The 68,687-nt window shown below is 41.9% G+C and overlaps 5 protein-coding genes across 7 annotated transcripts; 4 read left to right on the top strand and 1 right to left on the bottom strand.

The window, feature by feature from the left end:
* Positions 1-15,589: 15,589 nt before the first annotated feature.
* Positions 15,590-17,316, top strand: LOC117272243 (7-alpha-hydroxycholest-4-en-3-one 12-alpha-hydroxylase-like). The gene has a single exon (XM_033651054.2). It carries the CDS (start codon positions 15,654-15,656, stop codon positions 17,184-17,186), a length of 1,533 nt encoding a protein of 510 aa, XP_033506945.2. The 5' UTR covers positions 15,590-15,653; the 3' UTR covers positions 17,187-17,316.
* Positions 17,317-22,226: 4,910 nt separating this feature from the next.
* gjc2 (gap junction protein gamma 2) lies at positions 22,227-38,521 on the top strand. 2 transcript variants are annotated; one of them, XM_033651057.2, is made up of 2 exons: positions 22,227-22,876; positions 36,134-38,521. In XM_033651057.2, exon 2 carries the CDS (start codon positions 36,163-36,165, stop codon positions 37,417-37,419), a length of 1,257 nt encoding a protein of 418 aa, XP_033506948.1. In that variant the 5' UTR covers positions 22,227-22,876; positions 36,134-36,162; the 3' UTR covers positions 37,420-38,521. The 2 variants fall into 2 exon arrangements, with proteins under 2 accessions (XP_033506948.1, XP_033506949.1); XM_033651058.2 differs by lacking the exon at positions 22,227-22,876 and adding an exon at positions 32,746-33,720.
* A 5,102-nt stretch (positions 38,522-43,623) lies between these two features.
* Positions 43,624-48,780, top strand: iba57 (iron-sulfur cluster assembly factor IBA57). Its single transcript, XM_033651059.2, has 3 exons — positions 43,624-44,094; positions 47,576-47,925; positions 48,070-48,780. The coding sequence occupies exons 1-3, from the start codon at positions 43,766-43,768 to the stop codon at positions 48,459-48,461; spliced, it is 1,071 nt and encodes a 356-aa protein (XP_033506950.1). The 5' UTR covers positions 43,624-43,765; the 3' UTR covers positions 48,462-48,780.
* A 9-nt stretch (positions 48,781-48,789) lies between these two features.
* jmjd4 (jumonji domain containing 4) lies at positions 48,790-51,213 on the bottom strand. The gene is made up of 6 exons (XM_033651069.2): positions 50,545-51,213; positions 50,274-50,439; positions 50,070-50,195; positions 49,693-49,960; positions 49,434-49,580; positions 48,790-49,328 (listed from the first exon to the last, which is right to left on the bottom strand). The coding sequence occupies exons 1-6, from the start codon at positions 50,795-50,797 to the stop codon at positions 48,993-48,995; spliced, it is 1,296 nt and encodes a 431-aa protein (XP_033506960.1). The 5' UTR covers positions 50,798-51,213; the 3' UTR covers positions 48,790-48,992.
* Positions 51,214-51,239: 26 nt separating this feature from the next.
* snap47 (synaptosome associated protein 47) lies at positions 51,240-61,597 on the top strand. Of its 2 annotated transcripts, none has more exons than XM_033651070.2 (5): positions 51,240-51,538; positions 51,646-52,167; positions 52,347-52,855; positions 53,158-53,282; positions 57,649-61,597. In XM_033651070.2, exons 2-5 carry the CDS (start codon positions 51,671-51,673, stop codon positions 57,793-57,795), a joined length of 1,278 nt encoding a protein of 425 aa, XP_033506961.1. In that variant the 5' UTR covers positions 51,240-51,538; positions 51,646-51,670; the 3' UTR covers positions 57,796-61,597. The 2 variants fall into 2 exon arrangements, with proteins under 2 accessions (XP_033506961.1, XP_033506962.1); XM_033651071.2 differs by having other exon boundaries at positions 53,154-53,282; positions 57,649-57,785.
* The last annotated feature ends 7,090 nt before the right edge of the window (positions 61,598-68,687 follow it).

Here is a 68,687-nt window from a genome sequence, read left to right as displayed (position 1 = left end):
TATTATCTAATATTTTTGGTTTAGTAGAATATTGTTAATATTTTGACTGCTTCTTTGCACAGCTGTTTTCCAGTATGATGTCATTGCCAGCAGGTGATGCTACATGTCGATTGATATACTCTGAAGTGTCAGTTTTTAGTAATTAATTTCAAATTAAGCAAGACAAAAACATCAGCTGATTTAAAGATGAAGTGTTGAGTGTTGGAGACTGGTTGACATTGCTTGTTACATCCCGGTACATGTCTATAGACGGGTGAAAAAAGTAGAAAAAGCAGAGATGCCAATGCTTTGTTAATATTTTACATGCATATCCGTTAAATAGTCATGATGATAGTTTTCCTTATTTCAATCAATTAATCAATTTTATTTATAAAGTCCAATATCACAAATCACAATTTGCCTCACAGGGCTTTACAGCATACGACATCCCTCTGTCCTTATGACCCTTATTTAATCATTTGTTGAGCAAAGGAACATCTTCGTGTAATGTTCTGTTTGTGTAATCAAAGAGGGCAGGTGTTCTTTAGCGTCTGTCTCATGTTTGTGTGATAATCTGTTGATCAAGACAGCAGTCTGTGGTTTTTGGACGTGCATGAATGGAACATCACTGGACTGTTTATACTAGATGGTCAAGGTTTGGCTTTAATCACGAACTCTTTGTCCCATGACTGGTTTAGTTTTTGTTTTAAATGTTGCAATAATGCTTGTCTGTCTTTAGATTTTTTTGCAACCTATAGTAGTCTTTATTTGACCAAAATCCACTAAAGATCAAATTTATGATGCCATGGCCTCTTGATTTAATGAGACTGCAGTAGAAACAAAGTACATTTTCCTTGACAGGATAAACCTAGTAAATACTGTGGTTTCTGAAGTTTGTTTTATAATGGAATTACTCAATAATCCATGACTGGCAGTCTGTTGTAGCAACTTTAAGTTTATACAGCAACTACAAGAAAATAGCTGTTGCCACCATTATGCAAAAGACAGTTGGTGATACTCTTTATCTTACCAATAAGATGACTGTGCAGTTAGGTTTTAGAATCTTTTTACAATATCTTGATTTTTATTAACTCCAATTATACTTTATAATGTTTTGCCTAAGATGTATTTACATGCCGCCCTGTAACATGTTTTTGAGACACTATATATCACAATTTCTGTATTGCTTCAAGGAATTTTATGCTTTTATTTATCATTTGGTAAAATCATCACTGGACATTTAAAGGCTTTTTCCTCTGCATGCTCTTTGTCTTCAAACAAAGAGAGCTATGTGACACCCATCTCCACAGGAGATCTCACCTCACACCTCAGTGAGACACAAGTCTCACAACTTGATTGGACAGGACTTTTACAGTGACATGTGACTCTGATGTCACAGGCATCTGTACAAGGTCTGCTCCTTTCCAACAGATGCTCCAGCTCTTGCTCCAACTGCGGAGCAGCTCACACGTATTTCCGGCTGGGCCTGGAACAGCCCAGAGGCCCAGACCCTTGCTCCATAGCCCCAAACCACTAAAGGGAGAGCAATTGATCACAGACTCTCTAACCTGAACCAGAAAGTTAGAGGTGCAAGCACAAGGTTTGCAACTAGCTTTCCAGCAACAAAGAGAACCAAGTGAGTTAGCACCCAGCGTCTAACTCTGCTAAACCCTGAGCGACCAGCTTCCTCTGAGTTTCACCTTTGGAACAAAGGACACAGCAAAGACTGCAGCTGGAACCACCTTCCCAGCCTTCTTCTGCCAGCTAACAGAGCAGTACACCACCAAGTGACTCTTTCTCCCATCCACTCAAGGATCTGTAATGTAACAACTGGGCATAGTTTATCACAGCTTTACAGGCTAAGCAAGTCTGTTTTACTTGTTGTATGTGATTTAATGCTGTCATTTAGTTATTGTTGTGACAGTTTGCAGTTAGGTCATTGATTAGTTGGCTTCGCCAAAGCTAAGTGTTTATTTTGCTAATACTGTTCACAAACAGATTCTTGCACACAACTAAACAATCTCTGCACTAATCCAAACCGTTTTGCAACACAAATCACATTGACATAGACTCATTAACAAATAGGCTTTCAACAGAGCTACACCTAACCAGGCATCTCAAAGTTCCCGCTTCTTTTCCTTTGTCTTTGTCCTGACCACACGGTCAGACAAACACCTCCCCCGACCTGAAGCTAGCTTTGATTCGGCCATTTGTAGTCCTCTGTTGTCAGCCATTTTGTTTTGTAGACCAAACGGCTCTTTGATCACCACACCCTCCTTTTGTCTTTCTCTCTCTCTCACTCACACACACACACACACACACACACACACACACACATACATATATACACACCAAGCTTGTATATAGTTAGTTAGAATTTGTGTGTTTTGGTTTGCTTTGCTAGTTTGTGAATAAATATAATTCTTTGGAATCATACCTGCTGTCCATTTAGTGTTGCACAAGAGTGAATGAATAGTCAACCTCTGCTGTGTCAAGAACTCCGAGATCCTTCAGGCGTTACTGTTAATTTTGGTTGTTGTCATTAATTTAATTATTAAACAAAACTCCAAATTAATAGTTTAGCGTATTTTATGAGACTGATATCTTTAACTGGCTATCATTTTTCCCTTTACGGGAATGGTGCCCCACAAGGTGATTTAATGTTAATTGTCAGATTATTTAACATAATTATTAATTATTATTAATAATTATTAATTATTTCCGATAGCCAATTAAATCCCTACATATTTGGTGCCCCTTGGTGAGACCTAATATATTGATCCCAACATATTTGGTGCTACCGTGTAAGACCTAAAATTATGTTCCCAAAATATATATGTTGATCCCAACATTTTCATCTATCTTCCGGATTTAAAAACTGTTACCTGTTTCGAGTTTTTGATTGAGGACATGGGTTGTTTTGGTGATGATTGCTGTGTCACAGTAATCGTACAATATCACAAAATGGACGAAAAAAGTAATGTTATGCCACAGAGCAGGGCTTTTCAATTACAAATTCCACTAGGCTGCATTTTAAAACAAGAAAATGTTGATGGGCCAGTCATTTTCAGCAGCAGGCAACCTTCCAATAGCTGAAGGGCTTTTCAGCAACACATTTCTAAACAAGTACAAATTATTGTAGTAAAAGTATCAGAGTTTATTGTGTCACATCTGAAAAAGAAAATTAGTCACATATCTAACTGAGAAATATCAAATAATGCAGATAGGATAATGCAGATCAGGATACTGTGATAATTTTGGCACTCTCTAATGTCTCAAATGTAGCAGTATTTTCAGAGTCATGCGACTTCAGGTAGAATATATTTCTGGATCATACTTGTGAGTAATGAAGTAAAGACAACAGCTGACAAAAGTCCTAAATTATCATTTGCAGATACACAGACTCTTACACAGAATCACTCTGTCATTTCAAAGTAGTCCATATTTTTTGTGTGTGCTACAATAATGTGAATATTAATATATCTGATCTGATGAGCCGCGCTGCTCTGAAACAGCTGACCGCGCTGATTGTACATTATACCACTGGGTAATCCTCTGAAATAAGTTAACCTTAAAGCAAATAAGTGATGTTTTGACCTGCAGGATATTCTAATGTGGCCATTCTCACTGCGATTCGCCCCAAAAATATACTAATTGAAGCTGACAGAATGAAAGCAATGATCACGTCGTTATCATGTGAATAGTGGGGGAGGAGGGGAGGTGGACACTTAGCGCTCATCTCTGCTGTAAATGATTGATTTAAAAACTGGAAAGTGTAAATTATGAAGATTCTGCTTGTTTTTTTATGCTTTTATGATAAAAACTCCTGGATACATTCATCCAAATAAATGACATATTTATCTAAATCCTGCCGAGCTCCGCTGGCGCAAGTTTCACTAAAGTGGCCCCACCTGCACTGAAATTCGGAAGGATCCTTGACACTGGAACAGTCCTTCAGCGGGGGTAGATGACGTAGCGTCCTTCAAATTCCCCCGTTTGAGGATCCTTCCTTGACTTTGAGAAACACCCACTCTCTCTATAACAAACATCTCCTTCTCCCCTCTCTCTCCCTCACACATACACACATGCACATACGTCACTTCCTCATGTTTTATACAGTCTATGGCAGCAACAGTCAACAATATAAACTCAATAATATTTCAATGGAAACAAACCTAACATGTCAATAAAATAAATATTACTCCCGACATCACAATACTAAGCAATGCTATGTGAGCATGAAGAACTGACATCAGTATCAATCATTAATCTTGCTCTCTGTCCCACCTCTACTGAGGACACTCACTGTCCGCAAGTAGGCTACCTCTACCTAAGTGGCAAATTAAGTTAAACACACTACATACAGACAGCTTTCATTTTAGTTTGTTGTTAACATTTGCTATTGGTCTCCCTAGCACGATGCGCTTGTTTAAACAGCGTTTGTGAACCTTAGTGGCAATGAATGAGAGACTGCAAACAGAGCAGATTGAAATACGTTTTTCTGCATGCTGAACACATGCATTGTTAAAGCACTGTCTTTTTACTGGCGAAGGTTTTATAGCACTTATATGTAGTAACAAGCGTATTTGTCATCAGCTAGAGCAATCTTGAAGTTATACTCCATCTGCACTATGGCCTCTCTGCTGTTGTCTGACCTCACTCTGTCATGTTGGTGTGTCTGCGTGTGTCTGGAGGAGTTCAGCATGCAAAATGCAGGCGAAATGCAGTGGAGCTTATTAATACTACCTTTAGCCTAACATTAGAGAACTGTTCAACTCCAAACACACAGTAATTAAATATATCTTGTATGAATAAAGTTCACTAACAGATTGTAGGTTTCACACATAGACTGTATGGTTGCCCAGTGAACACCCTGCCTCTGCTGCTTTTTACATTTTTTTTCAGTAAGATAAAAATTGCAGCAGTTGGTGCTACATGTCCATTAACTTAGTCTGGGAACAACACAGAACAGACAAATCACATGACCCTTGACATTTAAAATACTTTTTTGTGAAAATATAATTGTGCTCCATTTTCTACTTTTCAAAAGATAAGTATAATTAAATATTGCTCTTAAGTACTTAATTTCATACTACTTATTAAATCCAAATCTTTAATTTGATTTACTTTGTATACATTCACCTATAAAAGTTTACACAACTCTGTAAAATATTCACAATGTGGAGAAAAGCAAAACTAAGTAAAAATGTAGTTATCTCAATACTTAACATATATTTCTTCAACATGGTCATCATGATGGTGGAAAATGAAATCCCTTTGTGTAACACCCGTATGCAGCAGGGCAGGTGTTATCTTCAGCAGCTTCTGTTTCACAACTGCACATTTGTAATCTGTCATTCAAGTTTTATCAGGAGGTCAAGGTCAGTTTTATAAAACCCTGTAATTACAGCTTAAATGTGAGTACAAATAATATCTCTTTTACACATACCTGCTTAATATAGCCTTTATTGGACCAAAAAGATCAAGCCAGGTTCACGAAGCTCACCTTAAGACAATCCATGCTGACAGCCGGAGGTACGAGCCGATCAGCCTTCCATCTGATATGCCACCAGAACTTCAGCTAGACATCTGCCCTCCCAAGTGGAGTGAAGTGGTAAGTATTGTGCATCTGGCAAGAGCCACCTCCTCCCCTGGGCCCAACAGAGTGCTCTTCATTCTTTATAAGAATGCACCAGATGTACTTAGTTTTCTGTGGAGGCTGATGAAGGTGGCATGGAAGAAAAAAGCAATACCAACAGCTTGGCGGAGGGCAGGGGCATCCTAATCCCAAAGGAAAAGGACTCTTCTGATATCAGCCAGTTTTGCCTCATCATCCTCTTGAATGTTGAAGGCAAAATTTCCTTCAGCATTGTGGCTCACAGGTTGAGTGACTACCTGGAAAAGAACCACTACATTGACTCATTAGTGAAGAAGGCAAGGATCTCTTGCTTTTCTTGGTGTGTGGAGTACACAAACATGATATGGCATCAAATCCAAGCTGCCAGAAAGCATGGAAGAGAACTCTATGTTGTATTCCTGGACCTCGCCAGCGCCTTTGGCTCGGCTCCTCACAATCTCCTTTTGACTATGTTTAACTACTTCAGTATCCCAGAACCTATCACTGCCCTGGTCTGAGCCTACCTACAACATTCAGCTATGTGTGACAAAAGAGGAGTACACCACAGCATGGCATCAGTTGGAAATAGGCATCATGGCAGGAAGCACTATATCCCCACCAGCCTTTTCCAGGGCCATGGAGGTCATCATCTGAGCCTCTTGGTGGGTGATAGGAGGAGAACAGCTCATACCCAGCTTGCAGCTCCCATCCATCAGGGCTTATAACCAAGGCATATACTAGGTGTCTGCTGAGGAAGCTGCAGGACAACATCAAGAGGGCCTGGATGAAAAAAAAAGTCAAGTAAGTCCCGGAGAATATCACTTGTCAAGGGAATGCTGTCAGAGCAGCGCTTCTACATTGGTGAGGAACCCATACCAACAGTGCCCAGTTGATATCACTTAATTCAAATACATTTTTAAGAAATTAAACTCTATTGGTCTGAAATATGGTTGGATGGCTTTCCAGTAATTTTTGACATTATTTCACCATTTAAGAAACAACAGAAGAAAGTCTCATCTTTTTTTTTTTTTTTTTTTTTTTTTTCCTTAAGTTTTCTTTCCTTCTGAATCCCCCCAGGGAGAAGAAGACAGGCGGCATTGTTGGAACTAGTGCCGGTGGGAGCATTCGAGTTATAAAGACAAAGCTGGTGAGTGTTTTTGCGACAAAATTCTCGCCTACTTTAGACTCGGAGACTCTGGCCAGCTACTTGAAAGACAAACTTGGCCAAGAGGTAACCTGTCAAAAGTTAGACACTGTACAGAGCCGGTTCATCTCCTTTAAAGTAACCACCGGGTGCAAGGAGGTAGCTGAAATGTACGATCCAATGCTCTGGCCTGAAGGTGCCTTTGTGCAGCCCTTCTATGAGGTGCACAGACCCAAGACTCTGGTGGGATTGACACCGGCAGGGAGTGTGCCTGTACCGGGTGCTGGGTCGTCCGATGACATGTATAAGCCATGGCTTTCAGAGTTGTGTCATATAACTCGCGAGGCCTGCGCCTGGGACAGAGTGCTGGGGACAGAGCGCGTCGTGTTGTTATTGACCAGCTCCTGGAGAGCACAGACATTCTTTGTTTACAAGAGACTTTTTTAGCCAAACAAGACTTGGATAAACTTAATTCTGTCCACAATGATTTTCATGGGGCAGGAGAGTCCACAGCGGACCTAAGCACAGGAATATTGCGTGGCAGAATACCCGGCAGTGTGGCCATTCTGTGGCGCAAAAACTATGACCCACTGATCACTGTTATCAGGCTTGAGGTGGACTGGTATATAGCAATTTAAGTTGTACATAATATGAATGTTTTTATTATTTTAAATGTATACACTCCATATGATTGTCACAGAAATGAGGAGGAATGCCTAGATAGATTAGCGTTTATAGGCTCATTCATTGAGGAAAGTGCATATACAAACATATGTGATATTTCAGATGAAAAGTCTCTTTTTGGTCAGCACTACAACAATACAGTTTTGTCAAGATAGCAAGCTGGCTCTCTCCAGCAAAATACTCTTGCCTGTAGACAGTTACACGTACATTAGTGAAGCATGGCACACAAAGCTTGTCATGAGTCTGTGTTCCCAGTGTGTCTCCCCTCCCCCGTGTCTGTGTCTCCCTCTCTCCTAGGGGCGGGTCCAGCGAGCCAGCAGGTGAGCAGGCTACGCACCTGTTCCTCATTCTCATCAGTCTCAGTTAAAGCCCGGTCTCTCCAGCCACTCGTCGTCAGATCGTCCAGTTTCCCACGCGGTATACTGTGTTTAGACTCTCGACTCCTTTAGTGATCTTGTTGCCAGTGTTTCCTGTTGCTGTTTCGTTGTGACTGACCTTGTTTCTCCTGTGATCAGGAATCCTCCTCGCTCACCTGCATTCTGCCTGCGCCTGCTGGATCCGCCCCCATCCTTCACCGTGCCTCACCGTTGTGCCCCACCACCTCGTCTCTCCACCCTGCCTTCACCCTGCCTCACTGCACTGCCTCGCCATCCAGCCACAACATTCAATTAAAGCACCTTTAACTGATTCCTGTCTCCGAGTCTCGCTTTTGGGTCCCGCTCTCAGCTGTTTAACGTGACAGAACGATCTGACCATCATGGACCCAGCAGACTATGACTCGGTTCAACAAGCCCTCTCCTCACAAGGCTCCCTTCTCGGACGTCATGATCACCAGCTGCGACACCTGACTGAGAGCAATGCTTCACTCTCCCACCAAGTTGTGAGTCTTTGTGATCAGGTTGCTGCATTGACTGATCAATTGTCTAAGTTCCTGTCTGCTGCTTCTCCTGGTGTTCCGCAATCCTCCCAGCCACCCCCTCCTGTGGGTTCTCCCATTCGTGAGTCCCACATTTCTGATCCCGAACTATACTCAGGTGATCCCTTTAAATGTAGATCTTTTTTACTACAGTGCTCCCTTGTCTTTAGCCAGAGACCCGTCTCATTTGCCTCAGATCAAGCTAAGATTCAATATATTATCGGGTTACTGAGAGGCAGGGCTTTAGATTGGGTGACGGCTTTGTGGGAGGGCTCCCCTGTTTTCTTTAATGATCATGCTCTCTTTGTTAGGGAGTTTCAGAAGGTTTTTGACCATTCAGTAAAGGGGAGGGAGGCTTCTAGCCAGTTATTTACCTTACGGCAGGGAGAGCGCAGCGTTGCAGACTACTCCATTGATTTTCGAGTGTTAGCTGCAGGTTCTGGGTGGAATGACACATCGTTAAAGGGGGCCTTCTACCGTGGGTTAAGTGAAGCTGTTAAGGATGAGTTAGCTACTAGAGAGGAGGCGGAGTCTCTGGACGCGCTAATCTCTTTAGCCACCAGGATCGATAGTAGACTCAGAGACCGCAGATGTGAGCGGTCCCACACCCCAGCTGTTTCCTCCTGTAATTCATCAGCCTCCTCTAGTCCCAAGCATGCAGTCAGTTTTCCCTCATCCCCTTCTGTTGCACCCCCACAAATTAATGATGGAGCCCCTGAACCCATGCAGCTTGGCAGAGCTCATTTAACTCAGGCAGAGCGACAGCGGAGGATGAGCAACAAGGAGTGTTTGTATTGCAGAAGGAGTGGACATTTTATTGCCTCCTGCACAGCCCGGCCAAAAGATTAGGCTCTCCAGCAGGTGAGGAGCTGCTGGTGAGCCAAACCACCTCCTCTGTGTTTCCCCAGCGGGTGCAGGTTCCCGCTTCTCTGGATTCTCCCTCTGGACCTTTTTCCCTGATGGCCCTAATTGACTCTGGTGCGGAGGACAACCTTTTGGACGCTTCTGTGGCAGCCCGGCTTAACCTCCAGCTAGAGCTCTTGGAAAACCCCATCAATGTGCGAGCTCTGAACGGAACGCTCCTGGACAGAGTCACACACCAAACTGGTCCCCTCCAGCTTCTTCTGTCAGGTAACCATAGAGAATATGTCACTTTGAAAATTTTTCACTCACCCTCAGCACCGATAGTCTTAGGCTACCCATGGCTAAAACTGCACAACCCTCACATTGACTGGTCCCTAGGTAAAATAGTTAACTGGTCCATCAAGTGTCATCAGACTTGCCTACAGTCAGCTCTCCCTCCCGCTCCTGTTACATCGCTTCCTGTGAACAAGACACCTCCCAGTCTCACCAATGTTCCCTCGACATATCATGACCTGATTCCAGTGTTCAGTAAAGATCATGCACTATCTCTGCCCCCACACCGACCCTATGATTGTGCCATTGACTTAATCCCAGGTGCTCCTCTGCCCACCAGCCGTCTCTACAACCTTTCCCGTCCAGAGAGGGAAGCCATGGAGACATACATAATACATAAAGGACTCCTTAGCCGCTGGTATCATCAGGCCCTCCTCGTCTCCCCTGGGTGCTGGCTTCTTCTTCGTTAAGAAGAGAGACGCCACCCTCCGGCCTTGCATTGACTTTAGAGGACTCAACAACATCACCATAAAAAATAAATACCCTCTCCCCCTCCTGATTTCAGCGTTCGAGCCATTACATGGAGCCACCATCTTTTCCAAGCTTGACCTCCGCAATGCCTACCACCTGGTGAGAATTAGGGAGGGGGACGAGTGGAAAACTGCCTTCAACACACCCCTGGGTCACTTCGAGTACAGAGTCATGCCTTTTGGACTCACTAACGCCCCCGCTGTTTTTCAAGCCCTCATCAATGATGTGCTCAGAGACTTCCTCAACCGGTTTGTGTTCGTGTACCTGGATGACATCCTCATCTTCTCGCGTTCCCTGGAGGAACACGTCACCCATGTCCGCCAAGTCCTTCAGCGGCTCCTGGAGAACAGACTCTCTGAAAAATGTGAGTTCCACGTTCCTTCTGTCAAGTTTTTGGGCTTTGTCATTGGTTGTGGGCAGGTGAAGGCGGATCCAGAGAAAATCAAGGCAATGGTGGAATGGCCGGTCCCCTCCTCCATCAAGCAGCTTCAGAGGTTCCTTGGCTTCTCCAACTTCTACCGCCGCTTCATCCGCAATTACAGCAGCCTGGCAGCACCACTCACGAGACTCACCTCTTAGAAGACCCCTTTTCGCTGGACCCCTGAAGCTGAGACAGCTTTTAACACCCTCAAAGAACGCTTCACCTCAGCCCCCATCCTGGTCCAACCCAATCCTTCTCTGCAGTTCATCCTAGAGGTGGACGCCTCTGATGTTGGAGTAGGAGCCGTCCTCTCCCAGCACTCCCCCAGCGACCAGAAACTTCACCCCTGCGCCTTCTTCTCCAAAAAACTTTCGCCAGCAGAGAGGAATTATGATGTGGGAAACCGTGAACTGTTAGCCATCAAACTAGCACTCGAGGAATGGAGACACTGGCTCGAGGGGGCAGAACTTCCCTTTCTGGTTTGGACAGATCACAAAAACCTTGCATACATTCAGACAGCCAAGACATTAAACTCTCGCCAAGCCCGCTGGGCTCTGTTTTTTGACCATTTCCAGTTCTCTATCTCCTACAGGCCCGGGTCCAAAAACACCAAACCAGATGCTCTCTCCAGACAGTTTTCTTCTGAAGAAGAAGCCCCCTTGAGTCCAGCCCCCATTGTGCCGTCATCCCTGGTGGTTGGAGCTGTAAGCTGGGACATCGAAGCGAGGGTCCAAGAAGCCCAAGAGGCCGAGCCGGACCCCGGTGGTGGACCCCCTGATAGACTGTTCGTCCCAGCCTCTATTAAATCCCAAGTCCTGCAGTGGGGGCACGCATCCCGTGTTGCCTGCCACCCTGGTGTCTCTCGAACTCTCAAGCTCCTCCAGCAACACTTTTGGTGGCCTAACATGGAGAACGACACCAGAGAGTTTGTGGCAGCCTGTCAGGTGTGTGCTCGTGGGAAGACATCCAACCGCCCCCCTGCCGGCCTCCTTCATCCTCTTCCGGTTCCCACTCGTCCTTGGTCCCACATAGCCTTGGACTTCGTCACCGGTCTCCCTCCATCCCGAGGTAACACTGTCATACTCACCATTGTTGACCGTTTTTCCAAATCTGTTCACTTCGTCCCTCTTCAGAAACTCCCCTCCGCCAGAGAGACCGCCAACCTACTGGTCACTCACGTGTTCCGGCTTCATGGTATCCCTGCCGACATCGTTTCGGACCGTGGACCCCAGTTCACTTCCCAGGTGTGGAAAGCCTTTTGTAATGCGTTAGGTGCTACTGTCAGTCTCTCTTCGGGTTTTCATCCCCAGACGAACGGGCAGGCGGAGCGGGCCAACCAAGACCTGGAGATGACTCTGAGATGTGTGGCAGCCAAGGACCCCTCCCTTTGGAGTGACCATCTCACCTGGGTGGAGTACGCTCACAACTCCCTCTCGAGTACTGCCACTGGTATGACGCCTTTTGAATGCGCTTTGGGGTATCTGCCTCCTCTTTTCCCCGTCCAGGAGTCTGACATCGCAGTCCCATCCGTTCAAGCCCACCTTCGGCGTTGTAGACGTATTTGGAAGGAGGCCCGCTCAGCCCTGCTCCGTTCTGCAGAGACCAACCGGCGCATTGCAGACAGCCACCGAGTTCCTGCTCCTGCCTACACTCCCGGACAGCAGGTTTGGCTCTCTAGCAGGAATATTCCACTTAAGACTGAATCTAGGAAACTGGCTCCTCGCTTCATTGGTCCCTTTGAAGTTCTGTCTATAATCAATCCTGTTTCTGTGAAATTGAGACTCCCCAGGACCATGACGATCCACCCTGTATTCCATGTTTCTCAGCTAAAGCCCGTCCAGGACAGTCCACTTTGTCCTCCGGCATTATGTGTTCAGCCGATGCTCATGACAGTTTAGAAAATGTTGAAATATTGTATGGATTGGCTACAACAGATCATATCCCTGTTTCCATGATGTTAAATGTTGGTAGTCTACCTGAATGTAACAGTATTAATAACCATGAGCAGAGTGGGAAATTAGACTGGATGAGCCTTACAGGTGATGACCTTAGACATTACAGGTCACTGACTGATTATAGCCTTAATGACATTGATCTACCAATTGAGGCTATAATATGTGGTAACATTAGCTGTAAGAACCAAAAACACAATAAGGATCTGTGTATCATGTATGAAACCACTGTGAAGTGTCTAGTTAATGGCAGGAAATCATTCTGTCAAAAAAGGGTTAAACATAATATAAGGCCTGGGTGGAATGAATATGTGCGTGAATTACATGCGGAAGCTAAAGAAGCCTTCGATAACTGGGTGACATCTGGAAGGCATGGCATGGCCCAGAGTGCGAAAGAAAGAAACTGGCGAATGCTAGATTTAAGTATGCCGTACGATTTATAAAAAGAAATGAGGATGCAATGAGGTCTAATTCAATGGCCAAAAAGCTTCAGCAGAATAAAACATATGAATTTTGGAAGGAAGTTAAAGCTGTTAACAACAACAAGATGCCTCTACCATCTAGCATCTCTGGTATAACTGGATCTGAGAATGTTGCTGAGCTATGGAGGAAACATTATTGTGATATTTTTAATTGTGTTAGAGGTGATGCATTTATTGTTGGAGATGTTCCTCACCATGATGGTGTGGTTATTAGACCAGATGAGGTATTGTATGCTATAGAAAAATTATCTCTGAATAAAGCATGTGGCCTTGATCAAATAGCGGCAGAGCATCTAAAATATTCGAGCAGTAGAGTCTCAGTGTTGCTTGCTTTATGTTTTACTGGATTATTAATGCATGGAATGCTACCAGACTCTATGCTTGCTGTAGTATTAGTACCTGTTGTCAAAGACAAAACTGGAAAGATATCTAGCCTAGAAAATTATAGACCCATTGCTTTGGCAAGTGTATTTCCACAGTGCAGGAGCAAAGTCTTTTGGAGAGACTCCAACAATATATAATTACCACTGACAACCAGTTCGGTTTTAAAAGTAAGCACGGCACAGATTTTTGTATTTATGCACTGAAAGAGATGGTTAGTATGTATAGAAGAAAAAAAATATTACAATGTTTTTATGTTTCTTGGATGCATCCAGAGCGTTTGACAGAGTCAATCATGGAGAGCTATTTGCCAAACTTCAGGAGCGAGGGGTTCCACCTTATATAATAAGAATATTACAGGTGTACTGGTATACACATCAAACAATGCATGCTTGATGGGGTACAAGTACATCTGCACCTTTCCTAGTGACCAATGGTGTGAGACAAGGAGGAATTTTATCACCTGTACTCTTCAATCTGTATATGGATGATCTGTCTAGACAGCTAAACCAGTGTAGAGCTGAATGTATGGTGGGAGAGAGGCTTATCAGTCACCTGGTATATGCTGACGATCTGGTCATTATGTGTCCCTCTAGTGTCAGGAAGTCAAACTTTCCTTCCTTTGTTCTAGCAGACAAAGTGCTTGGAGTTGTGAACAAATTTAGATATCTTGGCCACATAATCAGAGATGATTTATGTGATGATGATGATGATGATGATGATGACATCTAGTGTCAGTGCTGCAAACTCTATGCACAAGCCAACATGCTTGCACGAAAATTTAATAAGTCTACTGATGATGTCAAGATAGCTTTGTTTAGGTCATATTGTACTTCACTGTATACTGCACACCTGTGGTGCAGGTACAGTGCTGCAAAAATGAAAAAAATCCAGGTGGCATATAATGATGCGTTTAGGATTTTACTCAGGCATCCAAGATGGACAAGTGCAAGCCATATGTTTGTAAGGAGTGATGTGCCCACTTTTCATGCTGTTCTTAGAAGGTTTATTTACAGTTTTATGTGTCGACTTAGCCAGTCAAAGAATGGAGTCATTATGGCCCTAGCGGTGCCTGCACAAAGTGACACAAAATATTTGTCATACTGCTGGAACCACTGGAATAGATGCCTGTATGTGTTTTAAACCTACTTGTTGTGTTGTTTTTATTGTATTGTCTGTGTTTTTTGTATGTATTTTATATGGACTTGAGTCTGGAATAAAGTTTATCCATTTCTGCTGCTGCTGGCCCCCTCACAGACTGTAGGCTGAGTAGTCAAGTCAAGTCAAGTCAAATTTATTTATATAGCACATTTCATACGGCAGGCGTAAACTCAGTGTGCTTAAAAGCAAGTAAAAATCATATAAGATAAAATATATAACATTACATTAACATTACAAATGTAAAGCAAATATGATAAAACATAAAATAAGATACATATATAAAAACGTTTAAGACAGCATAAAAATAAGATGTTGAGAAGGTATTACAATAAGAGAGTAGGGTAAGAATGTATTATTATTATTGTTAAAAGAAATAATAATACTGTTTCTAAAAAGAAGGTTTTACCCATTAACCTAACTAAAAGCTTGCGAAAAAAGATGTTTTTAGTCTGCTTTTAAAGGAAGACACTGTTGTAACAGACCTGAGTTCATGTGGTAGAGAATTCCAAAGAGTAGGACCATAATGGCTGAAGGCACCATGAGCTGATTTAGTATTTATTCTTGGTATGGTGAGGAGACCTTTATTTGATGATCTCAAGGGTCTTTCTGGTGTGTATTCAACATCCCAGCATTATTCTGACGTCTTTAACATGCACAAATACATTATTTAAAAAACAAAAAATGTTCCTTTAGGTGTGGAAATTCATTTAACTTCTCACTGGCAATATTAGAATATTTGGTTTTCAAAGTATAAATAACCGAATACAATTTAAAACCGCATTTTCCAGCACTTAGCAAAAAAACCTTAAGTGCAGAAAATAATGGCCTTTTGTTAATGAAATACAGTTTACAGTTGAGTCACAGTGGGTGTGATTTCCTAATCAGAAAGTTTCACATGATTTTTATCTCTTAACATTATCTCTCTCTGTTTATCTGACTATGTTGACAGTTACTAGGTAAAAAGATGTTACAATGTGGGCTGTTTGCAGACATGTTCATAAAAATACCTATGATTTAGTTATGTTCCATACAGAAAACCATGTGCTTGATCTGTTGTTACACAGGGAAAGTGGTACCTTGTGTTACTTACTAGCAATTTTACTGTTTCCTGCTAAACTAGTAAAATATTGAATTGTCAGTTCCAGGAATGTTGGAACCGATCCCACAAGGAGAGGAGCAAAGTCTGTTTATCATGCAGGATGTGGACCTTAACTTTACATCTCTGTTTGGCTGTCAGAGGAATCAGTCATGGGACTGCTGCTGCCAATCCTTCTTGGCTTTCTTGCCGCTCTGATTGGAGGGCTGTACGTTCTCGGGGTGTTTCGACAGTGGCGACCAGGAGAACCCCCTTTGGATAAGGGGCTGATACCCTGGCTGGGTCATGTCTTAGAGTTTCGCAGGAACACGTTCAAGTTCCTACAGAGGATGAAGCAAAAGCATGGTGATGTGTTTACAGTACAGCTGGGAGGGTTTTATATTACGTTTCTGCAGGATCCTCTATCATTTGGGGCACTTGTTAAGGAGAGTCGAGAAAAACTGGACTTTATCAAGTTTATTCAGCATTTGGTGCGCAGAGTGTTTGGTTACTCACCTATAGAAAATGATCACCAGATTCTCCAGATGTCCAGCAACAAGCACCTCGAGGGAGATGGCCTGGAAATAATGACACAAGCCATGATGAAGAATTTGCAGAACCTGATGTTGTACAACATCGGCTCAGCTGCAGACCAAAGAACCTGGATGGAGGATGGACTGTTTATGTACAGCTACAATATTGTTTTTAGGGCTGGCTACCTATCTCTGTATGGCAATGAGCCACATAAGTCAGAAGGAAATGAAGACAAAGCCAAACAGAAAGACAGAGCAGAATCAGACGCCTTATTTCGCGAGTTTCGTAAATATGACCAACTCTTTCCCAACCTGGCTTATGGGGTCCTGACACCAAGGGAAAGACTGGAAGTGAAGAGGCTGCTGAGATCCTTCTGGAACACTCTGTCAGTGCAGAAAGTGAGGACCAAGGATAACATCAGTCGCTGGGTTTGGGACATACAGCAGACCAAACAGGAGTTGGGTATGACTGAGTCAATGATAACCAGGTACATGTTTGTACTTCTTTGGGCCTCTCAGGGCAACACAGGGCCTTCTGCATTCTGGCTGCTCCTCTTCCTCATGAAACACCCAGAAGCCATGACAGCAGTGAAGGAAGAGGTAGACAACGTTCTGAAGGAATTTGGTCAACAAGTCAAATGTGATGGTCCTTTAATTAACCTGACACGTGAGATGCTGATGAAAACACCCATCCTGGACAGTGCTGTGGAAGAGACCCTCCGACTCACTGCTGCACCCCTGCTCACCAGAGCAGTGCTTCAGGATATGACTGTCAAGATGGCTGATGGGCGTGAGTACTTCATTCGCAAGGGTGACAGAATGGCAGTCTTTCCTTACATTGCTCACATTGACCCAGAGATCCACCCTGACCCACATTCATTCAGATATGACCGCTTCCTCAATCCAGATGGGAGCAAGAAAACTGATTTTTACAAAGCAGGGAAAAAGATGAAGTATTACAGCATGCCCTGGGGTGCTGGGGTCTCCATGTGTCCTGGGCGTTTCTTTGCCACCAATGAGCTGAAACAGTTTGCTTTCCTCATGCTGGTTTATTTTGAGTTTGAGCTGAAGAATCCTGATGAGAAGATACCTGAAATTGACTACAGGCGATGGGGCTTTGGATCGATGCAACCCAACAGAGACGTCCAGTTTCGATACAGACTCATATATTAAACCAATTATTTTCATTTTCTTATAAAATATCCTTGATTTTGATCACCCCTGTAAGCATTCATTTGAAAATTATTTTTTAATCTTGAAATCAGTGTTTTTTTTATTTTCATATGATGTGATAAGCACATTTTGGATGTGGCTTCAAAACTTAGGGCCCTGTTCAGGTTATTCTGATGCATTGTACATACATTTACCCATTTGATTTATGTTTATGTTTTATGTTTATTTCATTTAGACAAGGATAGTGCACATTAATGAACATGATCACTTAAGTCACATAAATGTGCCAGATTTAGCCATACAGGTAAATTTTCATCTGCAGTCCCTGGCAGGTTGATGGTGTAAGTGTATATAAGAAAAAGACAAAATAACATACAAAAGCACATAAGCACAGATAAAAGCAGATTGATGACATGTCCGTAGAAGGGCACCTGAGCACAGAGCAGCATATAACTATAGACAAAAGCACATAACAAGGCACATAGGCAAAATCAAAAACACATAAGCGCTATTAATATAAACAATGACCTAACCATATAACTTTAAACATTAAAAACATACTATACAAAAGTACAGCATAAAACACAACATAGACCAAAGCACATGGCAACAAACAAACACACAAGAGCAAAAAACATAAGCAAGGACAACAGCACACAAGCACAATTAGCAAGACAGTGACATCACCATAAAACCAAAGCACATTAAGAAAAACGTACTATACGAAAGCACATAAGCTCCAACAGACAGTAATGAAATAAGGACTTACCCACTAAAGAAGAATAGCTTTAGATACTAACATTTTGAGTGTTGGAGACTAGTTAACATTGCTTGTTGCATCCCATTACATGTCTATAGATGGGTGAGAACTGAAAAAAAAAGTAGCAGAGATGCCAATGCTTTGTTAATATTTTACATGCATATATGTTAAATAGTCATGATGGTAGTTTTGCTTATTGAATCATTTGTTGAGCAAAGGAACATTTTTGTGTAATGTTCTGTTTGTGAAATCAAAGAAGGTAGGTGTTATCTAGCGTCTGTCTCATGTGTCTTGTAATATCTAATATCTCATGTAATAAAGTCTTTATTTGACCAAATTCCACTAAAGATCACACTTATAATGCCAGGACCTCTTGATTTAATGAGACTGCAGCAGAAACAAAGTACATTTTCCTTGACAGCACAAACCAAGTACATACTGTGGCCATAAAGCGAAGAAAATTTTAATCCCATTTGTAATCACATACTCACAACAACTTCAACAATTTAATTCATCCATCAGAGGTAACTTCCAGGGGGTCCACGAACACCTGTACCCTTTACAAAATTACCGGGATGGGAACCATATCTGGAGGCAATCTCGAAGCCCATTCAAAGGCTCATCAAGGCAGACGTTAAGGTCTTTGAAAAATTCAAAATAAAACCCCACACCCATTAAACAAATATCATGCAAACAGCAAACACAATACTAGATGTAAAGTACTGTGAATTTGTTAAGTTTATGTAAATGATATGTATGTTGATACATCGGGGCAGCCTTAGTTATTTAAGTAATCACTAGGCTTTATAAAACAAAGACTGGAAACCGCCTGCGAACCAGGATGTATCAACATACATATCATTTACATAAACAAATCCACAGTACTTTACAATCACTTCTCATGGACCCCTTGGAAGTTACCTCTGATGGCCAAATTAAATTGTTGAAGTTGTGGTGAGTATGTGAATTGGGTGGCAGAAGGGGATTCAATTGCAGGTACAAAACAAATCCACAGTACTTGACAATCACTTCAAACAGCATAGAAACAATAACAATTATAAATACATGGGACTGGAGAGTAACAGTGATTGGACTAAGCCACAAAATTCAATTGCAGGTTCAAAATTCTCACATGCATGCATAAATCAATCTTTAAGAAAAAGCGTAATCTTGGTGAGGGATCAAAAAGCCGAGCCCGGTTTAAACCTGACATGTTTTTTTAAGGACACGAACGTGGACATTGAACGCTGACTCTCATCTTTCTTTCCATGGCAAGCCTTCGTCATGTCTTTGTCATGTCTTTTTGCTGTCATATACCAGCATCGTGCTGCACTTGGTACACTCGACAAAGCTGACACACACATTGTCATCGTCAACAACTCACATGTGCGCGGCCAGTGGCGGCAGAATATTACAGAATATTCAGAAGTAATTGAAATATATTACATATATATATACACATTATATATTTCAAATACAAGTAACATAAATACTGCCCATCTCTGATCACTGTTTTGCACAGAGGATCCATATTGGCTGATAATCAGCTATCAGCTTTTTCCTGTTCCAAACAATCGTTATTATAATGGCCTGTAAAATTCCAGTATCTGAGTTAATGAAACACTACAGTTGTGTAACACTCTTCACAGTAAGTTGGTCATTGTGGGTACAGAAACACAAAGTGCCAAGCTGACATGCTGATAAGATAGCTCGGGTAAAGGCCTCACTTATCACTGTTGGAAGCAGGCACGTGGACAGACAGACACCAGGTGGTGCTCGGGCACCCGCCCTTTTGCCCTCTGCCTAGATAAATGCCCTTTTTTGTGAGACTTTTCTTTTTCCTTCTCTAATTTAATATTTTAGTTTTTAAATTTGGCCCATGTCATCGATTCTCCATTAAAAGCATGTTGTAACACCTGACAACGGCATTTGAGTTTTCATTCTGCCACACCGCAAGAGCCCCTGCCCCTACTTCATCAACGTCCCTTGTCACAGTCACCACAGTTAACACACTTATATTGAGCACCCTGCAGAGAAGCATCACGTCACCCTGTTACCTGTCTTCTTGGACAGCCAGGTAACGATCCTGTTTGTTCTAAGCCTGGTTATTATTTGTGAGATTAAACTATGAAAACATCTCGATACAGCCAGCCTAACTTAAAAAGGTACTACATCATTAAGTTTAACAACAAGCAAGCTAGTCTGGTGTAAAATCACACCGTCTTCCTCCAACTCTCTGGCTGAGTCCACTTATCCAGCTGACGGGTGCGAGCAGAGAAAGACGCCAATTTGTTTTCCCACTTCACAAAAACCAAAACTCAAAGTGATGTTCAGATCTCCCATGCTGCGGCGCCGATAATTCATTTTAATAAGTGCAGTTTGGTGCTGCATGTGCCTTGTGCTGCAGGCATCTGTTCTGTGGGATTTTTTAAGGATATTTAAAGCCTATTTAAGGGATAATTTCAAGTATTAGTGCGTAAGGTAAGGTGAGGTGAGGTGAGGTGAGGTGACGTAAACTTTAATGTCCCTGAAGGGCAATTTGAGATACAGTCAGTAGTCATGAGTACAACAAAACACACAACACGTAACACAAAGTATCCAGTATCACACACTGTCAGAATCATGAACATTAATGGTCACTGCAGAGACAAAACCTCCCCCAGATGGAAGCATCTGAAACTCAACATGGAGGGGTTTTTGAGAGTCTGAGACAATCGACTGAGCTTTAGAGCTGACCCTCTCTTCATACAGATGCTGGAGGTTATTAAGAGTAACACCAGTGATCTTACAGCTCAACCTGAACACTTTTTCCAACTTGTTCCTGTTTTTAAGGCTCAGATTTCCAAACCAACAGAAAATGTTAAAAGAAAGAATGGACTAGATAAAAGCAGAATAGAACATTTTCATGATTGTCCTATCTACATCAAAACTCCTCAGCTTAATGAAGTGGCGTTGGCTTGCCTTCTTACAGATGCCGTCAGTGTTCACATCAAAAAACTCCTGGCTGGGGCTTGGGGATTTCTTGGTGCTGACTGGATATACTCAAGGCGGGATGTGACGTTTTGTAAATAACAACATGGTTATCGTAGATTAGCTGGGCTAAGCGTTAGCTGTTAGCGGTGTCTGTAATAACTCAATAAATGGTCCGTGAAAAAAATATTTTTCATTCCAGCGGATATCTTAGTTACAACATGATTGAGCTAGCAAAGCAGTTTTGTGTTGCTATGTGTGGTATTTATTCAGTTTTGGGAAATCACGATGTCTAGAAAGCATCAGCTGACAGGGACAGCTAACAGCAGCAGCAAAGCTAACATCAGGACGCCATCTGTTAAAGCCTCCCGTTGTCGGATACGACATGAAACTACTCCGGTTAGCTCAATCATGTTGTAACTAAGACATCCGCTGGAAAAAATATTTTTTTCACGGACCGTGACCGGAGTTATTACAGACACCGCTAACGGCTAACGGTGTCCCTACGCCCCTACGTCACCCCGGTCAAAATGGTCGCGCAACTATTACGTCACATACAGGAACCTTTCTCCTACTCCGCTCTCTCAGTGGAGACACGGCAGTTGAGAGGGCCGAGCGAGAGGATGTTCCTGTAGTAGTTCCTGCCTTTATTAGATTCACTGTGGAGGCATGCAAAAAAACAAAGTTTGCTCCACGAATTCAAGGTCACATGGTGAGTCAGTACGTTTACATGGACAGTTTAATTCCACTTTCATTCGGAATGAAAGTGGTCATGTAAATGGTCATTCCGATTGAAAAATGGTCATTCCGATTGAAAATTAAATCCGATTAAAGGGGTTGGTTTATTCCGTTTGTCATTCCGAATGAAAGAATTTTCTTTAAGTTCATTCCGGTCTTTCTGTGCATGCTCGTTTCCTTGCCCTTCTGGCACGATGACATATATAGCGCGCATAGCAACGGGCTAAGATAGAGTCGGACTCATTGCACTCACCAGTTTCCATACGCCAAAGCATGGTCTTCTATCTCCCTTCTTCGACCTTCTACCTCTCTTCTCCTCCTCAACAGACGAAGCATTAGCAGAACAAGGTTGTTGTCGTACTGCTGCTTCAAGAATATAAGCAAAACAAGCCCGAAAAAGGTACTAAGAATGGCGTTGTTAAGTATCTTGTTATCCGGAGCGAGGAATACAGTGTTTTCTTCCGGTAAACATAAACACATAACATCCGCCCCGCCCCCTATCCAATCAGAAACCTTCCCTGCCCCAAACCTTGCGCAGACCTGAATAAAGGCGATTAAACTGATCATTCGGAATGAATATTTCCCATGAAAACTACCTGGAAAGACTTTAATTCCGAATGATTTCATTCAGATTTATTTCATTCTGAATGAGAAGCCATCATGTAACAGCACCCAGTAACTGATATACAAATGGTCATTTTGCAGGTGAGGTGTTTTTTAAATGGAGGATCAACTGTGTAGAACCCCCAGAAATGCATTGAAGGTTGACTAAACCCCTTAAAGAAAAATCATGTCGGAAATAATGTGGAGAGCTGGTGATAACTTTGGTAGTAATATCACATGTCACGCAGGCACACACACACACATTCACACTTAGCTAAATCGGGAGAAGCAAGGTTTTGGAGGTCCAGAGCTACGTCACTGTTAATTTCTGGGTGAATGAATGGGGTTGTAGTAGGAGTCATCCTGAATTAAATACATAAACAGTGAGTGGTCATGGCAATGGAGGCAGACGGGCTTGGGAACAATGGGCCCTTTGGCAGGATGCTGGTATCCTGAGTGTTGTGCCTGTACTTGGTGGTGAGGGGTTTTGAAGAAAAATGACCCATTGTCTCTCTCATCCTGCTTCTGAGCCTGAGCAGTGAAACGATGCCTCTGGATGCCTGCCCAGGATGACCTACCAGAAAGCATAGAATAAGCGCCTGCTTATCCACATGGACAGGTAGGTACAGACTTTAATATTCTTTTTTTCCCCTTTGGTGCTGTGGATTATGCTGTTCATAGTATGAAGATGTTGTTTTTATATACATGAACAAAGGCTTTGGTTTTTGCCACCATTTAAATTCAACTGGAGAAATAGAAGTTCATGTAACTTGAAGTGGCAGAAAATAAGTAGATTGCTTATTACATTTTTCTATTCAATCTTAAGAGAGTCCAAGTGGAGCTTAACACCGTGCTGAGAGGTTTAGTTTTAAATGCAGCCGACCATTATGTCACACTGTGTTGTCGTCTCACAGGGTGTTGCTGTTTTGTGTTTTATCCTTGAAAACCCAACTGACTTTATTATGTGTTGTTTCATTCACAAATTGGACACAGGACGTTACTATGTTGCCACAGACGCTTAAATTAAAATCTGGTTGTATCTGCCTGATATCCTGTAAATTTAAATGGCACTGTTTTTGTACAGCAAAATAAAACAAAATCATAGTAAGTAGAAGTTTTAAAAAAAGAAGAAGCTATTTCAGTGATACAGAGTGCAAGCAGTTTAACAGGAAAGCAGTTGTCAGCCCAAAACAATAGATCCACAGCACATAAAACAGTCCTTCCTGTTTTGGCGCCTCCACGTTGAACTGTTGTAGGATTTTACATACCTCAGCTGGGTAGATGCTTTGAATGCCTTAAAATACTCTAAATAATTCAGCCGTCATGTTTATGTAATCGTGAAGATCTGACACCATTTTTTTTTTATAATGTTTTTCATCTAATGTTACTCAGTGTTAACCGGGTCATTGCTCCTAAAATCAGTAATCTTATCCTGTCAGTGATAACAGACAGGTCACTGACATCAAAGTGACTTTGAAAGTCAAACAAATTTGTCAGATGTTCACAGAAGTCTGGGTTATAGGTTTTCTTATTTGCTTTGAACAAAACAGTTCACACACAGGCCTTGACTGGAAGTTGCTGGTCAAAATGACATTATTTGCAAATGCTCCAACATAATAAAACATTACAAACATTAGCAAATATTTCCATCAGTCAATACAGCTTGTGGTCAGATTAATATATTCCTACTAAACTAAATACAGCTCTGAACAGCCAGTTCAACCTTAATTTGTGTTATATGCCTGAGCTATTAGTTGGTACGTTACAGAGTAATGCTATGTGCCAAAAACGACGAGCATGAGTTGTATTCTCGTCTCCAGAGATGATTTTACTAGAGTTGACCCTGCTGCACTCTGCACCTGCACTTTTGACCCTTTTTTGAGATGCCCTGTTAAAATACTGTAAAAAAGACATTTTCTAAAATAGTTTTCTTCATTTATTCTATTACATTAATTATTCATTTTTAGGTGCCTTTGGTCTTTTTTATCCATGCTTGCAAACAGCCACAGAGAGGTGACATCTTTTATATATGGATCAGGACTGACTGCTGATTGAAGAACTGTGCAAAGGAATTTCACACAGGTGCATTAGAGTATTTATAAGTATAATATAAGTATAATTAGAATTATGCAGTAATTGCTATCAGCTGTGAATAGATGTGTGAAACCAATCAAAAAGTATTGCAAGAAAAGATCTCTGCTGTGCTGAGGAGGTGATAATAAAGATCAAGTGGAGCCCTGTCTCTTTTGTGCAAGCATTTGAGAAAAACTGTGAGTACATGATTACCATGTAGTGGATAAAAATGTCCACTGACAGAAGTAGAGAAAAATACATAAGCTACATACTAATGTGGGCTTTCAATGCAAACATACATTTAACCTTACTGAACACAGCTTTTTATTATTCCTGAAACTAGGGCCCTCCACACACAAAAACAAAAACATACACAAAATACAACTTATCTTACATCTCCTGCAAAATCAAACACTTCATTCAACCACACTTAATATTGTATTCATGCATTACAGCTTTAAACACAAGCACCAAATAAACAGCTCTTTCCACTTGCCACCTGCACACTGATGTGCTAAGTATAAAACACCAATATCCAGAGTCTGGGTGCAGGTGATTGAGTGTGGTATTTATAGCAGTGTTTAGCAAACAACATAACACATGCTTTCAATTTTGAATGATGTGTCTAATGTAGATAACAATATGTAGTTATTTGCAAAAAGTGTGTTTTAGAATTTTTAATTTTAGTGTTGCAGACAATGTGCTTATGGCTTGGCATACCTGATCAATAAACAGGCCACGTGATTTTCAATAACTGTGCTGCAAGTGCCAGTTTTTGTGTCTTGGCAATTGCAAAAAACAAAACAAAAAAAAAGCAACATATATTAAATAGCAGTTTAATTCTATTTAGTGAATGTAGAAAATATTCCCTCTGCACATTAGCAAGTAAATCTTGCAGGTTGATGTTTAGCCCAGTCTGTTACGTCTGTTAGCCAGTGCCTTTTGCTCAGCAGATTGTCTTGTCTTGTCTTATCACTGGCATAATAGCTGAGTTTTAAATGTCACATGTTCACTAGTACATTATACAGTGCACATATACAGTTGTGATCTTTTGTTGCATAAGTGAACACCAAAGAAAGAGGGTGTATCACTGTTAACAGTGTAATCCTGCAGCATTGCTACCAGGAATTCGCTGAGTTGGAGAAGGGCGACTGCACCAAGGCATCTGGAAGGAGGGAGCTGCAGTAAACATATCTCTGGTAGTCCAAATGACCCTGACTAGGTCTGCTGCTCCTTTGGGCTTGCCCCAGATCAGCCCATGACATGGCCAGTTAAGACAAGATAATGTCAAAGATTAAGGCCCTGCAGCTCTGCAAGCAAAGCGCTGTTATTTTGTTTATTTGGTTGGGTAGCTGTGTGTTGGATTTTACTGCCCTGATGAAAAGCTCATCAGCAAGTGTAAAAATAATGACGGGGAATAATACAGTTAAGAAATACGTTCACCTTGTGAGCTGAATCCTCTTTTATTGATCCATCTGTTCAATTCTAATATATTGTGACTTGTCAAATACACAGCCCTAGTTTTGAATATACCTCATCAACAATGCATATTATCATATTTTTTTCTATTTTCAGTGTTTGTGTTCAATGTTTTCAATGAGCTGTCAAGATCAAATCTAAATTACTCTGCTCTGCTCATGATCTACTTTAATAATATAGGGCATGTAAACCAGTGGCGCCCCAAGGGGGGGTCGCTGGGTGCCATAGCCCCCCTGATACAATTACTGTAGCTCACTTTTTGAGCTTGCGCAAAGATGTTATCTAACTAGACAACCTACAGCATCTATTGGTACCAACCAGGTCGGCCTGGCTTGTCAGCAAGAGGGCTGAATAACGCACCAAATTCAGACTAAATTTTAAAGAGGGAACTCCTGGAATGGCCACTTTAAGAGGTGTCCCTCGAACTCCCACCTTAAAGCCCCATTTCCATCAAACACTTTCGGTATGGTACCTTTGGAACCAAAAGTAACCCTGAAGACATGGTGCCTAGACCCTAGATCTGCTCAGCGTTTCCACCTGAAACATTACTCTTAAATGTAGGCTCTGTCCAGCACTCGCTGTATTTCATCTTAATAGATAGAAGTCTGCACCTCGTCGAGGCTGCATGCCAGCATTTTCAGAACAAAATAGAACAGGCTGCAGTGAGAGTCTCTCTCCATTGGATATTTACTAACAGCAGGTTTGTGCATTTAGGAACAATGCTCCACAACCCCCTTTGTTTTTCTCCAAGTGAGGTTTAGAATATATGCAGTTCACATTATCTGGTTAAAATCAATATATATTTTTAAACACTTGAAGATCCACTCATTACTAAAAGTGTTTGTCATCCAAGAGACAATAAAGTAATGGTCAAAGTTGTCACAGTGAAATTTAAGGTGTGCTGATGGATTCACGTCATCAACTCAGTCATTAAGTAACATTACCGGCAGTCGGCCCAGTGAATTATTTTTCTCTGCCTACAGCTGCTGCAAGAGGCAGCAAAACATCCTTTCATTTTATAGTTACAGTCTACTAATATATGTAAAACTCTCAAAACCAGCCACAACTCAGCCCTGAGCAGAGTGACTGTCCTCTACTGACCAATCAGACTGCAGTGTTCACAGCTCCACCTTTTAGTACCAGATCTGTGTGCTAGGTACCCCAACAGAGGGGGGACCAAACATGGGGACGGTAAGGAGCGGTTCCATTGGTACCATCCACAACTTTTCACAGTGGAAACAGAGAAAAAGTGTACCAAACTACTAGCCTGAGTGTCAGACTGAAGCTCCTAGAACCTTCAGTCTGACATCGCCTCCATTGAAGGCGATTTACAAGGGGGAGGGAATTTGATTTTTCCCTAACCAATCAGTAGAGATCAACGACTCACCCAGAGTCTGACGTCATTAGTATCCATGCCTCGGGGGTGCCGAAAACAAGCGAGCATAGCCCGTTTAAAATGTCTCCGTCGTCGTGCACGCCCAGCTGCATCGCCGTTAAATCCAGTTTAGCAGCTTCCTTAATTTGGTCCTCCATTAACGCGAGTAGTGGCGAAATACCTCGATAGCATCGTTAATGTGGTCTGTAGGATCTGTAGTGGTCGCCATTGTTGCTATCCTCACCAGTTACCCACCAACGCACAGCTTGACATCAGCGTGGCGCTGATTGGCTAATCGCTAGACCCGCCCCCACCCCCGGCGTTCTTTGGTCCGTCCACCGTTTGGACGAGATAAATCGCAAATTCATTGCAGTATGCCAGACCAGAGGTGCAAGCCTACTCAGTTGAGTGGGCGGGGTCTATGGTCTGGAACCAGGTTACCAAACTACATACTGATCGGTGTAAACAGGGCTTTTGGTATCTATATGAAAATGTTCTTTACAGTTAATGTACTCTTTCAAATTAAAACTATTTATTGGCCTTTTTAAGGAAAAGGATAACCAGCATATTTGAAGAGCAATGAATCACTTAACATGGAAAGATACATAAGACATTATTGCAGGATTGTTGTGGAGCTCAAAATGTAAACTCTACCGATATAAGTCCATGTACAACAGATAATTAGTGATATTTACTGTGAAACAAGAGACCTAAGTATATCAGTACACGATTCCTTAACTCTCATATTGACATCGTTTCAAAGTAGCGTACTTCGACAGCATAAGCTAAGTCCTAAAATTCTGTTTTACAGTAGCTTCTGGTTTTGGTGTGCAACCCCCAAATTTTCAGTGGCCCCATCTGGCCACCCCATGAAAAAATAATGTAAAGTTTTTTTCTCAAACATTATCATCATTTAGACACTGGCTCCATTTAATCCCTGTGTTTCAGCTGAGCTACAGTTTGCTGATAGCTTTTAATCAAGATAACCAAACATGGCCCCACTGTATCATGTGGACACTGGTTTGCACACTTTTTCAGTGTTGTGCTGTGAAAAATAAAACTGGCACACTGATAAATAGCTCATATCAGATGACAAACATAAATGCGACATGAGTCTTTAAGTCAGCCTGATACCTCACATAAAGCAGCACTGATGTGTATATTTAGAGTTTTTATTGGCAAATCTTTACCACCAGTATAACTGGAATCAGGGCAGTAAAATAAATGTAACCTCCGTCTGAGACAGGAAACAGACATATTCCAATGGAACAAAATCTGCATTTAAGACTATTAAAATATTGCTGTATATCCTCATTTTCTCCGGCGCTTTAAATAGTTTGACATGCATTTTAATATGTCCGAGATGTATAGTATGTAATTAAGATTTTGGCTCCACCTGTTATGATAAATATTTTGTGATGGAATACCTGACACTTGTTTTTACTCCCGTTACACATTTAAAGCATAATAAACAAATAAGTTGTTTGTGTGTGTAATTGTACAGTGGTGTCATGGCTCCTTTTCAATACAAGTTGCTTTGCTTATATGTGGGAGACGCAGAGCCCTGGCTGAGGGAAGTTGTTGGCATCCACCTCAAGGCTCTTCATCTCAGTCGCTTCAGTGGACTCCAGCCTTAGTAAAACTGGCACGGGACGCACTCACCCCGGGGGTAGGATAGGCTCGGCTGAGAAACTGGGAGAAAAATGAACAAATGAGATGGGACTGCCACCACTCTCAGGCTGCCTATGGGATACCCCTCCGCAGCCTGGTAAGAGCAGTTTAATGATAGTGGTAGGAGAGATGGGAGAGAGGAGGAGTCCGAGCACCAAGTTGCATGTTTTTGCTCTGGTGTCTTGTGTCACTCTTTTCTCCGAGGGGGGGGCACATCCAAGTCACATGGTGGAGCTTGATCTCTTACATAAACACAGACCTCCACAGCCTCCAGTCTGCTCGCATCAACTTTGTTCAGTAAATACAAGTGGATAAAACTCTTGTGATGACATTGGTGGCGGCCAAGGAGAGTTGTCGAGATGTTCACTCCTCCACGTTGCATCACTTCAACACTCGGCTATGCTGCAAACCCTCACAGCTCCCAGTGACCTCTTAAAGGTGAAACTGTCTGGGAAAACAAAATCATTCTCTTAAATTATGTCTGTGATTTAGATTATACGTTAAAAAAACTGCAAAGAAATACTAAATGATTCATACACAAGTGCACCAGAGCAGTTATGATGATTATTTGACATCATAATTGTCTTAAAAGGAAGTTTGTCTTTGTGTTGATTTGTCAGCTGTCATTTTTTGAACAGATGTGACCACAACTGGAAAAAACCTGCTCTGTTTTACATTTAACACTAAATATAACCGTGACCTCATGAATATTAAACATTCTCGTTTGGCTGTCACATGATGCCAGTCCTTGTGACAGGAGCAATGTCAAGCAATGTCTTACAGGGAAATACAGTAACATTTTCCTGGCTCTGGGCAGTCCAATCAATATTTATCAACATGAACTACAGTTTCCCAAAGCTAGAACAGCCTGAATTGTCCGAGGACACAGGGACAACACGTACAAAACCAGACAGTCATTGGTTTGACTGTATGCATTTGTGCACTTTTGTTTTTGCTTAAAATAACTGAGACAATTCAAATGTTTTAATGCAGTTTCAAAGACAAATTAATTGTGGGAAAAAATCAATGACATTAACATTAACAGGATAGACTGTAATGAATCAGAAAAAAAACAAATTTAAAAAGAAAATAGGGGTTATTTTTTCTTCATATTAGGTTTCATTCTTTAAAACCATAAGTTCTAAAGATGGATAACTAGATTTATCATCAAATATCACTTAAACCAGTGAGCTAATATATATGCACATAGCATAGCTGCACCTCAGTGAGTGTTAATTATAAATCCCAGTGAGAGCTACCAACTGTTGAGACACATAAACACTAATTGAGTTTTAGCTGAATGTTCATTTAACGAACCTCTCTGGACCATCTGTGTCTTTTTGATGATGGGAAGATTTTGGGTGGAGAGGAATGCACTGCAACTTGAAAACACGTGCTTATCCGTCCCTTAGGGATAGCACATGTCCAAACCCCAAATGCTCTAGTCATTCCAGCAGCATCCCCTGTCTTCTTTTCTTCAGCGCCGCACCAGGGGCGCTCGCTATGCCACATCTCCTCAGTCAGTAGGAGAGGGGAGCCCTGAGGGTGGGGCCTCAGGAGGATGGGTCCTGCAGGGCCCAGATGGCTGGCTCTCAGAGCTTTCTTTCAACCACAAACTGCTCAAACAGAAAGAGATCTAAATGCAAAGACTTCTCATGTGCTTGTTCTATCTAATTCTTAGCTGCAGTTGCTTTTCTCTTTAAAGGCTCAGTGTGTAGGATTTAGGGGCATCTACTGGAATGGCATGAAATCTTCATAACTATGTTTTCATTGGTTTGTAATCGCCTGAAAATAAGAATCATTGTGTTTCTGTTACGTTAGAATGAGCCGTTTATATCTACATCACGACCCCAGGAAGTGTGCGGGCTTTGAAGCTCATTTTCATAGTGGCCAAACAGAGTCATTACATCCCTCACTTCATGCTCTGTGGCCCAAAAAGACTTTTTTGTATCTACTTACATGGCAAAAGAAACGTCCGTAAATCAGTGGATACATTTTTTTTTGAGCCTCACAACCCCGCAAAATGACTTTCACTATCAGAGTTTGATCCATTCGGTCCAATAACATTTGGAAGGTCCAGAAGAGCCACATGATTTAATCATTTTATCTCCAATCAAGTTAGCAGAGTGCTAACCTGGAAGTAGCCAGCTAGGCTGGTGGAAGTCTCTGGTACGCCTGTACTATGGGCCAAACAGTGCAGAAGCTGTGCCGATCATCAGGGTCATTATTATACCCGACAGTTGAACTTTTGTGGCTCTTTCACAGGAATGAACAAGGGTCTTCCTCCAATGCTGTATAGTTCTCTTTATACATCCATGATCTACTTATGGAGCGGGTCCTCTTCCACAGAGTCTGCCATGTTGTTTCTGCAGTAGCCCAGAACAGAAAAACCAAACACTGGCTGTATATAGGGCCATTACAGTTTTCGCATCAGCCACTGTAGTTGTCCTACGTGCAAACTGCAGCCTCACCGCTAGGAACCACTACGGGTGCTTTCAGACCTGGAGTTGTCTTGCTTTGGTCCGAATCAGGGACTAATTTTATTGCATAGTTGTATAATTGCCTAGAGTTGGTTCGTGTTCTCACAGCAGCATTTACAAGCGGACCAGATAAAACGCCTTGCGTGAGAAAGCTGCTCTTGATTGGTCAGAATTTCCATGTGGGAAAAATCCAGGAAGTAAAGCAAACGTTGAAGAAGAGTACACTTGCAAGATAAATGTGACACTTTCTAATGTCACAATGGAGGGACAACTATGCAGGTTGATTTTAGCGCTGCTCATCGTGGACTATATTGCTGTCATTGTTCATTTTAGTCAAACCATACAGTTTGAAAACGAGGCGCGGCTCCAACTAGAAAACAATGTTTTGATGCATTGGATGTGCTGAATGTGCATATTAAGGCAGTACAGGAGGAGGTGCACATTAATAATCCTCCAGGACTGTAACATGCTCATGTTTAACCCAAACAATGTGTCATGTGACTGCAGTTGGTTCACATCCAGGTCGGAACACCTTCTCACTACAAATGAAAAGCACCAGAGTTCATTTGTAACCGGACTGAGACCACCTCTTCAAGAAGGTCTCTGTCAAGTAGTTTTGGTGCACACCTGAGTGAGATTGCTGTGTTCACACCTGCCCAAATGAACTGCACTGAGGGAGCAAATGAACTTGAGTTTGTTTGAACCGAACCAAACAGGACAGGTGTGAAAGCACACTAATACACACTGAACCTTTAACGAAAGACAGTCTAATATCCTTACAGTATATTGAGACACAGGAAATCAAGAATTTTTCATCATCCTTTTAGGAACTGAGTTGAAAGTGTGATTTGATTGATGGTGGCCTCACTGATGTTGTTGAACGTTATTCTTGGCTTTATGGCTGTATACAGGTCATAATTAAGGGTTATTGAGGGCCTTGTGGAAATAACATTATAATAATATGGTCACTGTGACAATGACCAGACACATTTCATTAACGCAAGCCAGACACTACCCCGTTTATCTGTCCTCGATTAAAAGTAGTTGACTTTAGATCCCTTCCCAAACTTGACAGCAAGGTCTGGCACATACAATAAAGAGACGGAGGAATTCCTTTCCGATTTTAATCTTGTATGAATCACCTCCACGTCTGTACTTTGTCGTGTTATTTCAGTCTATTAAAAAATGTAAAGAAGTGTGTGTGAGAGAGAGACAGACAGAGAGAGAAAGAGACTTCTGTCCACACACAGCCGCTCTTGCCGTCATGTGAAAAAAATCCATCTCATGCGTCAAGTAACATCGTGTGCTACTGCGCTCCGCAGGCCGAGGTGAAAGCTTGAAAGTATAAACATCAAGTCGGAAAAGATGTGTAACAGGAGTGCAGAGTGCGACCTGTCCACTGCTCTGTTATCTGGCCATCTGCCTGGACGAAGGATCTAAATATTATGACACTTGATATGACTGAGCATACCTGCTGGTTACATTCTAGCGGATCTGCACTGAGGCAAGGTGGCTTATGTCTCAGTGACACTTTTGTCCTCAAACTCCCTGTCTTTGTCTACCCAAAGTTGTTTTTTCATAGCTGTCACCCACAGTAAACTCTTATGTAATTTACCGATAATATAGAGGTTGCAAATCTGCATTATACTGTGGTGGTTGTTGTGTGTGAGAGACATGAGAGGAAGAGGAGTGGATGTTAAACGACCTTTTGTGTTTTTATGTATGTGTGTGAGGTGTGCCACAAGTCGAAACATCACCAGTGAGCTACTGTTGTCTGTGTATGAATGATTGGAGGGCATGTAAACCTGCAAGACGCTGACATACATAGATGGATCGAGACGTAAAGACAGAGAGGGTGAGAAAGACAGAGTAAGAGAAGCAGAGAGAGAGAGAGAGAAAGACCTTCATCATCTGTGTTACAAATGTTGCACATGAGCGTTGGGGGGAGGTTGACCGTGTTGCGATTAACACGCTCCCTCAGCTGGGTGTTCATTTCAATCTGCAGTACGATATCCTCAAGTCTGAACCCTCGGATGAGGGTCACTTGCCAGAGGAGGATTTTTTTCTGCCTCTCTGTTTTTTATGCTTCCTTCTTGGGCAGAAGGCTGGTGTAATAGAAACCAGACACAAGCCAGAATGTGAGGCATTCACAGCGGCGAGACCTCACTTCTTCACAGAGTGGGAAAACGGAATAAATAGAAGGTCTAGTCTGACCACTCCAGACGTTGTTTTTGTCGTTTTTGCCAGTCTGTGAGTTATCAACAAGGCAGAAAAGGCCAGGACATTAGGATGAAAGTGGTATTCCGTGGCTCAGACTGTGCAGGGGATATCTAAAGAGGGCACAGCAGACCTTCAGGATGGGAAATGCATGTGCAACTTTTCCAGGTGGGTTTTTCGGTGATTGACTTTCCTCCTTTCCTGTGTGATGGTTTCTGTTTAATTATCCTGCATTGTAAATGCACATGTTGCTGTGAAAACGTGGACTGTTTGTGAGGTCCTGTGTCTGGAATGACCCTGCTGAGAGATCAGTGCATGCCTTTACCATAGTCTTTGAATATGAATATTCTGCTACAGACAATTTTACAAAAAGCTTCTGTTAAATTTTCAAGCAACATAAAAACAACAACACAATACGATGCATGTTTAATGTAAAATATATTGGGCCTGCATCTGCATTTATGATAAAATACCTGCTCCTTTGACTGAAAATTACGTCTTAACCACACAGTATGTTCTTAACTAAATAATTTATCAAACCTTTATTTAAAAAGTGACTCTATTTTGTGTTATTTAAATATGAGTGAATATGTTTTAATATTATCTGTAACTGCAATACCTCTGTATCTTATATTGTAAGATAAACTGTATTTAAATTTAAATCCTAAAAAATATGTTTTCCCTATTCTAAAATTACAACTTGGAGTATGCTGCCTTGTGTATCTTACCACACACGTAATAAGCAAAAATTCGTGAACCCAAACATAATCTTTGTTGCATTTACATAGCTGCTTTATCTTCAGTCAAACATAATCTTTATTTATTAAACAGGCGAGTTCCACTTAGATTAGTAATCTCTTTTTAGGAGAGACCTTGTAAACTGGCAGGAGCACTGAAAATGAATCACCGACAAGGCAGCAAGTGATCAACATAACAAGCTGTGAAACACTTTGCAAAACACATCAACAGCAGGCGAATATCTCAGGATCACTTCAGTGTTGGGGTATGATGTTGATGCCACAGCATGATACACAACACATTTGTACAAACTTAGAAGTCCTCAGTGCAGCGGCCCTCCTGTCATGCCATCCTGGGGCAGACATGACTCGCCCACCATAGGTGCCATCTGTCTCCATGTGGCTGTACCCCTCCCCAGCGTCAGCAGTGCTGGATCTGGAGGGGAGGCCTCGTGGCAGATTAACAAGCCTCTCCTGTTCACTCAGATGGCAGGGGAGATGGCGCATCCCACGCCAGGGAACACAGTGCCGCAGTCATGAGATCAACATGAACTCTGCGGATCTGCCCCATGAATGAAGGGACAGAAGTGCTACTCCGTCTCCTCATCACAGATTCATTCACCTCACAGAGTCAGAGGATGACACTGTGAGGTTTCATGTCATCTGTTACACTGTGTGTGTCTCTTCGTGTTGAAACCATGACTACAGCATGTTTCTGGAGTGGCTCTCTGAGTGGAGCACACTCTTTACCAGAAGGAGCTTTTCTTATATTCAGAGCTCTGTCGGTTTCATTTTGTGTTTTCAGTCTGTCAAGCTCTTATAGTGTTAAACATTTTCTTTGGTAAACACAATAATCAAAGTGGTTGTTGTGCTGGCGGGTGTGTTTCTGATTAAGTGTTTTTCTCTTTCAGTATAATTTTCCCTTTTCTTTATCTGTCATTTCAACCCTTTCATAAACTTGAATCATGCATTTTAATTTGTTTGAAATGGATACTGGAAAAACTGCATGGTGTGTGTTCAGATAGGGTGACTGAATGACATCACCCTTCTCACTGACATGAAACAACAAAAGCCATTGTCTTGTGTTTGGCTGTGCAATCAAATGAAAATGAATGTCTCCTCTACATCAAGAGGTCTCACTGTGCGGATAACGACAGCTGATGTTTGACACATTTGCAAAGTCCACAACTCCTAATTATATTGTCTGTCCACACCAGATTTTGGCTGCAAGAATATAGTTACATCTTCTCAGTTTGCTGCTGTTATTAATATTCTGTGATGGTGTATTGAATATCTTTGGGTTTAGGGAGTGGTGGTCAAATAAATTACGACATTTCAGGATGTCACTTTGGTCTGTGGGACATTTTATAGATGGAAAAAATAATTGGCAGAGTAATTAATGATGAAAGCAGTCTGGGTTTGCTTTGGTTAGACACAAACAGTGCAGGCATTTGATACAAGGAATAAAACTGTTTAAAGAATATACAGCTACAACATACTACTACTAGTGTGGTGTGCAGGAAGGCCAAACATATAATTGCTGATGCCTCACATCCATTACACTCCCATCTGGGCATCGGTTTAGGGTCCCAAGAACCAGTCAGAACATATGTAAGAGGTCCTTTATTCCCAATGCCATACAGGCAGTGAACACAGAATGACTGTTTTCATAAGATGTGCTCTATGTGATCTATCTGTTTACGACAAGCTGTGATTTTGAGTACAAAATTACAATTCAGTAAATCATTGAATTCATCTGCAACTCATAGCTTTCACAAGTTCAGATTACTTCCTCAATAAATCCCTTCTTGGATCTTAATCACTTCTTTATTCTCTCTTTCCAGATTCTAGTTGAAAAGCTTGTTAGAGCAACATGAGCTGGAGCTTTCTCACTCGTCTCCTGGAAGAGATCCACAACCACTCCACCTTCGTGGGGAAAGTGTGGCTGACTGTGCTCATCATTTTCCGCATTGTGCTCACAGCGGTCGGAGGCGAGTCCATCTACTCGGACGAGCAGACCAAGTTCACCTGCAACACCAAGCAGCCAGGCTGCGACAATGTATGCTACGATGCCTTTGCCCCTCTCTCGCACGTCCGCTTCTGGGTCTTCCAGATCATCATGATCTCCACCCCCTCTATCATGTACATGGGTTACGCCATCCACAAGATAGCCCGAACTACAGAGGAGGATCGCAGGAAGCACCACAGGCTCCGCAAAAAGCCTCCTCCTCACACCAGGTGGAGAGAAAGCCACCATCTGGAGGATGTGTTAGAGGAGGAGGAAGATGACGATGCTGAGCCCATGATCTACGAGGATGCACTGGAGGTGCAGGAGGCCAAGCCCGAACCAATGAGCAGCACTACCAAAGACCCACCGAAACACGATGGCCGCCGAAGAATTATGCAAGAAGGCCTGATGAGAATCTATGTTCTTCAGCTCATGTCGCGAGCTATTTTTGAAATTGCCTTCCTTGCAGGACAGTATCTCCTCTATGGTTTTCAAGTTAGTCCTTCATATGTATGCAACAGGGTCCCCTGTCCACACCGAGTGGACTGTTTCATCTCCAGGCCCACAGAGAAAACAATCTTCCTCCTCATCATGTATGTGGTAAGCTGTCTCTGTCTAGTGCTAAACGTGTGCGAGATGCTGCACTTAGGAATTGGCACTTTTCGGGACACCCTTCGCATGAAGAGGAACCACGGCCGACGAATGTCCTACGGCTGCCCGTTTTCTCGAAACATCCCAGCCTCCCCTCCGGGGTACAACCTTGTGATGAAGACAGACAAACCTAGCAGGATCCCCAACAGCCTCATCACCCACGAGCAGAACATGGCCAATGTTGCTCAGGAGCAGCAGTGCACCAGCCCGGACGAGAACATTCCTTCTGATTTGGCAAGCCTACACCGGCACCTCCGGGTCGCCCAGGAACAGCTCGATATGGCCTTTCAAACGTATCAAACCAAAAACAACCAGCAAACCTCCAGAACCAGTAGTCCTGTGTCTGGGGGGACCATGGCGGAGCAAAATCGAGTCAATACAGTCCAGGAGAAACAAGGAGCACGGCCGAAGTCAGCCCCAGAGAAGGCTGCGACCATTGTAAAAAACGGAAAGACCTCTGTCTGGATCTAGAGATAAATCTAATTTAGTAAATTAACAGTTTAAACTTTTACGACTCCAGGACTGCACTGTGGCACAGCTGGAGGATGTGTGTGTGTGTGTGTGTGTGTGTGTGTGTGTGAGAGAGTGAGAGGGAGAGAGATGTGACTTTGGACAATAACAGTTGAGAATTTCAATCACTCTAGCTGACGTACAGTACACAATTTTGGGGAATTAAAAAAACACACATGAAGAAATGATCAAATCCAGTATCACAAATCTTGTTTGTTACTGTAGTGTGTCATTTTGTGCTCGCCATAGCTTCTGGACATGGTTAACATGTGCTTACTTACTTAAACATCTCTAATTCCAGCTAAAATGTCAGAGTATAAACAGACTGCTTGGAGCTATTTATCTGATCTACCCTTGACTGCCGCTGAACTGGATTAATCTGAAGAAATCTAACTTTGTGTGTGATTGTACCCTCAATCCAAATTCAGAAACGCAGTGAAAAACACTGTACAAAAGCACAATGACTCACTTCTGAAGAATGATGGTTATTGTTGGAAAGATGCATGTTTAATATTTGGGGAAGTGTTTTTGGATGTAGTATGGATGAGTGTTGCTGGAAGCAGATTAAATGTGAAATATTTTGATAAAGATAATGAAACAGGGCTGTGTCTCTGTAGGCTCTTCTGATAAACATCTGCTCAGTGGGATGATCTTCAGTCACTGCGTGCAAAGCCTTTATCTATTCTATATTTTCCAAAGCCTTGCAGTGTCACGTTTGAAGGTGAAGAGGTAAGTGAATAGAAAATATTTTCTAAACTGATTTTCTGCAATCCGAAGACGATGCATGCTTTTCAACTGGGAACATACAGTATACACATAGGCTACAGTAGAAACCCCGTCCTTAGCTATTCAATTAGCTCTACATTTATCTTACGTTTAGGCATGTTAGGTCTCGAAGATGACCATTTCAGTTTTTCTGTCATTGAAGCAGTATGTTTCTAAAAATTGGTTTCTGAGTAATATTTAATCCTGCCTTCACTGTTGTCATATTTCAAAGTGCCTCAAACTTTTAAAGACTGTTCTCGTATTTTATTCATGAAAAAATAAACTTGTTTGAAACCTCTGATTTCTTGCTTTATGATACACCTCTCTTCTTCAGCGCACTGATGACGGTGGTGTGTTTTTGAGTCAGAAGTTAGAAGCTTGCATTACGTTTTATTTTAACAAGTATGTTTGATGGCAGGAAAGTCTCTTGTTGTAACAAGAAAACATCCAATCAAAGCCTAAACCATGCTGTAGCAAACTACTCATTCACAGTTATGTGAATTGCAATCTCAGAACCCAATGGCTATTGTCTGATGACAGTAAACCCGCGGATAGAGAGCGCCAGGGACAATGATTTTTGTAGGTCAACGCGGACGTTAGCATCGCCTTGGTTCCTTCAACAAAAAGCCAAACAAAAAGGATATTGTCATTGGATTTTGGATTATTACAGAAAAAAGCTTTGTGGCAAACAAGTTTATGAGACCTAAATTAGCATTAGCTATGACCTCTCTGTGCAGCACATTAGTCTCATTCTTTGTATTGGAGCTGTGTTAAATTGCATTGTCAAATAAAATAAATTTTAGATTCTTACACGTAAGTTTCAGCAAGATAATCACCACAAATGAACACCAATTTCATGATTTTTCAAGCATTAATGCAATCGCCAGAGAAAGCTAATGTTAGCCTATAAACTAACCACACCTGGGTCACATGACTTCAACGTTCTGTAGTCTCATTCAGCCATTCGTCGGCAACACCTATTTACTGACATATTCTACGTCTTAGAACAAATCGTGAAAGTGTCTTAATCCCTGTTTGGTCGGGATTAGTTTAACGTGGAGATGTAGGGTAAAGTAATTATTACCAGGGATTTTAGTCCCGTCTGAACGCGCCATGTCTGTAATCGTTAATAATGTCAGTAAAATGTCAGTAAAATCTATGGCGACTTTTACCTTCTGTAAAACGGTCCAGAGAAAATACCTTGGGTGATATTAATCCCGTGTGAATGCGATCCTCTGTAAAAATGTATGTAAATATTTTGTCACGTCCTGTTTTCAACCATTTTTCCGCGTTTACAACTAGTTTTCTGCATTTTTTCAATGATGGAGGCGTTTGAAGAAGCATTCAGTGTTGTCAGCAGTCGTGATAGTGGACACTCTTCTAATGATGGCATAGCCCTATGTGGGAGACCAATCAAAAAGGTCGAGAAGAAAGCACTTTTCAGAGCCACGAGACTTCTGGTTCTGTTAGCTAGGCCTAATATACATACATATTGCTAAACGTAGTGTACACACAATCCTGATCATGGGCAATATTTCACATTGGGCTAATCATTAATTATTATCCTTCCGCTGATGCTTTATGCCCTGCTCCACCAACGCATATCACGCACATGCCGACAGGGAGGTGACGCCAGGGCGCAAACTGAGTTACCACTCCCATCTCTGGTAGAATTACGGAGATTTCTTGTCCCGTGCGAATCGGACACTTGTATTACAGACATCCTGTGGTAGACTGACAATAGTCCATATCCCTATGTAAAACTAATCCCGTCCAAATAGTACTCTAAGCTTGTGTTAATCACAGACCTTAATTCAGGCATCTAAACGAAAACCTATTAAAAAAAAAACACTGACTTTGAGACGAGGGAACTGGACTTGCTAAAATGCTAATTCATTTACGAATTTTAGGATTCATTCCTGTACTGCTCGATATTTTGGGCTGATCTGCTGCAGCAAGCGAGCCAAGACTTACTCCTCTGTGCACTGGTCATTTTGGCAAATCTCTGCAGATATATGAAAGCAAACACATTTTAAAAAAGCTAATATAACGCTAACTTGCTTTGAGATTATAGCCAATGGGTTCCAAGACTGAACTGCTGCCAATGCGCTCCGCCTCTTCACACGGACTGTTCATCTGTTCACGCAAATCAGAACACTTCCAATACCAAACTCTGGTCCTGCTGCTAAAAGACTTCTTTATACAAACTGATTAGATTTTATTTCATGCTTGGGATGAGACATGTCTTCTGTTACTGACCACAGCAAATTTGTCTTAAGTATAAGTAAAAAGAAGCTTATGGGGCAGTCAACGGCAATAAAAACAGTTGTACTGTAATATAGTAGTAGTAATATAGTAAAGCATTGGTGCAGGAGAGGCAAATAATTTCTACAACCTACACAATCACACAGCATTTCCTTATCTTAAATATAGGAAAGTAACATAAAAAGGGAAAAGCTGCAGTAATAAGAAAATAAAAGCATATATTTAACATACATGTATTATCAAAATAAGGTTTAGGGGATGTGTGTCACAAGACTGACTTATGGAGATAAAAAACATTCTTGCATCTATTAATTATTGGATAAGTGGCACCAGGTGTGGACATTACAAAGAAACCTGACCACAAATCTCTGAAAAATCACTATATTTTCTCTATACTCATTCAAACGATCACTGTATTTCAGTAGTTACAGGCAGCCTAATTCACATACAACAATCTACATGCCAGTATAGGTTTTTGGAACATACTAATGGGCACCCACACCTGGTGCTAATCAACAAACCATTAAGAGAGGGAACAATGGGAGTTTGTCCAAGCTTTGGAGAAAGACATCAGGTCAAAGTGTTTTTAAACGCTACGTCTCCGTATTCCTTTTGGGTTTTTCTGTATTTCTACAGCCTAAATAAGAGGTTTTTGCCAAGCACCCTCATCCTGGAAGAAACCATTTGATTCACTTGATGGCTCTTTATTATTTACTTTACCTCAGGTTTGTTAGAAACAGGCTCGTACATTTAAAACCTTTTACCTGGTAATGAGTTACACATTTCCTTTGGTAACTACAGATATGTGTGTGTGTGTGTGTGTGTGTGTGTGCTTATGTTTTTTGTATTTTCCCATCTGTTAAAGAGTTTTACTGAGCAGTGAATGTTTATAGAGCCTTGATGGAAGGCACGTGACATTGCATATGCTGCCTGCTCAGCATTCTGTCAGTGTAATTAGAAAATTAGCAGTTTTGCTTTTCATATAAGGAATAATGAGTTCAGTGAGGAAGATTTAATACCTCACACTGGTTAGAAGTAACAAATAAGACCACATTTACTTACATAGGCTACTGTGCTTATATAAACTTTCATTACTGCTAATACAGTTTACACATGGTCTTAACTTATCGTGGTTATAGTCATAGTTACCTACAGTAGTTACAAGCTTTGGGGCTGTTGTCAAAGCTTATGGGAGTCTGTTTTTAAGGTTATTGTTTTAATGACTTTACATTTACAGCTTCTCTTGTATGTTGTAAGAAGCAAAAAAAAAAAAAAAGCTAAATGAAAAAATCAATTTAAGATGATGTGTTGTTATGAGAAAACTTCTTATACAGGAAATATTTTCTCACTAAATACCTCCACTGAGTCAGTTGTTTCTTTGGGCTGCACAGTTAATCAGAATATTAGGCCATCCCTCCTGGGATTTGCGGGCTGTTTTGTAGATTGTTGCAGCCTGACGCCAGATTCCACGGCAGCTTTCCCTAAAAAACTGTGATGAATGTTGCAGTGTTATAGGCGTTGCTTTGCAAAGACGTTGCAGTGGCAAGTGCAAAAAATAGTGTGTAGAGTGTATTATTATGAGCATTCAGTGTCTCCCACAGAATTATAATGTCAGGGGTCCATGATATGATATTATCACGATACCTAAGTGATCTTACTATATAATTATGAAAACTCTGTCTGTGTGTGTGTCTGTTCCACGTTTTTCTCCTCACTGACTTGGTCAATCCATGTGAAATTTGGCACAGTGGTAGAGGGTCATGGGAGGATGCCAATGAAGCAATATTACATCAATTGGCCAAAGGGGGCGCTATAGCAACCGACTGAAATTGCAAACTTTGAATGGGCATATGTCATGCCCCGTATGTCGTAGAGACATGAAACTTTGCACAGAGATGCCTCTCCTCATGAGGAACACATTTGCCTCAAGAACCCATAACTTCCGCTTATATAGATTTTCCGCCATTTTGAATTTTTTGAAAAACACTTCAAATGGATCTCTTCCTAGGAAGTTTGAGCGATCTGCATGAAACTGGGTGAACATAATCTAGGGACCAATATCTAAAGTTCCCTCTTGGCAAAAGTTGGAAAACTTACTAAAACTGAGCTTCTATAAGGCAATGACTTTAACTATCTGCCTTTCAACGTGCTACCTCAACTACTAATGTACAGTTTTAGCCCACTAACTATCCCACTATTGGCAATGGTGCTACTGTACTTTCAATAAAGCAATCGTACTATCAAATTCACAAACACTCTGTCTGAATACATTGCTCCTCTTAATGGGTTCAGTTGACTATTCAGTCTGCAATTTCCTATGACCTGTATCCCAAACACACACCATGTGAAACTGTGCGTGGGCAACTGTGCGCTCAATGGGTATGGACTAGTGTTACAATATGATTGAGATTTTAAATATATTACAATATGCTGAGTATTGCAACAAAATATTTTGCAATATATTACCTTTTTTCCAACTGTAAATGATGTCCCCAAAGGAAAATGTCCCCTTTTTTTGCAGCAAAATGTATGTAATGGACTGAAAAAGCAATTGATTATATTTCTCTAGTAGGCTACCTAAAGTTTAATTTTTATTTGGTATATTAATATCTTATATAATTAAAAAAAAAATGATACCCACGCAAAAATATCACGACGATAATACTGCCTTGTTATGTCAATGAAAGCAGTCTGGCTTCGTATTATCGGTGCTATTTATCGGCTATGATTTTGATCATCGAAATAATGCATGATTATAAAAATGTCCCATTATCGGCTGATAATTTATCGGGCGATATCTGTCAAATAATTGCAATATTATCTTTGCATATTGTGCCACCCAAGTTGTTCATTCAAAAGGAAAAGCAATGAGATATGTCATGTATTGTTTGATGTTACCTGTTCAGGCCTATATTTTTTCAGTGGGGGCCAACATACGGATTGTGATAAGTAAATTAATAAATTATCGATAAATTGAGATTGTGTTTAATCATATTCAATTAAAACCTCATGACTTAGTGTAACTTTACAGCATAAAGTAAAGTAACAAACACTCTTACATGAGAGAGGCTGTGTTGTCCATGTCTGATGTGGCCTGAGCACCACCCACGTGAGCAGTTCCGTTATTATGGAGCAGTGCATTGTGGGATATCAAAAATGGAGCCCATGCTGTGCGAGTCAACAGCGCTGTCCTGTGTTATGTAGCCGTTTGCTGCTGTCATAGGCGGAGTAGACCCTTAAACTAAACACGTAGCACACTCCTGTGACAGTGAACAACATGGGGGTTCTGTGTTTCGCCCGTGGTGCGTTCACGTCCGCCACAAAATACAGCGGTCGGTTTGTGTGCGTAACGTTTCTCTCCGGTGTTACAGCTCCAGCAGGTGTCCGTGTCCGACGGTACAGCCAGAGACAGGTCCCCGGACAGTATGTGTGCTACCACCTTCCTCACAGGACGTTGCTTAAAATCCAGGGACAAGACACGAGCCCGTTTCTTCAGGGGATTATAACCAACGACATGGGGCTGCTGGTGGAGCCTGGACTCACTGCCATGTACTCACACATGCTGAATGTACAGGGGAGGACTCTGTATGACATCATGTTGTACAGGTACAGTAACACTTCGTTAATGTACATGTTGTCAGTAGACACCAGGGTGGGGCTGCTTATCTTGAGCTGCAGTTGGTGGTGGTGACAGCTGAGTCACTGAGCTGCAGAGCCAGTCTGTCCAAGTCACTTTAAACTGAGCTAAATTAAACACAGTCCACCTCTGAGGTCAGTCAGCTTATGTACAATTTGGACCTGTTTCACATTAGATACAAAAACAAAAGTATTAAAGGAACACTTCACCCAAAACATGACCATTTGTGTATCAGTCAGTCATGCCATGTTACCTTGAATTGGTGAAGAAAACTTTTGCTCGTATACCTCCACAGAAAACAGCGAACTTATTGATTCATTGATTGGGGGCCACGTTTAACAACATCAAACCTATAGTGAATAGGCATCATGGCGCACTGCATTGTGAGATGTATCGTCCAAATTTTAGGACACGCTTCCTCAACAGAGACAAAACAAGACTGGATTGGTCAAAGACTAAAGGCAGCATTCCCTACAAGAGACTCGGAAGCAGTGATGCGATCAAGTTGTTTGGGTAAAGCTTGTGTTCGGAGTAACTTTTTAATTATCTTTTAGAAACAAAATCAGAGTGCAATAATACAACTTTGACCTTCTCTTCCCCTCTTTGTGTCTCTCACACAACAAGCAGCTCAGGCTTTTCGTTATTTGGCTTTTGAACAGAACGATAAGTTGAAATCTGACATTTAAATCTGTCCTGTCATCGTGTCCTCTGCAGATTTGTAGGGTTGACTTCTTCTGTAACAACATCTAAACAAATCACTGTACACACTGTCAACATTTTACCGTGTTTTCAAGCTGGATAAGAGAGAAACTCAGCCACGTGTAATAGTACAGTCCTTACTGGAGCTTCTGTGTCCTGAAGTCCCCTAGTCTCACCACCAGACAATCAGAGATCTCCGCCTTCTGATAGTCTGGGGACACTCCTTTCTAAAATGTGTTAAACACACCAAAGAAAGCAGCCGGCAACAAAGCAACGCCTCTTGCATTTTTTAAAAGGTCTCTCTCCGCTCTCCCGGAAATGTGCGCTCCCCTTTTTCTCGTCCGCAAGGAAACAAACACACAGAGAGCTTGAAAATGGATGCCGAGAGATTTAACTCTGTTTTATCAAACGTGTGCTCAGTCCACAAGATTGTGGAAATGAAGGACTTACAGCGACTTTGTTTAAAACTTTTAAAGCAGTCGGACTATGTTTACGAACACAAGAGTTCAGCGAGCCACCGAAGGACCACCCTGCGGATTTACTATTGGTTCTGCAACATAGGGAGTTTTTTTTAAATTCTGAAATTGTATCTGCCCATCTAAACACAAAATCAGGGAGAAAGTCATCAGTCTTTAGTTAAGCAAAGCGTCTAAAGACTGACTTGTGAGTCTAGAAGTCCCCAGATGCTTTGTGTTGCTCCCTGCCGCTGACGTTGGGATCCTACTCTCTGTATCAAAACTTTCAGTCATTCATTATCAGTAACTGCTTATCCCGGTACATGGTCGTGGGGGGTCTGGAGCCTACCCCAGGAGACACTGGGCGAGAGGCATGAACACCATGCACAGGTCGCCAAACTATCACAGGGCTGACCAATACAGGTAGATAACCATTTCCGCTCACATTCACACCTGGAGGAAACCTACGCTGGCGGGTTCGAACCCTGAACCCTCTTTCTGTGAGGTGACAGTGCTAGCCACTGCAACACCATGCCTCTAAGCTTACAGCACTGGGCATTCTCAGGCGGTCTCTCATTCAAGTATAGACCTGGCCTGACCTAAGTTTCCGAGATCAGATGACATTGGGTGTGCTCAGGGTGCTATGGCTGTAAGCAAATATATTTATTGTATATCAAAACATCCATTTACAAACTCTTACAGAGCTCGTCTCACTTATCCAGTCGTATGCTGAGTACTTCCAAATTAGAAAGGGTGTGCAGTTAGTGGTGCGTTCCATTTGCACCGGAAAGTCAGAATTTCTGAGTTACCAGTTGGAAATTTGAATTGAAACGCCCTCTGGAGTGGAAAGTCAGAGGAACATTACCAACTCCAACCTCAAAATCCCGTTCTGCAGCTCTGCACATCAACAGTCCATTCTCTCAACAGTAGTGAAAGCTGTAGCCACACACTGTTTATTAACACGTCCGTTTTAATTTGTGCCTCATTAAATTAAACACAGCACCTTCCAACATTTGACTGTGGACATATCACTACAGTGTTTGCATCACAAAATACAGGGTAATGCATTGTTCTCAGCTGGTATTGCTCACAATAGCTCACCTTGCTTGAACTGATACTGCTAATGACATGTTAGTTGTCTGACTTGTACTGGAATGCAGTCAACTTGGGTGTGACATCTTTGTTAGTTTCAGCGTCTGAGGTAAATGGAACGCAGCAGTAATATTTGTGTGAGAGTTCGTAAACAGATGTTTTGATATAGTTTTGCTGTTGTTTAACACGGTCCCCAATCAATCAATATCTTCACTGATTCTCATGGAGGCATTTGAGAATTTTATTTCACAAATTCAAGGTGACATAGCATGACTTACTCATGTACAAATGTTCTTTGTGGGTTAAGTATTCCTTTAAGAGTCATAACTCTAGATTTTCTCTCTTTGTCTTAGTTGTTATGAATTCTCTGGGAAGGTGTGTCCTCAGTTGTGCCCCACCTTATGAAATGATGTCCCTCGTGTTCTCCTTTGAATCACCCTTCCTGTGTTATGTCTTGACCTGACGTACTTTTCAACAGGAAATAGCTTTCATCAAATACAGGAAGTGAGATCCTTTTGTATACAAATGCTATTTCTGTAAGGCGCTAAAACAAAGAGTTGTTTTAAATTGCTGGATCAGCTATTTGTGATGAACCTTGACTAAAAAAAGTCATAATACGCTCAGGCAATTTAGTTAAACCTCTATTTTGATAGAGAGCACAACCAAGCTGGTCAAAAAATGCAAGGTGAACATTTGAAGGACATGTTTACAAAGTTTAGTTGCCAGTGAAGTTTTCTCAGGTGACTGATGCCAGATGTTTGGTGTGAACTCTGCCTGGTTAACTAGACTTCAAATCCAGCTGCAGATTCATTTTATTTACTTTATTTGTGTACTTACCGGCTTGTAGCACCGAGATAGATTTGTGGCAAATTGTTAAACTTGGAAAAATAAGAGATGCCAGATTATCCCACCTGTAAATTAATAGGTTACAAAACTGTATGTTGATATTCACATCTTCCGAGCTACAAAAATCGTAGACTCTGCCCTGAAATAACACAAGTATAGTAAATGAAAGTGAATCTGGGGTTGGCTTTTACTTATGCTGACAATTCTGTTGACAAACTGTAACTATCAAATCTGCATAATATACTTTTAACGCAGGTAGATCAGACAGACTGAGTCATCATAAAAGTATATAGTCATTAACTGACTGTGGTTGATTTTCTTCTTCACAAGGCACTAAAATCGCTGCATTCCCTTTCAGACTAAAAGAAGCTGATGCAGGACAGGGTGTCTTCCTGGAGTGTGACAGCACAGTTAAAGACTCACTCTTGAAACATTTGAAGGTGTACAAGCTCCGCAGAAAGGTCAACATAAACCCCTGTCCAGAACTCTCGGTGTGGGCGGTGCTTTCCAAGCAGAAGGAGGCAGGTGAAAAGGCCAGTAAACCTGAGCTGTCCTCCCCAGACAAAGCTCTGGTATGGGAGACTGATCCTCGAACTGAGGACATGGGCTGGAGATTGGTGTTGGACAATCAAACTGACCCCTTGGATGTCATTGCATCATGTCAGAAAGGTGACACGGGGGAGTATCACAGACATCGCTATGCAATAGGTAAGACCACTAGGTATGTTAGAATATATGCAGTTTGTTTTAAAGAGAAATAGGACGGCAAGTTAGGATTGTACGCACAGCACATGTGCTCTTGACTCATTTTGACAAGTTTTGTTTATTCCCTCTGCTGTCACTGTTGTCTAGGACTTCCTGAGGGAGTGAAGGACCTTCCGCCCGGGGTGGCACTACCACTCGAGTCGAACCTCGTCTACATGCAGGGTATCAGCTTTAGCAAGGGCTGTTACATTGGCCAGGAGCTCACAGCCAGGACTCATCACACTGGGGTGATTCGGAAACGCCTGATGCCAGTGCGCCTGTCAGCTCCAGTCCAAGACCTCGAGGAAGGTGCCGCGCTGCAAACGCAGTCGGGCAAACCAGCTGGGAAGCACCGAGCAGGGGTTGGAGAGCTGGGTCTGGGTGTAATCCGCATAGCTCATGCCAAAGAGGCTTTGATGCTCAAATCTTCTGACGACACCACAGTGACACTTGAGGTCTCTGTGCCAGACTGGTGGCCTGAAGATGCAAAAATCAAGTGAAGAGGAGGATGTTTTATCGTTCCCTGAAATGTGACATAGATCGCATCTGACAGACTTCTCATAGACACAACCCTGAAGTACAGTATGTTACTCTGTCATTGCTTAACAGCTGTGTGGCACTTACCCATATTTGTGTTTTTGTTTTGTTTGTAAGAAAACATACTTTTAGAGTGATTTCCTAACTTGTAAAGTATCACTAACCACAAACCACAGAATTATGTTATTTAACTGATCTACTGCAGCATTATACAACAGGATATACCAAAGGTGAGATGGTATTGGTGGTTGTTGAATAAATATGCAAGAAAGCAATACAAACTCAGTTAACTTGTGTTTTTTTTTAAAATTTATTCACCAATTTTATCTTTCTGTGCAAAAACTAACTCCAAACATTCTACATTTGAGATTGCATCTCAAACCAAAGATGTAGTAACACCTTCATCATCATCTTTTTTACACTATACAAATTGGCACTTCTCATTCAAGCCATTTCCAGATAACGAGAACATTGTTAAGACGCCACTGAACATCTTAATCCTGATAAAGGAGATGCTGCCCTCTGGTGGACTGTATGGTGTCCCGAATTTGCTGTAACATGGTTTCTGGCTGCAAAGTCAAAGCTGAATGATCGAGGCGCTTAAAATCTTCATTGATGAGCAGACATTCAATTATGTGAGCCACTCTTTGCAGGTCAAAGGCAGCGTGGTAAGGTCCAAGTGTGGTGAGGATCTCTGAGAGATGCCGTGGGTAATCAGACGAATCCCCAGAGGAACAAGCATTCAGGAAAGCCATTCGGTTGTCAGCAATGATTTTGAGGAAGGAGGCAAATTCTGCATAGTTAATACCAGAGCAGGCCTTCATAATGAGCTGGAAAGAAACAGAAATGACTTTTAAATATAATAAACATTCACAGCAGCAGCATTTTTCTATAAAGCATGCAGGCTGAACAGTCTTGTCCCGTCCCTGAAGTACCTGACAGTGCTGATGCCACGAGTCCATCGTGTTTCTCCACTCATCTATCTCCTTTTGAACAGAAGACAGCTCACTCTGAAGGAACTGCCACATAATGTCCACGTTGCAGCCATTCAACCAGTTATGATTAATGGAGATGGTGTCCTCCTGTAAGAAAAACATTAACAAGAGTGAGAATTCCTATGTCTGATATGTCCTCTGGTGTCTGATTTTAATGTAACTCAGCTGCTTAGACTTTTGTTGCCTCTACAGTTCTTACCAGATTATAGACTTGATGATGCCAGCCACTGGGTACGAAAATGATTTCACCCGCCTCTTGAATAATTTCAAGAGGTTGACAGGCTTCTTCGGAGTGTGGGAAAAGGCCTCTGTCTCGCAGCTCAGCTGATGTTACATCGTAAGGGAGGTTGCCATGAGTGTCTCGTAAAAACTCCTCCTGACCCGGGGGATACAGGAGCCATTTCTTCCTGCCACAGATGTTTGCAGACCAACTGTAGGAGCGGAACACATCAGCATGGAACGGCGTCCTGGTGAGGAGAGAGTGAATTTATCGAGAGATGTCCCACATATAATAAATTATAATAATAGGAAGCTATTTTTTATGTGACAAATGAATAATATGTTTAATTCTTGCACCATGAGCCTTTAGGTCCCATGTAGACAAAGCGGTAGTCATCAACTTCAAGTGTATCCCAGTACTCATTAAGCCAGTCAGACGAAAAGAAGACTGGTGTGGTGTAAACATTATGCTCTGGAAAGTCCCTGTAAAACAATAACATTAAATGCATCATAGTCTGCACCTTTTGCTGCATGAAACAAATTCCAATCTGCATTAATTACCTTGACATGTGCCAGTCTTTCAGATAGAGGCATCCTTTAGGTGACGAGTGGCCATTCTGGATGTATTCCTTCCAGTAGTGTATAAATTCTTTGAAAGGCATAACTTGTTTAGGGTTTGCATTGTACTCCTTTGCATTGCAGTTTGCAACAGGAACAGGAGTCTCATCTGTGATACAGAACAAATACATTATCTTACAGTACATGACATCACTGCAGCAGCTGCATTATGGTGTGGCAGTTAGTTTGTAGCATGTCTCACAGGCTTATTTACCAAAATCTTGCAGCAGTTTCTGGAAATTCGGCTTCCCCTCCTCTGACACCCACTGTCTCCGACACTTCCAGTCCTCTGTGAACCTTCTTGAAAACATACATGGGTGATTGGGGAGTAAGTATTTCTTGAAAAACTTAGAATAGCTCAGCTCCTTGTCGATGTAATCTACAAAATGTGAGGACCAAAACTGTTCATACGACTGTCTCGGGATTTTGACCAGGCTGCAGCAATTACGGTACGCCTCCCTGTCCATGATCGTAAACAAGACCTCGGCTAGCCAGTTAGCTAGCTAGCTTAGCTGTCACCGCTTAACAGCAACAAAACGGTAAGGACAAGCTAGCTCGGTTTGTGTGACATTACATAGCGCAGTTCTTTTAACATTAGCGGTAAAATTCACGCTAGAATCGGCGTGAAAGATAAAGTTATGCTAAAACGTATTTTTTTTCTATTATAACAAGTCGCTGTATCGGACTCCTTCCCGAGGACCGCAATTAATGGTTCCTGAACGACGCATTTATAAAACCGTCTCTACGTGTTTATTTCAAACGCTGCCTTTATAAACGTATCAATTAATAGGCTACATATATACATGTGTTTGACCTAATTTAGAAACCGCCGATAAAGCTAACAATAACTATTTTCCCGAAACCTTGTCGCCTTTTCTGACAGCAGCATTTTCAAGTCGGACAGTAAATACAGCCGTACCTCTGCGTGACGTCACTTCCGTAATAAACATCAGCGCTACAGAGCAGAGTATGAGGTAACGCAATGCTCAGCCCAACAAGGTTATGTTGTCGGTTAATGTGGTGTTAGACGGGTGTAATTGCGCCGAGAGGAAGTGATACATGCTTAGAGGGGTTATAACGTTTTAATGACGCAGTCGTAATGCGCTCAGCTGGATAGAAAGGTCGCTCCTCCACAGCTGAAGCTGCCAGTGTGAACGCCTCAGCTGAGCCCAGCTGCTGCCTGGATCCCTTATTACACTCTACAGAAAGTATGTTCATCATCATTCAGTGCAGTGTCCTTATGATGCAACTGTAGACTCAAACAGCAACATGTGTATTGTGCATGTGTCATATAAAGGCTTATTTGTCCTTCCAGGTGAACCACTGTGTCTCCTTCTAAAATGAGCCGGGACGTTCCCATCCACAGCTGGCCCGGCTCCTATTACATCAACAGTGAGAAGCGGTGGGAAAATGGCACCCTGTCCCTCACCAGGACCATGGTGCGCTTCGTCTCTAACCAGAGCAAGGAGAGTCTTGCCAGTTTCCGCCTTTCAAAGATCATGGAGATCAAGATGGAGTCGTCCAGCTTCATCTTCAGCACTCTCACGGTGCTCGAAGAAGGCAATGTGAAACACTGGTTTGGCTCCCTTAAGCCCAACAGGGTGGTGGTTTATAATGTGTTGGAGCATTTCTGGAGGGAGCGCCTTCTCTCGCCCAGCTCAGAGGCCCGGGGGGCAGAGTGTCAACCTTCAAAAGGCAGAGAGCTGATCAACCTGGTGGCAGGGGCACAGAGGAGACTGGAGGACACTGGGAGAGTCCTCAGCCACCAAGGAGAGCAGTTTGACAATATGATGCAGGGACTGGAGAAGATTGACTCTGATCTGGGCGTGGCTGATAAGTAATTGTCCTTCTGTTTCCTGGCTCATTGATATTATGCACATTTTAAAAATTTGGAAGTCTTGTTCATGTTGTATTCTGTTATAACTAAGTAGCTGCACTACAAAAACAGGCCAAGTATAATAGTAAAACAAGTCATACACTCATGAATCCTTCCTTTCCCTTTGTATCATGTTGCAGACTTTTGTTAGAGCTGGAGTCTCCCTCCTGGTGGCCTTTTGGTAAACTCCCCTGGAAGACTCAGCAGGACGCCAAGGCTGAAGATGCTGCAAGAGCTGCAGCTGCTGCAGCCTCTGCAGCCAACAGAGGGTCTGTCAGACATAAGGTGATCACAAGCATCCCAGCTGTAGTGAGCAAAGGTGGGAACTCGGACTTAAAACCCGGATGCTTGCTGGTGCTGGTGTCCTCTCTGGAAGTGCGAGACACAAACTGCCAACTCCTCCATCGCTTCGAGCGGAATGAAATTGACGAAATCAGAGTGCACAGTCCGTATGAGATCACTGTTAGACAGCGGTTTATCGGGAAGCCGGACATATGCTACAGGTTCCTGTCTGCCAAGATGCCAGAGGCGATGTCAGTGTTAGAGATGCAGTACAAAAAGAAAGTGGAGTTCACTAGTGAATATAGTGCTTTCAAAGCAACTCCACTTTCATCTCCGTGCGACACAGAGGGGCCAAACTGGAATGAAGGTAAGACGGATAAATAAATAAGGGTGCTTACACTGTTTTCATGTCTAGTATAACACTGACCACTAAGGGGCAGTAGAGATCTATGTTTCCACCTCTGTGTATTTATAGGTGTGTAGCCACATGTAAAAACATTTCATCCACATGACTTTGGACATGATTATTGGTGTCTCTCCTTCACAGAAATGTGTTTTGATGAGTCACTTCATCCTGATTGCCTCAGTTACTTTGAGTTTACTGTCTGGTTTCCTCATAAACAACATATGCACTCTGCACTTTTTCACCATCTCCACCCATGGAGTCAGGTTTGCTGCAGAGGTGCCAAGACACAGAGCTCCCGCTGGCGGTCCCAGCAGGGGAGCTGTCCCAGTTGCAGGTGCACGTCCTCCAGCCATCTGTCAGTCAGGCTGAGGCCCAGGAACTCAAACAGGTGAGACCTTTGTGAATGTATGACTTGCACTATTGTGGCATTGAGATTTTTGTTTTTTATATTTATACATATGAAAGCAAACAGCCCGGTGGTTTCAGTGACATGTATTTTGATAGTTCCATTCCAACCAGAAGTTCACCAGAATGATTCTTATTTTTCATCCTGTATGATTAAAGTGTTATTCAGTGAGACCACAAACCAAAGTCCATCCTGGTTTTAAGAGAAGGAGAGAAACCTGTTCTGTCGTTTGGTCAGAATTTACAAAGTCTTTCCATTCAGAAGCTCGCAGCACTGAGAAATGTTACGGACATGGTCTGTGGTGGCAAGACCTACACAGTGACGCATATTCAGACCTATGATTCAAACAAATGTTTTGTGTGTGACGCACTATTTCAGGTAGCTAAGAATAATTTATTTAAGGTAGAACATTTTCAGTAGTCTACTTTTTTGTTAACTCATGCGTAGATACACATTATATACGGTAGTTAGAAGAATGAATGGATGCAGACTTAATGAGTTCACACCAAGGCTCTGCTACATGGAGCCAAGATCATATTAAAGCTTGCTTTATGTAAACACCTCCAACACACGAGTAACAAAACCATCTTTGCAAAGAATGCCAGTCAGAACTAGAACCCCACAGATAGCATTATTCTAAAGGCTGATACAGGTAAATATTTGAAAGTCCATAAACACATAACATAAGCAAACATTGTTGATGATGATCTCACAAAATCGTATTTCAAAAAATTGTGACTGAATTATAAATCAATTTACAGTTAAAAATAAACCTGCCAGTGCTCTCTGGTTGACAGAATATTCTAATATTAATCTTTTCCCATCTTTTGATATTGTTTCTGTTCTGCCATTCATTGTTGCGTATTTGCCGACGTATGCAGACATCAGTTTATCTGCAATCACCTAATATCGGCCGATATATCAGTCGGGCTCCAGTTACCAGAGAGGTCATGCTGTCAGTTGGGTTTGTTGGTTTGTCTGTTCCTCAGCAGGATTATGGAAAAACTGCTGGCCCAATTTTCATGACACTTGGTGGAAGGGTGCAGCATGCAAACCACAGTGTGGATACACAAAGTTTTTTTTACTTTCATTTACATTGTGAGATAGGGTATTTGGCCTGTGTGGAATAAATGCAATACATCTAATTTCCAGCAGATGGTAGTAACGGTGAACAGCGACAAAACATAGCCAATTGTAGAAATACAATTATTTCATATCATCATGAACGTCCATAGGTACCAGTAATCCTCTGGGGTAGCCCAGTACACATGTAGTTGTTCAAATTTCATACAGCAAGCAGTCGGTATGGAGCACTTAGAGACAGTAGTCTCATGGGAGAACTGGTATCATTGTAACACCACCACAATTGTAAGAACGCTGTTTATTCAAACTAAGCTGTGGCTATGGAAATGTAAAAACACACAAATAATGGAACTTCTTATAATGTTACTCAGTGTTGGGCAAGTGTTGGGTTATTACACTACTTTTGCGTTACTTTCGACTAGGCATTTTAAATGGAAGAGACTCATGTTGTTTCACAGCAGGTACAGAAGCTCCAAATTATTACAGTTCATTTTAAATCCAGTGCTGCAGGTCTGACCCATTCATGCATTCACATACAGTTGTCACCACTTTGTGTTAAAATCCACTGCTTATATGAATCATAGCGTGATAATATAGGACAGTTAAATAGCCTAGAGCATCTAAAGTAAATGAATAGGGTCAGGCAGAGGATCAGAGTCTGATAATTATGAGATATGGATAAATATTTGTGGGCCTGTGATATGAAACACAAAAAAATATATTGAGGTCGGCACAATAAACAGAAAGGTGTGCGATCAAGTCACTATGACTTAATACACTGGAGCTGGAGGACCCACTGCCGGTTCCCAGTGTGCCAGAGCTGCTGGAAACACATCCAACATATACTAACATCACTTATATATGTCGATCACTGGGAGCAGGAAAAAACAAACCAGATACCAGCTCTTTATTCCCGTTGCTTTCAGGCAGCCTTAGGATGCAATTGCTTAACGGGTTATAGTGTATGTATGTGAATGGAAACACACTGTAAATGATAACACACACAGGATCACTGGCACCATTCTGTAAGGTAGCTTAAATGACATGACGACACACAACAACCTTCAGGGGATGTGTTTTCTGGTAGTGCACTGGCGGAAGTGGAGCGGTGTGGATCAGTGGATCAATGAAAAAAGAAATCATTTTATTTCGGGCGGTAACGCCTTACCTGACATTGTAAATGTAATAATATTACCCCAAAACCCTTTTGGTAACGTGTTATATTACTTCATTACTGCTCAAAAGTAACATATTACCCCTAACACTGCTGTTATTCGTATCCAAATGTGGACTGTCTGCAGTCAAATCCACCAGAAATAATACATGGAAATATATTTCTGGAAATATATCCAGACGCAGTGGTTGTGCTTGTAGATTTGCATAACCAAAGCCTGGACCACTGGCCTTGGCGGAGGTCTGCGCTCTCTGAGTGCCCTTTTAAATGAAGCTATGAGTCAGCTGAAGAAGATACTCGACAATCAGCTCTTTGATATGTGAATTATGAACGCAGTGTGTTAGAGGCATGTCGAGAGAAAGCTGAAAATGATTCAGTATGTTAAGAAGAGCTGCCAAAAAAATATAGAACATGATTGGCATGCACAGAATAATGGAGTTCCTGGGCATTTGCCTGCATCCTTATGTGACCCACCTTTGTTGCATTATGGTTTAATTACTTAACAGTCCCATTTTATCAGACATTATTGTGTCAACTCACTGCATGAATCTTATCTCAAATGAGGCCCTGTTAACACTTTATACCTAATATTTAGTTAATTATTGTACATAATAACAATGTACAATGTCCCACTGTTGTCTTTGCCTGTATAATCATATTTTAAACAACTTAATCATGGCAGTGACAGCACAGGGCCGGTCACACACGTTGGCTCGTCCATTGTGTCCATAAATGGCGTATTGTCTGCAGCTGATTGTGGTTCAATCTTCAAAGGCTGCCAATTTGGACTTAATGCTACGCTTCTGTACACACCCTACTCTTAATGTAATTCATGTCGAGATTAGAATCTGCAACTTGCACAGAGGCTCACTCAGTTTAATGTCCTGCTGTAAGTGCTTTATCAAAGTGTTTTGTTTTTTTTACACAGTATTATTGTTTGAGGTTGGAAATCCCTGGGTCACTCATTCGTAGATTTCATGTGCAGCACTCTTCTATTAAGCCACAGTCCTGAAACTACCCCGCTCATGCACAAGACTGGCATTTTAGCTCATGTGTTTTTCTATCAGGTCTAGCCTAAATGTTTAATTTCAGGGCTTTCTACATGACTTAAGTCCTCTAACCATTGTATAAGCAGCGGCTAAAAATAATCATCTTCTGTGTTTTTCTATGACACACCAAAACTGCTGTGAATGTTAACGGCAAGGTGCAATTCAGTCATGTCCTCCCAGTCGAAATAGTAAAGTCACAGACCTGAGTGAGCGAATACAGTCATTCCTTGGTGTGTATTGACACACTATCTGTTTTTCAAACTGCTGTCTGGAGCTGTGTCTTTGCTCAGTTGCAACGTGCGCGTTTACCAGCCAGCGAAAACTGACATAATGTTGGTGGGTGTGTGAGAGCATGTGTAGCATAACATAATATTAGTTTAGAAACCATGGTGGTGAAGTTTGGAGTAGTGTTTATTAGGTTTTGCTTGGCACATCACCTTATATTTAAGTTGTTCCATCAACCATAACATACACAGTTGCTGGACCATGGAGACGTAGTCGCAGTATTCCTTCAAAACCACTGAGAGCAGAACACAAACAGTATAGTATGATATCAGTGATCCCAGGAGATAAGCCAGGACTTCTCTCTGAATATCTTCTCAAGCTTCATGCACTGTATAATATGCAGTATTATCATATTTGCAACATGAGTAGCTGTTATTTCATCATGGCTGGTGTTGAATTGTAAAGTTTCTTCTCCCTCATCTGCAGACATTAAGCAGCAGGCTTTTGTGTTTGTTGCCAAAGTTTGAAGAATGAAATGAAAATGTCACTCTCATCTACTTGTCTTTCTCCGTTTCACTAACACACTCGCTTTTTAACTCCCTGACCCCATCCTTACACCTCTCCACATGTGGTCCACATGTTCCACCCTGCAGCGGCACACCGACTTTCTGCAGGTTTCACTATTTAATCTTCTTTTATTCGTGCCTTGCTCCTCAGTTGTCCATGTTCACTGGGGGCTGGTGTGTAATTACTTAAACAAAGAGTGTGCGTGCGTCTCCACAACTGTTTACATATTGGATTGCGTGTGTGTGCGCAGATGCTGATGCAGCTGAAGAACCTTGCCCTGGAGGCAGAGACGGAGCTGGAACGGCAGGAAGATGTCCTGGACGACCTGACCAGCTCCACTGACCGAGCCACCATGCACATAGAGAAGCACACCTGCCGCATGAAAAGACTGTTGTAGGTCTGAGAGTCCAGCGGACACATGCGGCCACCATGTCCCTCCTGGGAAGAGCACTGTAAGCTTCCTCATTGTCCTCACGGGATTAGTATAATGTGAGAACAGCAGAATGCAACCGCAGGGACTTGCATATACTCGAAATAGTTGGTAGGATTTTTGTTGCTTAAAAAGCACATAATCGCTCGGGTTCAAGTGTCAGTGGTTTGTGGGAAGTGCAGCAGTGTTCATTTAGTACTCAAGACGTTCACCAAAATCCCTGAAATCTGACATAATGACTTTAAATAAGGACATATCCAAGTATGTCTCAACAATGGTTCTGTCTTTAAGGAAAATTAAGTGTAGGCTAATACATTTCTGTGAGTAAACCCTTTTATGCCAATATACATTAGTCTTTTTTTATTCCATGATTTTATTTGAAATAATTTAAACGCATAACGGGATAAATAAGCCATCTTTATGAAGGGTAGAGTCTGTGCTCGGGACTCAAAACTCACTGGCTATTGGACTGACGACAAAAGAGTCTCTGGGGGCAATAGCTGATATTTCTGTGGTCCTGGTGTAGCCAGTGGATTTCCAGGCCAAGACTTTCTCTTTCGTGTGCCGATCATTATTTACAGTTCGATTAGCAACTTGAGATAGGTCCAAATGACATATGAATGCAGATTAAAAGTTTTAAAAAGCCAATAAAAAACTGTCAAATTGCCGTCAGATGATAGCCAGTGGGTTCCAAGATTGCAGCATTATGCCTGTTTGTCTGCAGGCAACCAAAACCTGCTTAAACATGAGTGGTAAATACTACTCTGACTACAAAGGGAAACCAGAATACCAAAATATTGTCCTGTTGCCTACAAAGTCTGCACACATATGCAGATATCTGTTTATAGAGATTAGTGCGCTGCCCTCTGAATGTGTGTCACTAAGCAGCTGTGCCTAGCATTGACTGGCGGCTGCACAACTGTCATTTTGAAAACACATTTTTGTCCTTTTTTTTTTTTTTTTTTTTTTTTAAACTATTTGGATTTTCCTGATAACTCGATCACCTCTTGGTTCAGATTCTGTGGAAACAAAGGCGCGCTCTCAAAATTGACCAATAGGTATAAAACCAAAATGGGCACCTGAGTCCCTGTCCAGCACCAGGCGCAGTGCCTGGTAGTGGGACTTATGGCTTGAGCCTATTAAACCCTATTTTCAATGTTATGGTGGGCAGCCAGTGAGGGATCAAATCCTGCTTAGTCAATATATTCTCACTCCCAACTCGTCAAATATAGACGCTAGGTCAGTGTCCCTACATATCTAACTATGAGGCTCTAGGTACCCCTGTCATGTCAGTTTTGGATGTTAAAGGACAGCGCGTCAGTTTGCACTTGTTATTTTCATACTGTTGTGTGTAATGTTGCCGACTCTTTCCAAAGAGAACTTTAAAGGAGAAATCTAAAGCAAATAGTCGTAAAATCCTCCTAATATGTCACAGAGACTAAGGAATAATGTTCATATAACATACTGATCTCACCGACAACAATAGTACAGCCAGAATATTTGCATTTAAAGAACATTTTTACAGTCTGCAAATCATGTTTATGTTTTGAATTTGTGTTTTGGCCTGTTGCGCCACCCACCGCCGTCTACCAGTCACGCAGTCAGTAGAGTCTCAGCATCAGTTACAGTTACGACTGAGCTACAGCAGCACGGCAAGCAACATTAGCAGTGTCCCGGTACATAGCATTAGCAGCCAGCTCTTCCTCAGCTGTATCCCGGCAGCAGCGTTAGCAGCAGAGAAGGCGGACTTGCTCGAACGGTCCACTGGAAAACCGAAGGTCAAGGATGCGGCAATGCGGCCCTGCCATGGCAGCCGCCCATGGGCAAACAAATCAGTCTCCAGCGTGCCGCTGTCCAGCAACCTCGAATCTGTAGGGGAGGGGGGGCGGACACGACTCGTGCAGTAACCGTTTTGGCCACATTCTTACATACAGCGCCTTTAACTAACAGAGGTTTACTTTGTTTTTAGAGTCATGCAACAAAAGTACTTGGTTAGGTTTAGAAAGACGCTCCTGGTTTGGGTTAAAATGAATATGTTTGTTACTAAGGTAACGTGGTGTGTATAAGCTGTTTTAGTAGTATTTCAATTAGCTTTCAGCTGTAAAATTATTATTATCATTACTATTTTTTTCTTTTCTGACAATTTCTGACTATTTGTGTTTAATCTATTGGTTTTGGTTGTTTGTTTATTGTTTTTTTATTATTGTTTTGTAGTTTTGTTTCTTTTGGTCTTGGATTTTTAAATTATTATTTAGTTTTACTCTCTGATGTAATGTTTGCTTGTGTGGACCCCAGGAAGAGTAGGTGCTACTTTGGTAGTGACTAATGGGAATCCAAATAAATAATTAAATGCTTATGCCGTGACATACATAACATATGTCACATGACATACTTTGGGTTATGTGGTTAAAATAACTCACCGTTGACTTTTGGTTTTACATGGGACAGGAACAGCAGTCTCCAGGGTGAAAGTCCTGTTTGTCCAATCCCCCACTGTTCCTTCCTGCCCTACACAGACTTTCTTGCTGTTTATATGTCACTTGCTCAGAATGTGATACAGATGCTAAAGGGTGCCTTGTGCATTGGTATCAGACACCGAGCCCATTGACGAGTTGGGAGTGAGAACAGCCTGTGTCGCTGCACTCTTGACTGACTGATTGGTGACACCTGAGAAGGATTTAGGGAAATAGCATGAATCCTCATTGTATGTCAAGGGAAGCTGGCAGATGAAAAATAAGATGCTGATTTAGTTTACACTGTCTCTAGGCCTTGTGGGAGACAGCAATGGCAATGACTACAGTGAAGGGCAAAATGGACATTTGAAGAAAAAAATTGGCTATTTATTCGCACTGCACAAACTAATTTTAAACAAGCTGCATGTTGCTTTCATTGCAAATATTACCGAAATAACTGAATTATAAGAGATAAAATAACCTTGACTTGAGCTTGTTAATGTAAGTTGGGTGAACAAATTTCCCAGTTTGCAGGTAATAGACTGACAGCTGAATTTTCCAGTGTCACCACAGTACTATCTGTGTCTCTGATGATGTACTGCCATTCTCCCTTTTTCTTAAATCCATTTCTGTCCTGATGACTTGTCTTTCTCAGGTTTTACTCATCACTTATCCTCTCCGGTCACAGTTTCCCCGTGGCTTAATGTTGCATGTCTCAATATTGCTGCTTTGTATTGCACCAAGTAAAAATGTCTTCACCAATATACAGCAGAAGATGTGAATGTGCAACTAAGTTCTGGGAATTGAAAACAGAAAAGAAAACACTCCCTGTGTTTTTAAATATTATACACAAAATACCCTATGTTATCCTCCACATCTACTGTATATGTCTAGCTAAGGTTTGCTACTGTTCTGAATCTGTATCATCTGTAAATGACAGGCACATGTATTGTAATTCTGTGATTTTATTGTGGTTTCACTGTCAACTTGTAATTAACTGGAAGTTAAACTTGAAATGACTGTACTGTGTTTTTGAAATAATAATTTCAGTGCTGTAAAGAGGCTTCTTTTTGCTGATGATGCTAAATTTATCCTGAAACTGAAAACAACTCACAGATTAGCTCTAAATATAAGGCTGAAAATACACCTGCATCTTTTTCATAGCAAACAAATGATTAAAAGATGAGACACATCTTGCATTGTAGGTGAATTATTGGAATTAATTTCTTCTTATCAATTCAGCTAAGAAGTCAACACCACTGAAAGTCTGTAACAGCATGTCATTTGCAATAAAAGGACTCATTATCATAAGAAAATCAGTGGTCAGTTTATTTGGATCCTTTTGTTGGTTTAAAGCTTCTATAATATTTTTTTATATATATCTTAACAGTGGATCAAATTTTAAATATGTATGAGAAAGGTGTGAGTCTTTACAGTTGCCTTCAGGTCTGTGCGATGTTTTAGCATCTTTGAGCTCATTGTTTTGGTTCACTCAACTCTTTCGTCAGCATTTTTAGCTGCAGCTTTTTGTAGAAAAATTGAATGAATCCATTGTAGACTACCTGCCCAGCACCAAATACCACACAGTCAGATTATTTTTAGAAAGTCTGGACAGCAAAAATCACATGAAATGCAATTTTCCATATCCGATCAAAACCACATTTGGATGCAGATGTGTCTCAGTCCAGACGGAGAGAGCAAAATACAGCTGAAAGGAGAGTCCAAATGAATTGTGTCTTAATTCATTTTTTCCATCATTAATCTTCACTTAAAGGGAAATTTTGGTTCATTTCAACCTGTCTCCTATCGTTCTAAATTTGTTTCAAGTGACTAGTGACATAGAAATAATAGTTAGCATGTTAGCCGTTAGCCTAGATACAGCTGGGGCGCATAGTAGAGTCAGACCTGTTAAAACGTAAGTGAACGGGCAACCTTCAAGTGCAAAGTTAGTCCACTAAACAAGCTTTTTTTCCACAAAGACCGCCTCATATCGTTAGGATAAATGTCAGAGAACACATAGAAAATGAGATGTAAACGTGTTGTCTTACCTTACCGGTGTGCTGCCATGTTTGTTTACCATCTAGCTCTGCTTTCCAAAGCGCAGCCGAAATATTGCGAGAACAAGCAGCGATCTCATACCGTGCCTGAAGTCTCGTGAGAACAAGCAGCAACAGCTGGAAGACAGAACTGGACAGTAGCCTGAAAAGTTCATTCAGCCCCAGCTGTATCTAGGCTAACGGCTAACATGCTAACTATTATTTTTATGTCACTAGTCACTTGAAACAAATTTAGGACGATAGGAGACAGGTTGAAATAAACTGAAATTTCCTTTTAATACCCCATAATGACAAAGCAAAAACATTAATTCATTCATTCATCATCCATGACCAATTATCCTGTTAAGGGTTGCAGGGGGTGCTGGAGCCTATCCCAGCTAACACATTGGGCAAGAGGCAGGGTACAGATACAGGTACAGGTCACCCTACTATCAAAGGGCTGACACAAGCTCCTTTTACACCACCTGTTCAAGGCGGGAATATCACACCATTATGCTGTCTCGCTGTGCTGTATATAAGGTACGATCTCGGAATGGGGAGGACAGAGTGGTCTCGCCTTTAATCCGCCACAGGTAGTGACAGCACTGAAACAGTGTCTGTATGAACAGGACAGTCTGTGGGATGGCATGCTTTAAAGAGGTTTACAAAGTAGCTGTTAGCAATTAGCAGCTAACTCAAAGAGGAAGAACAGCGAATGTAAAAGTCTGCAAATTGGGAAAACAATGTGGTCCAAGAGTTCCGAAGAGCCGAAGACGAGATCAGCTGCCGTAAAACAGGGAAGGGAAACGATTGTTACTGACACGTTAATGCCATTGTTTTTGTGTAGAAAGTGCTGACACCGTGCAAGTTACATGTCACACTGGAGGCCGTCGCTGATATGTTACATGTCTCGCCCATCACATCTCTTTTGATTCTGCAAAGCTACGATGCAGTGTTTAATCACACATTGAAATGAAATTATGCTGCAGCCATTTGGTTCTGTGTAAAAATGCAAAGGAGGCATAAAGAAGGGACTTTATAGCGGCCAGTTAGGGCAATCCGCGTAAAAATGGCTACAGAGACAGACAACCACTCACACTCACATTCACACCTACGGGCAATTTAGAGTCACCAATTAACCTAAAAAACAAAAACAGAATTTTCAAATTCATTGCAAATTTGTTAAAAAGAAAAAAAAATACTGGAGTATCAACATAAGTATTCACATCCTCAGGTGTCTCCCATCTGTCTTGATCATCCTTGAGATGTTTCTACACCTTGATTTAAGTCCACCTGTTGTGAATTCAACTGATTGGACCTGATTTGAAAAGGCACACACCTGTCTATATAAGGTGTCACAGCTGACAGCTCTTATCAGAACTAAAGCATGAGGTCGGAGGATCTGCTTGCGGAGCTCAAAGACAGTGTAGTTTGGAGACACAGACCTGTGGAAGGCCCACAAAAAATATGTTGTATCGAAGGTTTCTGAAAGCACAGTGGCCTCCATGAGTCTGTTACTCTTCCTAAAGCTGGCTGATTGGTCAAGCTGAGGAATCAGGGGAGAACTTGAGTGGCCTGATGGAACTTTCTGCTCACTGAAAGACAAATCAAAGCCTTCTTAGAGTTTGCAAACAAAGCACCTAAAGGACTCTCAGACTGTGAGAAACAAGATGAACTGAAGTTAATTTAAACAATCTTAACACAAGGCCACAACATAAAATGCGAAAAGTGGAGGGGTCACAAGGCACTGCAGGGAGCATGTGGATCTCACTTGTGAAGAATTTTTGCTCTTGCAAACCACGTAATATAACTTTTATCACCTTTTAACACCAGTTCAAGATGAGTGTCTTGGAAATATTTTTAAAGGCAAGCTTAAGGTTTTTGAACATCTAATTTACTGAAATCAGCAGAACACTTGAGTATAGTATCCTGGCATGAAATGACCATTAAAGCCAAAGCAACAACGTAATTTATTAACTGGAAAGCAAATTAGGGTTTAGTTTTTTTGGAAGAAAAGAACGCCAGTGAAATGAGCCTCCTGAATTCTTACCAGGCTTTATTCCTTAACAAAAAGTAAACAGACAACGCCCCTCATAGTCGGCTCTCATGTGACAAATTGCAACAGAGAATATCAAAACACTTGCAAACTAGAAGCGGATGTTAATTACTGTTTCAGCCGCTGTGCATGCTGTTGTGTGGAAGTGGCTCACTTTATACACTCTACTAGTATAACATCCTGTTGGCACCAAGACTGTTGGCATCAGCTGACCACCCCTGTTGGATAGCTTTCACCAAAGAGGGGAGGGGGATGACTTTATGTCAACAGTGGACTAGATTTGATTTGGCAAGTGGCTGAGCAGTCAATTATGAATCAGGAAGACGCCTTACACAAAAGGGTTTGAAAGAAGAGCGACAGCCTCACTCAACAGTCTGGTCCCAGTTAGCATGAACTTATCACTTCTATTAAACAAAGCCCACAATGAAAGACGTGACTGTAAGCACAGGCACATGATAACAATAAAGGGGTGCCTAGTTATGACATTACGAAAAGTTCTTCCAGCACGGTTAAAAAAAGTTTGGACTGTTTATTTTTGTTGATTTGAGTGATAAACAGTGAGATTCTGGAAGTCCCAAACTCCAGAAGCACACCACATGGTTATGTGAATTCCAACCCTTAAAAAAAGGTTAGGGAAATAGAGCACACACTGGCGTGGTTTTGAAGCAGCCTTGCAATACGAGGAAGTGGTGGCGGTCTTGTCTGACCACAGATACATGAGATCCGGCTTTGCCTTCCTAACGGATGGTATGGAGACACAAGGGATTTTGCTGGCCTTGACTTCCAAGTCTGTTTACTTGATAGTTCTGTGGCGAGCGCTCTCATTCGAGGAGCATGTCTCCATTGATGGCCAATCAATCAACTCTCGCTGGGAAAAAAGCAGCTCGAGTTTGTGGGCTACGAGGGCACATGTGGATTGCACTGAGCTCCAAAATATGGAGCCATGTGACTGCAGTACAAATAGACTGTAGTCGTCATGCAGAGGAATATGTTTTTTAATGTCTCTTTGTTACATATTTGTAAAATTAAAGCATCTCACTCTTTCTTGTTTTATTTGGCAGTGTTGAAAAAGCTTAATTAAGTATTTTGAGTCATGTGCTTTCATTTAGATCATGTGTTTTAGCAATGCATAGTATTTGTCATGAATTACACGCAAGCGTTGATGTTGAGCAGACCTAGAATATATTAACAAAATATTAGAGAAATTTCACTTGCAGTGCACTATTAGACCGTGTCTCAGTCTAATGGCCTGATTTTTGACTCACGTCCTGGCCGGCCTCTCACTAGTGCAGGTGTTGCTGGGTTTCCTTTTGCTGAGGGAGTTTCTGGTTTCAGGAAATAAGGCCTGTTGGTTAATGTTAGAACTGGGAGAAAACGTTCCTGGAAGGAAGGTGCTTGAGTCCAACCAGGGGGTGTATATGTAGTCTACAACAGAAAGTGATATGACACCCAACATCAACATCATCCTCTTGTTTCTGGCTGTCACCATGGTAACATTTTCTCCTCTGCTTTAGTCAAAGACAGACATTACTCTGCTCTACAAGCACAAGTCAACCTGTGGATTCACATGTGACTCCATTTCTTGTGGATATACATTCTTTGCACATACATTGCTTGGATTTGGATCTGTCTCTGGTTTAGTCAAACCATAAATGCACTCCGCATGGCTGTTAATATGGTACTTTCCCAGATGCTGAGCTGCATGATGATATCATGTGCTCATGCACTTATTGTTATGTTTTCCTTGGTCTTTGAGGCGCACTTTGGTTTTCTGGCTTTTGTTTCACAAACTTTTCTCATTTCTGTGCGACAGAGTTAACAGCCAGGCAGCCAAACCAAACTTGGCTGTGGTCTTTTACAGTAGTATCAGACTCAAATCAACTCCAGGTGAAATCCCACATTACAGCCTACCTGAACTCTGCTCAAGTGCTTTCCCTCCTAACATACACACACTGTTACTTGCTGCTTTGCGATACGTGCACAGAATGGCTCAGCGGAAAAACCTAATATAACCATGTCAGAGGTATACTATGCAGGGATATGGGTTACTGCTTGTAAACAATATCACCAATGACACTGTAAGTGAAAGCCAACCCCAGATTCACTCTTGTTTGCTATTTTTGCAATTGTTCAGCGATTATTTTGAGCTTCCTCTTCGATGCAACAGTTTACAGTCTGGCACCTGGTCACTACCTTTGGATAACATCCCCACCTCTCCTGCGCGCTGTGCCCAGGAACGTCACAACCACAGCAAATAAGAGGAAAATACAGGCAGAGGGCAGAGTCTCAAAAATCTATCTTTGAGAAAATGATGATTGTTAATGTGAGCTTACTGGATTCAGTAGAGGGCAGCAGTGAGTTGCTAATGGTGAGTTTCTATTCATTAACTCCTAGCACTCAGTGCATTATGACCTTTGCACTTTGTGTCAGAACAGTATTATTGTATTTACATATTGTGGGGTCTGGTTTGGTGCTGCACTGTCTGCTTGGGATGAACTATGCATGTAAATAGTAGCAAACTGTGTCCTCATACTCACTGGATTCAGGGTCATAGATCTGATCTTAATGGCTGCTCAGCATTTTAATCTTTGCATGTGCACAAGCACAGTAACAGTAACCAACAACAGACATTTCTGTGCAGGTCTTGCTTATTTTCTTTGGGAAACCTTTTTTTAAAAGTGCATCCCACTTCTCTGCATAATATGAATACAACAGTCCAGAGTTGCAACGTTGGCAAGTGTGAGGTGTCCTTTTTTTGTAATGACTGGATTATGTATTCATTAAAACCCCATCTATACAGCTCCTCAAACAGGTTGTCAGGCCGTGAGCCAGCTCACACTGCATCAGAACTTTTACAAGCAGGCCCCCCAGAAACCTTCAGCGAGTCTGTTTTTAGTGGCTCTTACTGCAAATGGAAACACTTAGCTCCCACAATAAATTACCCACCCGACTGATGCCACACTGCATAGACCCCCAGCTAGTTGCAGACAGACTATGGATTTATATTTGAGCATTAAAGCCTCTTGGAATCTGCTGTGTTACAGTGACTTTGGGTCACATGAGCTGACAAGAGGACGGGAACAAAATTAATCACGCGAAGGCTGTTGCACTAGCGTGCAGCCTGCAGGGCCGGCGGTTTGATTAAAGTAAAGGATGTGTCCCCCCCTCACCTCGGTGGGGTTGACACTAGGGTCATTTCAGGATAAAAATAGACTTTCTTGGTTACTTATTTTCCCTTGAAAGTAAATAGCCATTAGTGCAGCAGGCCAGTGATCTCGAGGGCAACACTAGTGTTCAGTCTAAACTATTGTTTATACTGAAGCTGGATGATTAAAAGAGACAACGGGGTATAGCAGGCCCTGCTGTTAAATACAGCATCCCCAGCAAAAACAGTAATGATGGTGCTCCTGTGAACACAGTCCAGCGGGGTCAGGTTCAGACACTGTGAAAACATACTTAAAAGCACTTGACTTAAACTTCTGTATTCAATGTCGAGCTGTGTTGGGAAATAAGAGCAGCATCTAGGACCCTTGCTAAGACTGCCCGTGAAATAATCCTAATTATCATTCCAGCAAACTAATGTGTTTGACCACCTAGTGATGTAATTGCAGCTGACCAAATAGATTGTTGTTGAAATATTGCCCCGCTGTTATAGCTACGTTGTGACAGCGTTGTGTGTTCACCGAGGGCCGGCGCAACCATAACAAACACAGCTGAATCTGGGGTTTACATTTCAGCAGGATGACGGCGCACGCAGCGTCTGGGTGGAACTTGGGGAAAGGAGCCTGGGCCAGCAGCCTCGTCTGGCTCCCTGCCAGCATGGTAAGAACAGCCTCGACAGTGGGACCTGTGAAATCATTGTCCAGATGCACCAGTTTATGAATGCAAATGAATGAATGGACAGCATTATATCTCTGCATCCACACAAGGCGGTGAGCATGTTTGACAAAGTAGGTAAAGCCATGCCAGGACAATAGTTTGGGCCTGTAATGAGGGTGCGGAGCATCAAGTTCAGGTTGGAATTATTGTGACGTGCTCTTTGAAGAACTTCCAAAAGGAAGCCGCCAGCCTAATACCATGGGCTGGGACGTTTGAAGTCAATACAACCACAAACGGAAAGAATAATTGTGACCATCTTTGGTCTAAGAATGGGTTTAATTTAGAAATAAAATGAAACTTCTGTAACGCTCTCAGTCCAGCAATTCATACATCCTCTCTTCTCGAGTGCAACTAAAAACAAACGAGCCTTCAGATTTTTGTCTGTTTTTACTTGAATGTCTGTTGAAAGATTTTGCCTCTTAAATTCCTCCACTT

The sequence above is a fragment of the Epinephelus lanceolatus genome, chromosome 12 (genome assembly GCF_041903045.1).
Source record: "Epinephelus lanceolatus isolate andai-2023 chromosome 12, ASM4190304v1, whole genome shotgun sequence".
Taxonomy (NCBI): domain Eukaryota; kingdom Metazoa; phylum Chordata; class Actinopteri; order Perciformes; family Serranidae; genus Epinephelus; species Epinephelus lanceolatus.
The sequence above is the reverse complement of the archived record's forward strand: the minus strand, read 5'-3'. Positions and strand labels throughout refer to the sequence as shown.

Bases quoted from the DNA above. Each gene is read 5' to 3' on its own strand.
- LOC117272243 (XM_033651054.2), top strand. From the start codon at position 15,654: ATGGGACTGCTGCTGCCAATCCTTCTTGGCTTTCTTGCCGCTCTGATT.
- gjc2 (XM_033651057.2), top strand. From the start codon at position 36,163: ATGAGCTGGAGCTTTCTCACTCGTCTCCTGGAAGAGATCCACAACCAC.
- iba57 (XM_033651059.2), top strand. From the start codon at position 43,766: ATGGGGGTTCTGTGTTTCGCCCGTGGTGCGTTCACGTCCGCCACAAAA. The intron at 44,095-47,575 runs GTACAGTAACAC...ATTCCCTTTCAG, and splicing joins TATGACATCATGTTGTACAG to ACTAAAAGAAGCTGATGCAG. The intron at 47,926-48,069 runs GTAAGACCACTA...ACTGTTGTCTAG, and splicing joins CAGACATCGCTATGCAATAG to GACTTCCTGAGGGAGTGAAG.
- jmjd4 (XM_033651069.2), bottom strand. From the start codon at position 50,797: ATGGACAGGGAGGCGTACCGTAATTGCTGCAGCCTGGTCAAAATCCCG. The intron at 50,440-50,544 runs GTAAATAAGCCT...TCTGTATCACAG, and splicing joins GAAACTGCTGCAAGATTTTG to ATGAGACTCCTGTTCCTGTT. The intron at 49,961-50,069 runs GTGCAAGAATTA...TCTCCTCACCAG, and splicing joins ATGGGACCTAAAGGCTCATG to GACGCCGTTCCATGCTGATG.
- snap47 (XM_033651070.2), top strand. From the start codon at position 51,671: ATGAGCCGGGACGTTCCCATCCACAGCTGGCCCGGCTCCTATTACATC. The intron at 52,856-53,157 runs GTAAGACGGATA...CCATGGAGTCAG, and splicing joins GGGGCCAAACTGGAATGAAG to GTTTGCTGCAGAGGTGCCAA. The intron at 53,283-57,648 runs GTGAGACCTTTG...GTGTGTGCGCAG, and splicing joins AGGCCCAGGAACTCAAACAG to ATGCTGATGCAGCTGAAGAA.